The sequence below is a fragment of the Pan troglodytes genome, chromosome 6 (assembly GCF_028858775.2).
Source record: "Pan troglodytes isolate AG18354 chromosome 6, NHGRI_mPanTro3-v2.0_pri, whole genome shotgun sequence".
In the NCBI taxonomy this organism is placed as follows: Eukaryota; Metazoa; Chordata; class Mammalia; order Primates; family Hominidae; genus Pan; species Pan troglodytes.
Genome location: NC_072404.2, coordinates 145,692,527 through 145,760,310, shown reverse-complemented (window position 1 = coordinate 145,760,310; position 67,784 = coordinate 145,692,527). Strand labels below are relative to the sequence as shown.

The following is a 67,784-nucleotide window of genomic DNA, read 5'->3' as shown; positions in this document are numbered from 1 at the left end:
ATATTTCAGTCACATCTGCCTGCGTGCCTGTCCCACCCGCCTTTTCGTTCACTGTTCTTGACTTCATGAAGGCTTCTCTGGGCAGTCTTGGTGTGAGAAGCTGTTTCCAAGGGTGCAGATGAGCCTTAGGTTCCAGCCGCCTGCAGACCCCACCCCAGCAGGCTCACTCAGCAAGGAGCTCTCTGCCCAGCATATTGCAGGCCCTGTTTTGAGTATGGAAGCCAGTGCCTGTGTACTCACTGAAATTGAAGATGAGGAGAGTAGCTGTACACTCACTGAATGCTCCCCCTTATTAGATATTTTCCTGGAGCCAGAAAGGTGTGCATGTGGGTGTCTTCACACCAGGGAGGAGGGCCTCTCATGGGAAAGCCCTGGCCACCACACCGGCCTGTGTCCCTTGAAGCCCACCAAAGCGGCCCTCACTTGTGGTCAGTATATCAGTTATGACTCCCATTGCCCAGCTTCAGTCCATCCATGTTAGATGGACAGAAATTATGGCCAGTTGAAAATACCAGCTTCAGTTGGACAACTGTGGACACACAAGGTGAAGAGGACTCCGAAGTCCTTTGTCAGGGCTGACAACCTCGTAAGCCCTTGCTTAGAAATACAGTATTAGTCTAATTGAGTAATTAGTGCAATTTCCTGCTTACTGTTCATTCTCATGACTGAACTGTGATTAGGAAGTTGTGATTATAGATTCTGGTTTTGGCCGGAATTTTGAATCAGCATTAATTGAATTGCTAAATGACTGACATTCATTCCATTTAATTGGGGGAACAAAAGGCCTCAGGTAAGGATGAGGAACTCTGAAATCAGATGGAAAAGAGCGGTGTTAATTTTTATGGTCTGTGATCGTAGCTGTGATAAGGGACTGAGGAATAAATTGTGCTCTTTGTCATGGCAACCAGCTTCTGAAAAGCCAACTGAAAATTGCCTGTCCTGCTGGTAACTGCTACGGGGTAAGATTTGCCTTAACAGTACTATTTTCTCGCCACCAAAAAAAAAAAAAAAAAAAAAAAGCACCACAGTATTTCTAGCATGGGGGCTGTGTTTGTATGAGAAATAAACGTAATAAATATCTCATAGAGACATATGGAAAAATAACTTTCAGATTCAGCCCAGTTCTGTTTTAGAGTGTGTTTATTCTTCTCTACTTGATTTCCAAAGTGCAACATTTTCCGATGCTTTAGAAATCAAACAAACCAGGGACATTGTTCAGATGTCAAGCCATGCCCAATTTTCCACAAGATTCAAGAATCTTGTATAAAATTCAGCCAACGTACACATAGCTTTAATGAGGAGCCTGTCATGTTTCCCCATAAATTTATTGCCTGAGAACTTAGTTCAGCCTTTGCTAATGCCAAAATGCTCTGGCTTTGTATTTTCTTTACAGCATAGATAGAAAAATGCACATTTTTCCACACTCAGCTTTCCCCTAGCATGGACAAGATTTTCAGCCATTTTTGCCACATATACATTTTTAAGGAAAAAATATTTTTCTCTGTAACAAAGTTCTGGTTACGCCGTTTTAAAGGTGACTTGTCAGGAGTTGAGACTTCCCTGCCGGATTCTATTTTGAAAGTAAATGGTCTTCCCTCCTTGTTCCGATTCTGCGTTCCCATCGTCAGACAACTTTGAAGTATTAGAAACCACTGTATATATGTGGAAAGCAAGGTCAGCCAGACCTGTTAGAATTGGTGTGCACTCACCTGAGAGATCTGGCAGGTTGAATATATTTATGTGTATTTCTCCACAGTGCTTGCTTTGCCCTGTTGGTAAGGATTTTAAATAACCATGTTCAAAAGAGCTGTTCTAATCTGCGTTTTGCATGTTAAGTGTTAATATCAAACATTCTTTACGTGCTCGAGGTATTGCTTTTAACATTCTACTTTGCCAGTTTCTTCATTAGATTAATTGACATGTATTATTTAAATGACCAGTGATGCTTTGTGCAATTATGAATGTTGAAGATTAAAGTACATAGTTACTAATTTGTCATTTGCTATTAATATGCTGAAAACTGCCAACTTCTCTCTTCTTTTCTGTCGAGATGATTTGGGGGAGCCACAGGAGACTGGTGTGATTTTTGCTGCATCTCCTAGGAAAGCATTTTTAAAAAAAAATAAATGAATCAGGAAATCAGTCCAATTAGGGCAGGGGGCCTCAGCTCTCCAGTCAGAAAGCCTGGATTTCTTTTCCTGCTCAGGCTGGGACTGAAGCCACCTTCAACAACTGGATCATGGCTTCCTGCCAGCGTCTCAGGGGTTGACTAGCTGCCCTTGTCTGGGGCTTGTGAACCCTGAGACGGAAGGTGCTTCATCGATGTACAACTATAGCACCCTGAACAGCAGTGATGGCCAAAGTTTAAATAATACCTTAAATGCTTTAAAGGGGTTTGTGTTTAAGGAAGGGAGAAAAGAAGGAAAGAAGCAAGGAAATGGGAAGAAGGGAGGGCAGAGAGAAGGAAAGAGGCAGAAAGCGAGAGAGAAAAGAGAAAGCTACATTACTTATTTGAAAACAAAAGGAACACCCTGGGCTGTAATAATGTCAGGCTCAATCTCCTGAAAAGTATGGAATGATTTAAATGGCCTGCATTCATTTTATCTTTTTTTTTTAACCTTTAGTGGTTAGCCAGGACCAGCACGATCATATTGGGCTTGGTATAAATCCGAATGAAAAGAGACCAAATAACATTCATTAGTTGCTCAGGGATTTTTCCTGTGGTGCTATTTAAATTATACAAAAATTCTTAAGACTTTAGGCTACTCGACCAAGAAAACAGAACAAAACAAAAACCGTGTTTTCTCTAATTCCCTTGTGGACTGTAAGTGAAATCAGAGTCCTAGGCTAGGAAGAAATACGTAGGTAATTTTTCTTGTGTTGGTTTTGGTTTCTGTCATGTTGTTTATTGGCTATAGATTCTGTCTTTTATGTTATCTGACTTTTTTAGAGCGAATAATTAGTTTCTGTCCACCTGGATTTAAATCCATGACCACCTTCTTGCTCTACTCTGAAGATAATCATTAAGAACCTTTCTTTCCCCAGTTCTAAAACGTTCTCAGTGTCTTTAATGTGTGTTTATTTTCTTCCCAATTCTTTCAAAGATTTAACTCCCACCATACTTTTTTTTTCCCCAGGAAACACCACAAATGTGTGGAATATAATTCACCAGTTTAATTATGTGAGCATGTTGAGTACTTACATGCAGGTCCATTAATTTTTCACTAACAATTATTTTTTCATGCAAAAGCAATAAATAACATTGTGCTTCCAAAATGTTCAGAATACATTTGGGTAGTAATACTTTCCTAGATTTACAATAATTATTGAAATTATTATTATGACATCTTTAAATGGATACACAGGTCAGTTACAACATAAAAAATGTAATGGTGGAAATTTGTCAGCCTTGAATTCAGGCAGAACAGGATTCGGTGCATGATTTTATGTGTTTTCAAAACTGTGTCTGTCACATTGTGATCCCCTGATGGCCCCCCTCTCTGTTGCTGATCCTCTTTGTTCTGTGCAGAAGCAAATTCTCACCTGTGTAACATCCTGAAGCACCTGGTAAAATGTGAGGCAAAGAGAGGCCACTTCTCAAATGCTGTGGACGGATGGGCTGCATCTTTTAAAGGATATCAATATGTCTTCCTGTTGCAATTATTTTGACTATAAGCTCCCAGAGAGTGAAAATCACCAACCCTGTGACAGTGGCCCTTAATAAATGTTCATGAATAAATAAATTGAACCTGTCAAGATTGAAGTTTGGATGTGATGCCCACTGTGGTGGCCACTCAGTGCTAGTCTGTCATTCTGGAGACCCAGAAAGCTCGTTATCTTCTGTCCCCCTTGTGTATCCTGCCTTTGTAGGCAAGGCATTCAAAACCCTGAGGTTTTTAGATCTTCCTCTACAGGAAGTACCCAGAGAGCTGTTGGGGGTGTTATTACCCTGTCTCTGCCAGGCTTAAAGTATCCTCCCAAATTCAGCACGCAAAGGTCACACACCACCCCCATCTAAGAGTGGGTTTTCTCTTTTGTTTCAAATCTTGAAGATTTCCAGAAAATAATAATACTAGCCAATGTTTGTGGAGAGCTTACTTTGCTCCTACATTCTTCATTATATGTTTTGACCCATTTAATTTCCACAACAGTCTGATGAGGCAGGCACCCCCATTTTCAGATGAGGAGACTGAGGTTCGGGTAGAAATTAAGTGACTCAGGTTTGCCTTCAGTCTCTGACCAAGGGTTTGAAAAGCCAGGAGCCAGCCTGAGAACTGTGGCTCCAGAGGGTGTTCTTTCAGCCACTCCGCGCTATGCTTCTCACTCTGGTTGGGCACAACCGTGTTCTCCTTTGGTGATGCCTCTAACTTACCGTGAAAATGTACCTTTCCCTTGGCTATTGGCTTCCCTTCCCTCCTAGTCAGCCGAGATTCTTTTGAAAACTTTCCTCCGCTTGCCTGCACAAAAGGCGATGGAAATTCAGAAACTGAAACATCTGCTCTAGGGAATGCGTATTTCCACATTTCCACCGCCTGTGTCTGGTGTCTTATCTTGAAGACAGGTGCTCCAGGGCTTCCGAGGTTATTTTGTCTGTTAATGGACACCTTGCAAAGTACCACTTAAGGAATGAGAATTATAAACTTTTAATTATATTGTAGGGGGAAAAAAAGTAGGCTGTTTTCCTGATAGGTCGAGCCATTCATTCAATATACCATATTGATATGATTTGTGCCTGATCTTTTCTTTCCTTTGTGGTGATGTTTCTGATTTCGGCTGAAACGTAAGTTGCATGAATTGGCGATGGCCATAGGCCTGAGTTCCCGGGGGAAGCAGAGGCAAACCTCCTTGCCCCAGTCCTTGTCAGCAGAGCCCTTATTCTACTGCACTCTTCTAAAAATGTAACCGATACCACTACTGTGGTTAAGCAGAAGACTTTCCATTTTCTCCTTTTAGTTTGGCAATAAACATTTGGCAATCCCAGTCTCTGAGGTTGTTGGATGATGCTCAGTGTTTGAGTTGCCAAATTAATGCAGATCCTGAAAGCTTTGGGGAATAATTCATTACCCTTTGACAGTTTTTTAGATTTGACGATGCACGCTCTGTGCTTTTCTGAGAGCTTCTCCTTGATTTGGCCAATTCGAATGTTACGGTTAGTCATATCAGCTTCATCTGAGTAGCATCTGGGTCTTAGTGTGTTCACAGAATGATGTTGCTGTAGTCCTTAAAGCAAGAGTCCCTGTGCATCTTCAAATCCACCTCATCCCACTCGCCCTTGCAAAACAATTGCCCGGGTGATGAATCGCCCTGCACTGGATGAAGGACCAGTGAGGTCGTATCTGGATTGTATTCAATGACATTCCCATTTTAACTTTAGGCCAAAGACAGAAAGCTAGCTGTGCATATCTGAGTGTTAATTCAAGAGGCTACCCTAAGGATTCTCACAGATCACCAATATTGGGCCCACAGGCCATTAGAGAACCATATGTAATGGTCTGAGTAAAAAGTAAAATGAGTTCATTTGAAAATAAAGATTTTCAAAGGCCCTGGGGAATAGGCATTAGCATAATCAATTCCCAAGATAGCTACAAGAACTGAATGTGAGCAGGAAGGGGTTTTGGGAATTTTCATCAAGCTACAACAAGGTGTAGGATGGGGAATGGCCCCCAACTGCATGAGCTGAGTAATCTCTTCCTTTGGTAGAAACACTGCTGCTTCCAGCTGTATCTTGGAGTGTGAATTTTTCTGAAGATAAGACAAACTGCAGCGTTCCAGGCAAGATGATGAAACATTATACCGGAGCAGAAAAAAATGAGTTTAGACAAATCAAAAGAATCTGAGTAAAAACTAAGATGGCCATTTAGCTGTTTGATGTTGATAATACACCGATGTTAGGTAACTTTACACACAGGTTATCTACTGTGTTCGAAATAGCTCCCTTCACTCCCTGCCCATTATAAAAGCTGATTATAAAAGCTCATTGTGAGAAATGCTGAGAAGCATAAAAAGGAAAACTACCACCACCACTACCCAGGTTAATCATTATTATTATTGGGGGATATATCCTTCCAGGAAGAGAGAGAGAAAGAGAGAGAGAAAGCGTGTGTGTGTGTGTGTGTGTGTGTGTGTGTGTGTGTGTGTGTGTCTTTTTTAAACAAGATGGGATCCAGACTCAATATTTTGTATCCAGCTTCTTTTTTAAAACAACTGTATTGTATAAATCACATACCACTAAATTCACCCATTTTAAGTGCACAACTCAATGACTTTAAGTTTACAGAATTGTGAACCATCACCCACAATCCAGTTTTATAACATTTCCATCTTATAGCCAGTTTCTTTCACTTAGTATGTTGTGAACATTTTTCCATGTCAACACAGCCCTTAATGGTATCGTGTTGTTCCAGTGTGTGGATGTGTCAGATCAGCATCAAGACTGGTAATTATCTAGGTTTTTGTTTTTTACTTTTCCAGTCTTGTACATACATATTTTTGAATCCATCCAAATATTTTTATAAAGTAAATTCTTCCATGTGGGTTTTCTGGATCAAAGACACAATACATTTATAATTTTGATTTATATTGCCAAATTTGCCCTCTGGGAAGGTGGTGCCAGTTTCTGCTCCACCAGCACTACATGTTAACACTGGAGTCATCAGTCTTTTTATTCTTTGCCAATCTGATGAGAGAAAAATATCTTCATTTCTCCTTAATGAACAAGAAATCACTTAGAGGATCAGTATCTTTCATACATGTATTGATTTGTGTTTCTTCTTAGTGGAATTGCCTATTTTTCTTTTGAAATGTTTGTCTTTTTCTTTAACCCTTTTTATTATTTTAACCCCTCAAGGTTATTAATACTTATTTTCATATCAATACTTTCATTTTTAAGTTGCAATATTTTCCAAAATTGTCTTTTAGGTTATTAATACTTATTTTCATATCAATATTTTCATTTTTAAGTTGCAATATTTTCCAAAATTGTCTTTTAGCTTTATGTTTTTACTTAAGAATTTTAAGTGTCTTCACCCATAGATTTGTAAAAATGTGTATCTACAAACAAAATGTAAATCTCTTCCCATACTTGAAAGTACAAAAAAAAAAAAACCCAACAACTTTCTTGTCTCCATTTAACAAGCATTTATTATTTTTTAATATATTTCTTTTTTTTTTTGAGACAGAGTCTCCCTCTGTCACCCAGGCTGGAGTGCAGTGGCACAATCTTGGCTCACTGCAACCTCCACCTCCTGGTTTCAAGCAATTCTCATGCCTCAGCCTCCCGAGTAGCTGGGATTACAGGCATGCACCACTGCCCAGCTAATTTCTGTATTTTTAGTAGAGATGGGGTTTTGCCATATTGGCCAGGCTAATCTCAAATTCCTGACTTCAAGCGATCTGCCCACCTCAACCTCCCAAAGTGCTGGGATTACAGGCATGAGCCACCACACCCAGCCTAAAATTGTTTTTTTATAGAGACTGGGTCTCGCTGTGTTGCCCAGGCTGGTCTTGAAATCCTGAGCTCAAGCAATCCTCCCACCTCAGCCTCCCAGAGTATTGATATTACAGGTATGAGCCACTGCACCTGGCCAAGCATTTATTATTATTGATATTAATACCAATATTATTACTGTGTGCTGTGCACTTGGCCAAGCAGTGGGGGTTAAATGGTGAACAAAACAAAGCAATCCTTGCCCTTGTGCAATTGACATTCATTCATTGACTTCAGCTTTCTTAAGACTTACTCAACTCTGGGAATTCAAAATAACTTGCACAGGGTGTTTTCAGCAAGCCTACAACATGCAGATCATAACATTTATGAATTCACTAATAAAAGTAGAGAGCATTCACTCAACAGGTATTTATTAGGCATCTATGTGTCAGGTACTGTTAACGCTATTGGGGATTGAATGCCAAACAAGGTGGTTCCTGCTGTTGGGAAGCACAGTTTATTTTAAATTAAGCAATTCTACCATCAAAGTCTAGTGCTCCAGTTTTATAAAGTGATAAATTGTCATGCTAACTTAATATTTCTTCTCATCAGTCTTCATTAAACAAAAGGTGATCAGCTTCCTACTCACTCAAACTAAGCAGTTAAAATGGGTTTTGAGAAGAGAGTTATAATGTCGTTATATAGATTGAAGGGAAGCATTTTCTAAAAGATAACTTGAAGAGGGTGTTATCAAATCTTTTAGGTCATCTTTCTGTAAAGACTGAAACACCATTTTACCTTGTCTCATAAACTTACATGTTTATAAGTTTATGTAAATAATATAATGTAATAATGTAACAAATACATACAAAATGTAACAATACATACATAGAGCCTCATCCTTTTTTTTTCTTTTAAGAGACAGGGTCTCACTTTGTTGTCCAGGTTGGAGTGCAGTGGTGCCATCATGGCTCACTGCAACTGCAAACTTCTGGGCTCAACGGTTCTTCCCACCTCAGCCTCTCGATTAGCTGGGATTACAGGTGCATGCCACCACACCCAGCTAATTTTTTATTTTTTGTGGAGGTTCGGGGGGGTCTCGCTATGTTGCCCAGGCTGGTCTCGAACTCCTGGGGTCAAGGAATCCTCCTGCTTCAGCCTCCCAAAATGCTGGGATTACAGGTGTGAGCCACTGTGCCCAGCCCTCATTCTTTTTATTTTTATTTTTAGAATGTTGATAGCAAAAATAATAATAAAAGTCCAAGATGAAAATTCCATCAATGTTCCTCTTTTTTTTAAAAAAAGGCATTTTTGACCTTCAGGCCATTTTATATGGAAAAGACTCAAGTCAGCAGAGCTGGATGCTTCTTGAAACCTGGCCTGGCTGCTAGAGAGAGAAGCTGCCATCCTCACTCCAGCCCCAATCCACTCACTTCCCCAGCAGAGTCTGTGGGAAAACCCCCTGCTCCACATTCACACCTGAAGTGATATGGAAGAAACAAAGGGAGATTCTTTTTTCTTTCTTTCTTTCTTTTTTTTTTTGAGATGGACAACAAATTTCATGTCTCCATTTCACAAGCATTTATTATTTTTAAATATATTTTAATTTTTTTTTGAGATGGAGTCTCCCTCTGTCACCCAGGCTACACTACAGTGGTGCTATCTCAGCTCACTGCAACCTCCACCTCCTGGATTCAAGGGATTCTCCTGCCTCAGTCTCCTGAGTAGTTGGGATTACAGCCATGCGCCCCCATGACCGGCTAATTTTTTGTATTTTTAGTAGAGATGGGGTTTCACCATGTTGGCCAGGCTGGTCTTGAACTCCTGACTTCATGATCTGCCCACCTCAGTCTCCCAAAGTGCTGGGATTATAGGCGTGAGCCACTGTGGCCAGGCCAAAAGGGAGATTCTTGCTTTGAAACAAGTTGGGATATCTTATGTAGTCATGCTAGCTGCTAATTGTAATATCACTTGCATCAGGATCACCAAGCTGAAGAAGGGAAGCTAAATCCTAGGAGCTGTGGTCTCAACAGGAGAATGGGAAGGAGTGGGGTGGATGGAAACACGAGGGAGCAGAACCATGTACCAAAGACGCTGGGAAGGATGTGGCAAATGAAAAGTGGGTGACTTCTATCCCTAAAGGCAAAATCTTCAGAATATATAATTAATTTATACAGTTAATAAAATATCTTGGCCAAATGTGATGGCTCACACCTGTAATCCCAGGACTTTGGGAGGCCAAAGCAGGAGGATTGCTTGAGCCCAGGAGTTCAAGACCAGCCTGGGCAATATGGCAAAACCCCATCTCTACCAAAAAAAATTAAAAATTAAAAATGTCTTGGGATTGGCCTTTGGATTGGTTCTTTATCTGCAGTTAATGATTTTATTTAACCCAATTGTTTTCTTCCAATTTGATTCCGGAATGGAAGATGATATTTTGCTCTTTAGTAATCTGTTTTACTTGGCTGCAACATCTATTTTGGACAGCAGTGGCCACCTGGATTATTATATATCATCTTCCAGGTTGTTGCTTTTATACATGAATGGACACAGCTAGCTAGACCTTTGTACATGCCGAATTCCACGCCACTGTGGGGTGCCGGGCATTTGGTTAGCAGCTGTTGCTGCTGCTTGCTACTAAGGTATGAACAAATCATCCCACTGGTGAGCTGAACTCAGGGTGGTCTAATTAAAACAGACGCCACTTGGATACGACTTCACAGGATGTTGGAATGCAGGGGAATGTAGGGGTCATCTAGTCCAACCACCCACACATTTCCAGTGAGGCCTGCAGGAACTAAATCACTTTTGCCCCAGCTTGAAGAGGCAGACACTCCACATGCAAGCCCCAGGATTCTGTTCCTGGTACACTCAAACTTTATTTGGTTGCCTGGATGGGGCCAGAGAGGAGGACAAGAAGGGTGTCAAAGGGTCAGCTCAGTAGGGGTGATTCAGGGTGTGCTCCATGATGGTCAGAAGCGCCAGCCACGTCTCCTTGGCCGTGGGGATGATCTGGGAGGCTGGCAGCAGGAAGCCATAGCGCCCAGTGTCCCGGAGCTCGAAGGTGAAGGAGTACTTGATGCCCTGGCTGTAGGTCCAGTCAATAGTGCTTCCACTGGCTTGATCTGGGGCAGGAGTAAAATAGGAGAGAAAGGGTCAATCACTTTGGGAATATTTACACGGGTTGGGTTAACGATCCAACCCTGTCCAAAGCTCTGTGCCTTGTGCAATGCTGAGTGGAGTCAGTGTCTACTAAGGTCTGCTGTTGACCAAGCAGCCTCACTTCCAAGAAACTCCCACTAAAAGGTCTAAGCCAAGAGGTCCAAAGAGGAGACCAGCAATAGTTCCCCTATTCACTGGGGGATGCAAGGAAGTCTCTGCAATTGCACAAGCCCCTCTGAAAACAGCCTCTGTCCAACAGCCCTTTCGGTGAAGCCCCTAAATATACCGAGTTCCCTGCTTGGGTAACCAGGATTTGTTCCCCTGGGGCTCTGATCTGTGAGGGGGAAAGTGCAAAGAGCCAGAGTCAAAGCAAAAGCCCCTTGTCTTTCTTTTAGGAGGAAACTTTGCCCGGGAAACTGTAATTAACAGTGGGTAATGAAGCCACTTTTGAATTGGCCCAGGAGAGAGCAGTAGGCTGCATATCAGAATTTAACTTGACAATGTTGAATGAAGCAAAACCTTGACTCAGAGTTGAATCAGTTTCCAAAGAAGGCCTGGAGTCCAAAAGTGAGGTCAACCTTGGATAAGATTGTGACCCGCTTGCCCACCAAGGCCTAGGCACTCAGGCAGGAAGCGTGTGAGGTGTGTACGCAGCCCTGCCCCCTCAGCCCTCTACCCAGCTTTGACCTTCACTTACTTGGAGGCAGCCACACCAGTCTTCTTGTTCCAGCAACATCCCCGGCCAGACCACACTGTAGAGCCTTTGCTCTAGAATGTTCCTCTGCCTGGAAGGCTCTTCCTAGCTGGATAGCCTCCTGGCTGCCACCTCCTCCACCCACTTCCTTCAATAGTTGCCCAAATGTCACTCTGTCAATGAGGCCCACCCTTCAACCCACCTGCCCCACCTCCACCCCCAGTGTTCCCGATTCACCTCACCTGGTCTAGTTTTAGTTTTCCTCCCCAGCATTCGTCACCTCACATACTGTATCATTTACTTATTTATGTTCATTGTTGGTCTCCCTGGCTAGAAAGTTCCCTGATCTTTGCTTATTTCATTCATGGCTATATCCCAAGTACATGAAACAGGGCCTGGTGTATAGTAGGTGTTCAGTAAACATTTGTTGAGTTAATTCCATTTTGATTCAGTAATGCTCCTCTCAGGGGCACTGCATGAATAAGTAAGTGAGGAATAAATCAGGTCTATTGTCTAATTGAGGGGCGCTGGAAGAGAAGTGGTTTTTGTTTTTGTTTTTTTGAGATGGAGTCTCGCTGTGTCGCCCAGGCTGGAGTACAGTGGCGTGCTCTTGGCTCACTGCAACCTCCACCTCCCAGGTTCAAGCGATTCTCGTGCCTCAGCCTCCCAAGTAGCTGGGACTACAGGCGCACACCACCACACCCAGCTAATTTTTTGTATTTTTAATAAAGACGGGGTTTCACCATGTTAGCCAGGATGGTCTCTATCTCCTGACCTCGTGATCCGCCCACCTCAGCCTCCCAAAGTGCTGGGATTACAAGCATGAGCCACGGTGCCCTGCCCCGGAGAAGTGTTTTTTTAAGTTGAATTTCCTGGTGATCTGCAAATCCCAGCAGGACTCTCCACCCCATCCAACCAAGAAACTAGACTTGGCCCCAACACAAGAGGACAGGAGCTGTCAGAGGAATTCACATTTGTCTGAAAGTATCAAAGGAAGCAGAGTTCATGTCAGGAAAAGGGACTGCCCACCCCTCAGAACAGCCCTTGCCAGCAGTTGACAGATCTGGGTGCCCTTGGCTACTTCCTTCCATGAGGGATACTCCCTCGGTCAGGAAGAGCCAGCAGATGTTCCTCGCAGGCCCATCAAGAGAGACCCTACAGCCACTTACAAATTGCCTTGATGATGCTGCCATAATTGAACTTGGTCCCGTAGAGAGAGGTCAGGGCTGTCACAGCAGCCTTGGAAAGCTGATCCTGGACAAAACACCAAGCAAAGCCACCTGTCATGGCCAGGCTCCTGGAACAGCATGTCCAGGGTAGTCTGGGGGCTGGCAGGGGAGCCTAGGAGAAGCACCCTGCAGAAGTGGGCCTCCAGCAGGGAGCACAGAGCCTGCTTAGCCTGGAAGCTCAGCCTGGGAGCCTGTCAGCACAGTTTTCTGGCCCTTCAGGGTGTCCGGCTGGCCTTCCCTGCCCTTCAGGCACATGCACCTCCACATGTGGTGCCTAAGATCGAAGTCTAGCCCTGCCCCTTGCTCTGTCACATTACAGAAGTGACTCCATCACTCCTGTGCCTCAGTTTCCCAGAAAAAATGGTTAGTCCACCCTGCTGGTCTTCCCAAGCCATCAGGGAAGGAAGGGTGTCAGGCACTCTGGAGGTGTCTGTGCCTTAAGCAGGTCTGATGGGGGAAAGCCTGAGCCTGTCCGAAGCCACCTTGGGGACGAGGAGGCAAGCCGAGGTCAGTGCCTACCAGCTCATCCTGGTCAGGGACTGGTTCTGTTTTGTAGCCATAGGGATACATGAGGAGCTGGGAGTAGCTGTGGATGGAGATGAAGGCCTTGATGTTCCCATGGTCCTTCACAAAGTCTACAATGGACTTGACCTCCACTTCGGAATTGGCAAACTTGCCATGGTAAGTCTCCGAGCAGGGGTTACTGCTGGCTCCGGACACTGTGGGGGGACAGAGGGCATGGCGGTGTGGCTCCTCCAGCTTCTGTGGCTTCTGGAATCCAGTTCTTTGCATGGAGTTGGGGGTGAGGTGGTATGGAAGGGCTCACTCCCTCCCCTGGATTCAGGAAAGCCCAAAGGCCTTCTATAACCTGGGGGAGCTGCCCTCCCAGCCTGGTTTGGGCAGAGCTGATGGACACACCCAGGGAGGGAAGACGGGCTCCTCAGTGGAGACCAGTTCTCACAGAGACATGGCCAAGGAGGGAGGACTTGAGGTTAAGCTAGAAGCCCCCTAGGTAGGATTTCAGACCTTAGCCCATTTGCAAGCAACTTGCCTTTTGCAGGCGAGTAACAACCAACTCTCAGAGCACAGCCTCCATCCCCAAGAGCCCTCAGAGGCAGAGCTGCCACCCCCAACCCTCCCCTCGCTGCAGGGGCAGGAGAGAGGCGGGGAGCAAGAGCAGTGGTGAGGAGCCATTCGAGGCCATCCCATCCTTGCTCCCAAGACACTCTGGGCCTTACACCCAAAGCCGGCGTCCCAGTTCCTGTTGGGGTCCACGCCAATACAGAGGGAGCCTGCTGTGTGGGACCGAGTCTTGCGCCACATGCGATTCTGAGGAAGGAAATGGGATCAGCCACCCCGAGGCACGTGTGACGCTTGTCACAGTGCTGGGTGGGGGGTGGTTCAGAGGCTGCAGAGAGCAGAGTGGACTAGGGGGAGGGCTCCCTGGAGGTGGAAGCCCTCAACACAAGTGCCCTGATTGGAAGCTGAGCTGCAGGCACAGCTTGGGATGGGATCCACTCCCAGCTGGTTGTCGGGGAGGAAGATCAGCAGAGGGGGCATCGGGTGAAAGAGAGTGGGGAAGGCCATAGGATGGCATTTGGCCAGAGGGTTCTATATGGCGAAGAAGCTGCGAGGTGTCCTCCACCACCACTGTGGCCCCATGTCATTGGTCAGATGTTTTATTTGCCGTAAAAATAGAAGTAGGACCAGGAAGTAAGGTCTGGGGCAGTGGGCCTCCACTGGGGACAATCTTGACCCTCCCCTGCGATATTTTGCAATATCTGAAGACATTTTGGTTGTCACCACTGGAGAGGGGGGCTCCTACTGGCATTGAATGGGTGTAAGGTTAGGATGCTAGAAACACCGTGGATGCACAGGACAGCCCCCATGACAAAGAATCATTCACCCCAAATGCCAATCACGCCACTGTTGAGACACCCTCGGCTAGGAGCACAGGTCTGATTGCCCCTCCCTTGACTTCTGGGGCTTGAGATTAGGGGTGAACTACTTGTGCGGCTTAGAAGCCAGAGGCCCATCCTGCTTCCCCCAAGGACAGGAGAAGGCCGGTACCGTGCTGTGCGTGAAGGCAAAGCCATCAGGGTTGGTGACGATCTCCAGGAAGATGTCCAAGGTGTCGAGAATGGCGGTGAAAGCTGCATCCTGCCCGTAGTCTTGAGTGATCTGGGGGGTTAGAGGAGCAGAGGGGCAGCGCAGGCTGGGCCAGGCATCTGCCAAGCCACAGCAATGGACACCTTTCCCCATGTCCTCTGTGGTCACTGCTTCTGGATGGGCAAAGGGAGGCCCGGGCTTCTGTGGGCCTTGGATACCAATGCCCCACCAGGTGAGAGCCCTCCTCACCTCACCGGCCTTACCTTCTTTGCAAACCAGACCCCACTGGCCTGGGTGACCCACTCCCGGGAATGGATGCCCGTGTCGATCCAGATGGCTGGACGCTTACTGCCCCCCGTGCTGAACTGGAGAGGAGGCAGGGGAGTGATCAGAGGCAATTTCACAGCTGAGGCCTCATCTTGCTGCCCTGAAGGAGACCCCGACCTGGGCCAGAGACCACCTGCTCTCTGTGTATCTCAGGTAGAGGCTCTGCTTGTGGGGCCATCACTCAGGTGGGTGTGGGGCTGGGGGCTGGACAGGGATCCCACAGAGCTTGGCCTCCTGCCCTCAGCCCAAGCTTGGGGTGAATATGACTTGACCAGGCCCCTGGCCCTTCCCCTGTTCTGCTGCTCGGACAGTTCTCTGGGGGACATCACAAACAAAACACTTTATCTGGGTTGGGTGTGGTGGCTCACGCCTGTAATCCCGGCACTTTGGGAGGCTGAGGCGGGTAGATCACTTGAGCCCAGGAGTTTGAGACCAGCCAAGGCAACATGGCAAAACCCTGTCTCTACTAAAAATATAAAAATTATTGGCCAGGCGCAGTGCAATCCCAGCACTTTGGGAGTCCGAGGCAGGCAGATCACAAGGTCAGGAGATCAAGACCATCCTGGCTAATACGGTGAAACCCTGTCTCTGCTAAAAATACAAAAAATTAGCCGGGCGTGGTGGCAGGCGCCTGTAGTCCCAGCTACTTGGGAGGCTGAGGCAGGGGAATCGCTTGAACCCAGGAGGTGGAGGTTGCAGTGAGCCAAGATGACGCTACTGCGCCACTGTACTCCAGCCTGGGTGACAGAGTAAGACTCTGTCTCAAAAAAAAAAAAAAAAAAAAAAATTATCTGGGCATGGTGGCGCGTGCTTGTAGTCTCAGCTACTCGGGAGGCTGAGGCAGGAGAATCGCTTGAACCCAGGAGATGGAGGTTGCAGTAAGTCGAGATCATGCCACTGCACTCCAGCCTGGGTGACAGAGCGAGACTCTGTCTCAAGAAAATACTTTATCTGGACTACCCAGACTCTACAATACCTTCCACAATGGACACTTGATTGGAAACACTGGATCACCTGTCTTTGTGTATGGGCAGGAGTGCACACGCCAAGACCAGGGTGGAGACTCAGGCCTTTCCAAATGTCTGCATGGGGAGTCCATTTAACAGCGTGTTCCCTGATACCATGATTTCCCCAGGAGAGCCCACGCCCATCACGGATGCCACATATGGGTCCATTCTCCCCTGTGTATGTTCACATGTGGATGTTACCTTCAGCACGTAAATGGGACGCCCTTCATAGGTGTTGCCAATCTGGATCTTGCTGACAAGGTGCGGGTTCTCTGCCACCAGCAGGTCCAGGAAGTCATAGATCTGAGGTGTGAAAGAAGAGACCACTGGCCTTAATAGCTTCTGGGCACCCAGATGCTTCCCTTAGCAGCCCCACCGTCCCAGCCTGCTGCGAGCCCTGCAATGCAATGGAGCTACGACCACACAGGCCACATGGAAACAGAGCAGGCGCTGCACACACCCAGGCTGGCCCTGGCCTTGGCCCTACTGCGTTCTACCAGCCATGATGAAGAGCTGGTGGCTGCAGGGAGCGGCCGCTAGGGGCGCCCTCACCTCCTCTAGGGTGTGGTAGGTGGCGTAGTTAAAGGTGTCGGTGGAGCGCGCCCGGGACTGGAAGGCGAACATCTGCTCCTGCTCCTCCTCCAGCAGTGACTGCACGTCCTCGATCATGGTCTCATAGCTGATGTCGTGGGACTCCAGAAAGATCTTGACCGCCTGGATGCTGGGGAAGGGCACTCGAACATCGATGGGGGAGCCAGGGTGGGCAGGGCCCCGCCAGAAGTCCAGCTGGGGAGGACAAGAGCCGGCACGGTCACAGCGGGCTGGGGGCACCAGCCAGGACAGCAGGCAGGGACAGGGCCTGCCTGGGAGGGGCTGTTGGTGCCAGAAGTTCTCATATAATTGGGGATGGGTCAGGGGTAATAGGGCCAGAGAAAGACGGGGAAACCCTGGGGACTGGAGAGTCCAGTGTGGTCACGGAAATGGCCCAGGAGCAGAGTGAGGGGCCTTTGAGACAGCAAGGCAGAGGGAGGAACCGGAAAGGGGCCCGGCCCCTTGCCCAGGTGCTCAAGGGCAGCAAGACTCTGGAGCTAGGGGCTTGAAGTCGCTTCCTAACAGAGTCAATTCCATGTCTCCTTGTTGGGTGGAGACAGCCCAGGCACAGTCGGCTGCTGGGGCTGGTGGGGACCTGGGGTGGCCCCAGCTGATACCCTGGGGCCTCAGAGAGCCCTTCTCCCCTCTTCTGACCTGCAGGTGCTCCAGGTCCTCCAGCTCCTTCACCTTCTGTACCTGGGCCTCATCGGCTACAGAGATTCGGAGCACCTGATGCCTGGGCAGAGTGGGAGTGGGGAGTGAGCACCCAGGCTGCACCTGCCCTGGCCACGAGCACTCCCCAGGTGCAGGAGGGAGGCAGCAGCCCAGAATCCCCAGACTGGGCCTCGTCCTCTGGGCTGGGCAGGGGACAGCACCGAGGGTCTCAGCAAGGAGAGGCCTGGGCTCCCTCACCTCTTCTCTCCCCATCTTTAGAAACTTCTAGACGCTGTTACTATCTCAATCCCAGTTTGGACTATTTCTCTGTTCCAAGCCAGCCAGGCCTCCTCCTTTCTCCTCTCCTGAAAACTCCTCCTCAGAGCTCAGATTTCTCCAGGGCTCAGGAGACTGTCTTGGGAGACACAACCTCTTCCCAACCCTGGTTGCTCATCTGCCAGCTGTCCCAGGTGGTGCCAGGCCATCCTCTCTGGCTGTGTTGCCATGTGTCTGTCTGTCTGTCTGTCTCCTCTACTGGTTGGGGGCTGAGTCCTCCCCATCACCCTCAGAGGGCACCCCCTCCTCTCCACATCCCTACCCCACAAAGTCCTCCTTGCCAAAGACAGCCCCCAACAGGACACTCAACACCAGCAACCCCCGCATGCTGCCGCCGGGAGGGAAGGTCAGACTGAGGTCGAGACGGCCCCCTGGCTTTTAAACCCTCCCAGGACCGAGGACTCCTGGCTGCTCCCGAGGTCTGTTCTCCCCCAGCACCTGGGTCCTGTCCCACGGGGAGGCTGGGGTGGGAGTTCTGAGCTCTGACACCCTCTCACCCTCCATGATAAAGTGGCAGGGAACTGGGCAGCTGGAGAGATAAGCCAGAGCTCCACCCCCGACCATCTGGGGCCAGCGGGGCCTGAGGGTCAGCGGGGGCTCGAGGCCTCCTGGAGTCCCAGCCAGGACTCTGCCTCCCCACACCCTAAAGCTGCGGTTCTGTTTGCCCACTGGGTAGCGGAGAAGGAGCCAGGACTCCAAGCAGCCACTCCTGCTGGGGCCTCATTCCAGGCGTCTGCTTGTTCCGTGCTCCTGAGTGCCAGCCTTTCATTCCTGTGATCGAGCAAGTGGGGCCTCTGCCCTCTCTTGTCCCCAAGGCAGCTTCAGGCAGGCCCAGGCTCTCCCCCATTAGACCTGTGTGAAGCACAGATACCTGCGGAGTGCCGGACACCTCCTCCTCCCACGGACCCTGATGCCTTGGAGAGACCAGCAGGGTGGACTAACCTTTTGCGTCCGTTTGGCCTGTCACCACACCGGCTTTGTCCAGGCTGCCCCGGCCCTGTGCGGGGCAGTCCCTCTGTGGGACTTCCCAGCCCCCTCCTGCTGGCCTTAGGGTCCTGTGGGAGTCCAGCCCGGGCAGCAGCAGCAGGGTCAGGAGCCCAACCCTTGCCAGCATTTCCCTCCACCCCCACCACTACAGGGCCCCGAGGTCGGAGTTGCCCTTCATGGGAACAGTAACCAGATGTCGTCTGAATAGCAAGTGTGGCGGGGGGAGCCAGGGCCAGACCCCTGTGAGGACTGCACAGTGTCCAGGAGAAACTGGAACCCACACAGGGGAATTCACTGGGTTCTGGATGCTGATCTCACCCTAGAGACAAATCCATCACAAATCCCACAAATCCATCCTCATTCACGGGCCCCCCAGGGCTTTCCCAGCACCATCTAGAGGCTCTGCTCTGTGTCAGGACCCCGACCTTGGGCACCGGTGAAAGCCATAGTGCCCGTTCTAGTTTCTGTTCACTCCCACTGCCTCCTACCCTACCCCCTAGCTGGCCAACCCTCCCACGCCAAGACAGAGTGACCCCCTTATATTTATCCACAACTATCTCCCAAACCTAACTCTAGGCAGGTGAGAAAGCCCTAAACCCGCTTTTAACAGATGTGGAGCCTACGCGGCGGCTCCTGCTCTCCCCTGTACAGCCTTGCTGGCCCCACCCGCCTCTGGCAGGGCTGCAGTGCTCCCTGGAGCTTCCTCTGGCTGCTTCCTGGCTCACCTGTCTGCTCCTTCTCTAAATGCTCACCCCTTTGTCGATGTATTCAATCAATACTTATTCTTCTGGGCCAAGTACTGTGCTCCACATGGACACGACACCCAATACAGATGTTCGCTGACCTCAGGGAGCTCACGGTTTAGGTGGGAAGACAGAAGTAACCAACTAACTTGTTGGTCCTCTAACAGGTCCTCCAAGAAGCTGTCACCAATAAGGGATTAGACGTGCAAAGGACTTTTGGGGACTGTTCTCCTCCCTGCTAGAGACCTAAACAGGGATGTGATGTGGTATGAAAAGTACCATGAGGGCTAAAAGGACACACACTATGGCACAAAGTCCAGGGAAGACTTTACCAAGAAGGTGACATTTGACCTAGGCCTTTTTTTTTTTTAAGACAAGTTCTTGCTCTGTCACCCAGGCTGGAGAGCAGTGGCACCATCATGGCTCACTGTAGGCTCAACCTCCTGGGCTTAAGCAGTCCTCCCACCTCAGCCTCCCGAGTAGCTGAGACTATAGGTATGCACCACCACACTTGGCTAATTTTAAAATTTTTATTGTAGAGATGGAGTCTCACTATGTTGCTCAGGCTGGTCTTGAACTCCTGGGCTCATGCAACCCTCCCACCTTGGCCTCCCAAAGTGTTGGTTGGGATTATAGGCTTGAGCCCAGCTTAACTTAGGTCTTATGATAGGATTTTGCCAGGTGGGGAAGGGTGTTCATCACGCTATTTAGTGCTTGAACACAAACTTACATTGATTTCTTCTTCGTTGCTCCTAAAATGTTATTTTTGTCTCTCCATGGAGACTGTAAACTTCCTTAGCTGGGCGTGGTGGCGCCTGTAGTCCCAGCTACTTGGGAGGCTGGGACGGGAGGATCTCTTGAGCCTGGGAGTCCAAGGCTGCAGTTAGCCGTGATTGCCCCAGGCTGGGCAACAGAGTGAGATCCCATCTCTCTAAAAAGTTAAAAAGGAAATTAAAACATTAAAAAAAAATTAAATTACCCCAGGCCAGGAGCCATGTCTTCCCTACTCCTCATCTCCTGGTGCCCCACAGAGTCCTCGGGCTTCTCTACTCTGCTCCCCACGGGGAAGGAAGGTTTTGTAGGGTCTTTATTTAGTTTGCATTATAAAAACAATATTTCTTTTTCTATTCCTAAATATGAAGCTGTCCTATAATTTTGAATCTCTTTTGCTCACACTACACATGTTGGGGGATGTTGGCTGGTTCTTGGGCCTTCTGTGAATTCCTTCCAGAAAAGACGACACCTCTGAAAAAGAGGGCGGCCTGGGGGAGAGGGTGCAGACTCACCAAGGGAGCCTCTTGTACCTCCAGCCAGCAATTTACGATGCCCAAGAGTCATATAATATATTTTTTTGCAAGGCTGGAAAGGATGAATTCGATGCTACAAGTTCATCAGGGCCAGCACCAGCAGAAAGTGGGCAGCATCATGGCAGAGGAATTTGGGTCTCAGGTGCGGGCTAAGCCTCATGCTTCGGGCCCCTCCCGGCCACCTCAGGAAGCCAAAAATGTACCTCTTGGTAAAGGCCAATTTGCTAGAATGTAACCTAGGTCAGAGGGCCTTCCCACTCCATGTGATGGTTTCACATTGGTCCAAGCAAGGCAAGGGCAAACATGGAGGCCACTGGGCCGAGGGCTGGGTAAATAGAGCACCAGGACCTATCACCATGAGAAAGAAGGCACCAGGCTGGGATCTAGATTCAAGAATGAGTCACGGGCAAGTGCCAGAACGCAAACAGTGGGAGGCCTGCAGCAGCCAGGCTGACTGTGGCCCACAGCATCCCTCCCTGTTTCTTCCCTGCTAAATAAACCAGATTGTATGTCGGCATCCGCCCCCAGAAACACTGCCATTGCCAGCTCAGGGACAAATTCTGACTGGTCTAAGACAATTGAAGAAATCTCATTGGCTTTTGCAAGTCACTGGTTTAAAGGTGGGCACATGACCCAGCTTTACCAATCAGACATGAGAGGAGGCCCGTGAGGAAGCTTTTAGAAAAGGTTGCCCCACTCCCCAAAAGAGGGCACCTTTTTCTGGATACTGTCAGGTCTGTTGCCTCACCTTCAGACTATATATGTATATTTATACATATATGTATATATATATGTTTATGTATATGTTTAGGTCTATATATATATATAGGTCATATATATATGAAAGAATATACATTTCTTTTTTGTTAGTTGGAGTTTCTGTTGTTGAAAAAAGCATTCTAATTGATGCACCTATTAAGCTTTTAAAGTGTTTGTATTTGCAGAAAAGGGGACCAATTCTAGCCTATCAGAGCCTTTATGTAAAATGCAGAGAGGCACCTGTTTTGGTCCATGTTCACACTGCTGATAAAGATATACCTGAGACTGGGCAATTTACAAATGAAAGAGGTTTAATTAGACTTACAGTTCCACATGGCTGTGGAAGCCTCACAATCATGGCAGAAGGCAAGGAGGAGCAAGTCACATCTTACATGGATGGCAGCAGGCAAAGAGAGAGAGCTTGTGCAGGGAAACTCCCCTTTTTAAAAACCATCAGATCTCATGAGACTTATTCACTATCACAAGAACAGCACAGGAAAGACCTGCCTCCATGATTCAATTACCTCCCACTGGGTCTATCCCATAACATGTGGGAATTCAAGATGAGATTTGGGTGGGGACACAGCCAGCCCATATCAGCACCCCTCCTTGTCTGGGCAGGTATAGTCCCTTTCTCTCTCAGCAGGATGACTTTGAGCAGTGCACAAACTGGACAACTATCCATGACAGGCCTGCTTCCAGAATATCCCCAAACATGGTAGACAGAGGCTCTAAGGCAATGCTCAGAAACCCCCAAAATGAAACTTAGAAAATGGATTGTCAAAGAAGCAAAAGGAGAACTGGTCCCCAGTATCCACGTTAGGGATCAATAGGGGACAGTGGAGGAAGATCCCTGTAGAGAACATGATGGGTGCTGTCAGAAGGGCCAGATGCAATAGCTAGATGAGACTTCAGCTGCCTCCCTTTGGCAGGTGTGTTCAGGGTTGGACATGACATGGTTGTGCACATGGAAGGGAAGTCTGAGAAACTGCAGCAGCCAAGTCAGGGACTGCAGTGTATACCTCTCATTACCCTGCCTGGTAGCCTCTTCCATCTGATAACAGGACCTCCATTTTCCCCTAGAGACCACTCCTTGCCCACTCTGAGGCCACATGATTCAGGTGGACTTAGACATCCCAGCCCAACCCCAGTTCTCTGGATGGGCCAATGAATTAATTTCTTCTTTTCCTCAATTCAAGTTGGTTTTCTGTTACATGTGACTGGGGACAGTGCACAGGTGATAAAAAGACATTCTCTAATTTCAGAAGAGAGCAAAATAAAACAGGAATACTTTCTAAGTGGTTTGCCGCAAACTCGTTATAGGACTTTGGGCAGGTCACTTCACATCCCTGGGCCTTGGTTTCCTCATCTATTAAATGGGGGAGTTGGTCAGAATAATCTCTGTGGTCCCTTCCAGTGGTGACACTTTACGATGCTAGGATATTTGGGTTTTCTTTTTTTCTTTTTTTTTCTTTTTTTGAGATGGGGTCTTACTCTGTTGCCCAGGCTGCAGTGCAGTGGGGTGATCATAGCTCATTGCTGCCTGGAATTCTTAAGTTCAAGGGATCCTCCTGCCTCAGACTCCCAGGTAGCTGAGACTACAGGTGCATGCCACCACACCCTGCTAATTTTTAAAGTTTTTTTGTTTTGTTTTGTTTTGTTTTTAGAGATGAGGTCTCACCATGTTACCCAGGCTGGTCTCAAACTCCTGGGCCCAAGCAATCCTCCCACCTCAGCCTCCCAAGATGCTGGGATTACAGTCATGATCCACTGCACCTGACACACTTAAATTTTTTACCCCAAAACAAATCAAGCCATGGTGACAGGTCTGGGAAGGGTGGAGAGAAGATGCCATGTTTGCAGGGAGGTAAGGATTGAGTCAGGGAGGGCCTGGGGCTTGCAATGGGTATGCATGTCCAGTGCAGTTTGGGTTGAGAGGGGCTGCATCCTGCTGAGGCTGTGTTAGTGGGAGGTCACCAGGGCTTGGGGGCATTGTGGGAGGCTGAGAGGATGAGGTCCAGTCAGTGGCCTCCTTAAGTTTTGCTTTTATAACTGAGTGTCCAGCAGAGCCTATTGGTGTGTTTGCTTTGAAGCTACAGGGCTGTCAAAACTTTAAAGTGGCTAGTGGTATTTTTTCTCTAGAAGTAGAGGCCGAATTTTTCTCTGCTAGAAGGGTCCCCTGAAGAGAGAAGCCCCCCAGTGTCCAGGGTCTTTAGGGAATGTTGAGAACAGAGCCCCAGTCTCAGAATGGAGATCTGCCACTAGGAGGAACTGGGCAGGGGTGCACCTCGGGTACTGGGAAAGATGGCGGGAGCCTGAGAGGCTTCAGGAGCACCTGGAGGGCGTCCGCACTGTGGGAGGGGGTATGGGCCACCCCAGCAGCGTGGGAGCCAGCTGAGGGTCAAGGAGAGTGAAGGCCTATTGGGGTGACCCATGGTGGGACATGAACCACCAGCTCCAACACCAGAGACATCCAGCGTCCAGCTTCCATGTTTTATTTTCTATATTGTATGTTCCTTCCATATCCCAAGTAAAGTTGTGGGAGCTGTTACCCCATGGTCTAGCCATGATTTGGGGAATTGAGAGAGGTGGGCTGACAGGGCAGGAAGGTGGAGGGAGAGCCGCAGAGCTTGGCAGAGCTGGTTAGAAGAGAGCAAGAGGTGAACTGCAGGCCCCAGAGCAAGAGCCTGGTAAGGGACGACCAGAGGGAATGGATTCCCACTCTAAGGACATCCTAGAAGCTCAGGGAAGAAGAACCTCAGTCAACCAAGCAGGCTGGAGTTCTCCTTCAGGGGCCCCCTCCACAGAAGGACATTTTTTGCCCCCCGAGTTTGAGATGTGGGGCAGGCCTGTCCCACGCCGGCAGGCCATGCTGGAGGACAGGGCAGGAGAAGTCTGCTACAGAAGGGGTATCAGCAGAACCCAGGGCTGCAACCCAGGAAGTGGACCTGCTGCCTGGGAACATTCCACAGAGCACAGCCGGCCCGTGTCCCAACATGCCTGGGACGGGGTCTGGGAGCCGCAGCAGCCAGGCCTGGCTCTGGAACGTCAACAAAGTGACAGCAATAAATAATGGGCGGCGGGACGGGGGGGGCGTCCGGAAGGACAAATCCAGGCAGCCTGTTTGGCCTTCAAGGTTCTCCTACCCCACGTATTTGGGATAGTCCTTGGAAATGATAACACGTTTCCCAAATCCGGTCTGGCTTGCCCGTCCTAGCCTCTGGCCCTGAGGCCCCGCAGGCCTTCCCCTGCCTGCTGTTGACTCTGTGCTGGTGTGGTTCCCACCACCAGTCTGGGAAGCTCCGACAGGCCCCATGTTCGCTGCATTCTCTCCCAGCCTGTGCTGACCGGCTGCCTGGGCCTTCTTGTTTTCCTAAAGGGGCATTTTTACATTAAATTAAATGTTCTCAGTAAAGTCGTTTTCTGTCTGGGCCTGTTTCTCGCTGGAGTGGTCAGAGGGGCCATGGAGGAGGATCGGGGTGTGAAGGGCCCCTCACTGCACTCCCTGGATCCCTGCCAGGGCCCAGCCCCCACGGCCTCCCGGCCAGCCTGGCCTCACACAGGCCCCTCACATTCCAAACTGCCTGCCTGGTTTGTTTTTTTAAGAAAGCAATAACCGCAGCACATTCGCTGTGGTTCTTTATAGCTTTCCATATGTAGAATTGCTCTTTCTCTCTTCAGTTTTTCCAATGCTTTTTTTCTTTTAAATAAATGCTCATAAATTTTGCTGGTGTAAAGGATGAAAAAACATACCTAAAAAGAGCAGTTTGTTGGAAAAAGAAAAAAAAAAAAAACCACCAGCAAGCAGTATGTTGAAAAACGGAGCTGCTGTTTAGCATTATATACTTCAGAAAATGGGGGGAAAAACGTTCAGGGTTTCTAAAAAGGAGGTTCTTCTGCAGCAGCTCTACAACTTGCATGTCTAAGTCTTGAGCTTTTATTTGATAAACTTAAACCCCCGCCATCATCTCTCTGGGCTTGCTGAGGAGACCCAGAGGGGTGGACCCTCAATCTATGATGGAAGGAAGCCGTGGTGGGGCTGGGACTAGACCACCCCCCTGGCCTTAGTCTTCTCCCAGCTGTTAAATTCACGTGGGGCCTCGTGCAAATCTTGTGATCCAGAGGCCCCTGTCTTCATAACTGCAAAAATGAGCAGGTTGGGCTAAAACATCTGGATAATTATATGGCTTTAGGATTAGGTCCTTGATAAACTAGAGCAAGAAATGGGTTCTGAGGCCTCTTCAGATCCTCCCTGCCCCTCAGAGAAGCTGCTGCAGACTCTGCTGGCTCCTTCCAAATATCCGTTCTTCCCTTCCTCCTTGCCCACAGAACTCCAATTTTCATTGGGGCAGCAATACGCCCAGCTATAGAGCTATTTCCCAGCTTACCTTGCAGCTAGGCATGGCCGCATGACACAGTTTCAACAAATATAGTGTAAGGCGAAGTCTCTGGACCCGCCACCTCGGCTGGCTCACTTGTTTGCCCCTTGCTCTTCCTGCCTGGAATTTCATCACAAGGGAGGTAGAGCAGCCATCTTGAAAGTAGAGGTCAAAATAGAGCAGAATGGTGAAGCAGAAGAGATCAGCAGGGTCTGGGTCCCCAGTATACCCAGGAGTCACTGTCCAGCCCTGGACTGCCCACCTCAGATGACTACTTGCTATATAACAGAAATAAAACCCCTATCTGGTTAAGCCACAGTAAGGTGGACTTCTGCCACATAGAGTGAAACCTAGTCCTAATTTTACTAGGCTGAGAAGAAACAGTCCTTTAACAAATATAGAGAATCTTCTGTGTGCCCAGTGCTGACAGGTGCAGAGAGAGTGAGCAACGCACACACGGCCCCTGCCCTCATGTAGCTTGCACATGATGGGGGCGACAGACAGCAGTGGACTAAGAAGTCGATTAGTTATTGATTATCATTGCATTGCTCTGAAGGAAATAAATGAAGTTCTGGAAAAGAGAATAATAGGAGAAGATGTACTTCCAGTGGGTGGTCCTAGGACTTGTGAGGAAGGATATTGAAGGGGGAGAGAGGGAGAAAAGAATGTTCCAGGAAAGCAGCACACACAAAGCCGCTGGGCAGGAACATTGGTGTTGAGGGAACTGAGAGGAGCCAGTGAGGTTGGAGCTGATGAGCAGGGAGGCAAGAGGTACTGGCACAAGGCAGGAGAGGTAGACAGGGCCACTGGGCAGCACCTTGGGCCTTTTAAGAAGACCTCCATCTGGGGCTGGGTGCAGTGGCTCATGCCTATAATCCCAGCACTTTGGGAGGCCAAGGAAGTCAGATCACATGAGGTCAGGAGTTCGAAACCAGCCTGACCAACATGGAGAAACCCTGTCTCTACTAAAAATACAAAATTAGCCAGGTGTGGTGGCACATGCCTGTAATCCCAGCTACTCGGGAGGCTGAGGCAGGAGAATCGCTTGAACCCAGGAGGCAGAGGTTGTGGTGAGCCAAGATCGCACCATGGGCAACAAGAACAAAACTCCGTCTCAAAAAAAAAAAAGAAGACCTCCATCTGGACAGCAGTTTCAGCCTCAACTTTTGTGAGCTTAATGGCTATACAGAGATCTGGCCAAGCTGGCTGTGAGAACAAGTTCCTCATCCCTGATCCTGCAGAGCCTTGGCCGTGAGTTGGGTTCAGGTTCTGAAGGCAGATGATGAGCTACCAGCCTGCAGGTCAGCCCAAACCCTGCCACTCAGGACCTGTGTGCCTTTCAGCAACCAGCCTGTCTGAGCCTGAGTCACCTCCTTGGCTGAAAATAAGGACAGTAATAGTCCTGCCTCTGAGAGCTGTGAGGAGGCGACATGTTGAAACCCCTAATGCGCTTGGCACCGTGCCTGGCACATTGTAAGTGCTAGAAAAGAGTTTATTTCGGCTGTTACTGGGAAGCTCATCAGAGCCCAAGGCCTCCTGCCCCTAGGCCAGTTCTTGTCCAATTTGGCATTCAAATCTCCTAGGCCCCACCCCCCAGAGACTTGGATTTAGTAGGGCTGGGACTAAGCTCCCAGGTGATGTGATGCCTGTGGTCTGCAGACCACACTGCTTTAGGCTAGGGCCAAGGCAGCCCCCAGGAAGTACTCTAGAGAATGACTGGCCTCCCTCTGTGGCAGCCACCTCCAGCCCCAGTGGACAATGGCAGAGTGGGGAGACCCAAGGCCCAACTCCCCCCGGAAGACTGGAATATATTCTTCCCGGGAGGCAGGGGAACAGGGATCAGTGGGTATTTGAAGATACCTCAGAACTCCTTGGGCAGTTGGTAAAAATGCAGATTTGGGGTGTCTACCCCCAGATATTCTAATTCGGTCTGGAGATGGAACCAAATCCCTTCCTGTTAAACAAGTCTCCATGGATTCTGCTGCAGATGGGCCACCGGCTGCACTTGGACAAATGGTGACAGTGGTTTTGGAGTTTGACAAACCCAAGTTCAAATCTTTCTCAACAATTTTCTCTCCATTGTGGCCTTGTATGGCTTTTAAAACATCTCCGAACCTTGCTTTCCTTATCTAAAAAAATGAACTTATTAATACCAGGAATACCCTCCCCAAGAGGATGAAATAAAAATAAAAATATTTGTATCGACAGCATAAAAGTTATAATCACAGACTCCACTGTGCAAAGGTATAACTGGCTTTATTTACCTCTAGCTTATATTAACTTAGCCCATGACCTCGAATTTCCACTAGCAGCAGAAAACTTTGGGTTGGAAATTCTAGCTCACTCAGACCAATTCCAGCTTTAAAAAAAAAAACAAGTCTCCTGTGGGAAACTTCAGCCAAAGTCAAGATTTTCTCCTCCTCTGCTGCTGGCTGTTCCCCTGAAGATGATCTGGGTTGTTCAGGGGTTAATTACCCTCACTTCCTCAGGGCTTCTATGTGGCACAGCTGGCCTTGGGCATCTGCATGCCCAGCCAATGCCCAGCCAGTGCCTGCTGTGCCACCATGGCCACTGGCTGCACAGCCCCAGGCTTGGCCTTCTGGCCTCTATCCTAGGCCTCCTCACCTGCCAACCTTGTTTCTTTGCTCAGAGCTCTCCACAGCTGCACCAGCCCCATGGCTGCCTCTAATCCTCTGTCTAGTCTCCTTCTTCAGCCATTAGTCATTTGCTGCTTAGACACTATATTGGATATGAACCTTACTTGGGGTTTTGATCATCTCCCATCCCCTTCTTCTACCAAATGGCCCAAGCACTATCTCCTTTCACAGGTTGAATGGAAAGGGAGGCTAAGTTCATATACACTAGAGATAAATAAAGCAAGTTATGCCTTTACACAGTGGAGTCTGTGATTATAACTTTTATGCCTTCTACACAAATATTTTTGTTTCACTCTGTTTTCTTCCCTGTCTCCGTGCCCTCCAGGGGTTGGCTCTTGGCCATCCAGTTTTACACACACACACACGGACACACACACGCACATGCACACACATGCACACACACACACGCACACACACAAACACACAGCCTGGCTTTTGCAAATGCAAGTCTTGCTCTCACGACTAATGTTTCTGCCTCAGACTTATACAACCTCATTTGGCTCTTCCTGTTTCTAGGGGTTATCTGCCTTCCTGAGGGCAGAGCAAACAGCCCTGCTATCCCTGCTGCCCAGTACAGCCTGCCAGTCCCATCATTTCCCAGAAGGCAGCAGACAGAATGAAGAGGCAAAAGGTACAAGGAAGCCTGGGGCTGGGGGAAGGAGTCTTCTTAGTATCTCACGAGTGCCCCTTTAACTCTCTTAGGGGAAGTGCCTACTTAACACAGCTCAGGGATGACAACCAGGATGGTGTCGCTGATGATGATGATGAGAAGCTCTTCTTCCTGGATATGCGGTGCTTTGATGTGCTGGCTCTGACTAGCTCTGACCCTGTGTTCTCAAGACCCAGGGAGCCTTTGAGGACACCTCGGGGGGAGCAGGTCATAAGCCAATGACTCATTCGTGTTGGGTTGTGGGGTGAGTGGTAACCTCCAAAATGTGCTCCTGCTCCCTCCCTGCATGGGAAGTGAAGCCAACCGAGGCAGAGGTGGCCTGTCTGGGCCAACCTTTCCCTCAAGGTGGCAGAAATGCCCCCATCAGAAATGCTCTTTTAGAGCAAACATTGTCCCCTCCAGGAGCATCTTAAAATGTAAATATGCTGGGACAATGTGTGCCTTCTGTGTTCCGGGCCCTGAAAACACTGCAAGAGGAGAAAAGCTACAGCCTCTACCCCCTTATTTTCCTGAAGGTAGCCTGGAGAGTGCAGAGGCTTCCCCCACATTTCAGGCTGCCCTGCGGAATGAGAAGCAGCCTCTCGTCCCCTTGTCAGTGCTGAGCCCATAGGGGTGGTAGCCAACACGAGAGGCAGCGAAGCCTGTTCAAACTTGTATTTATTTTCTAAGAGGTCGGGATGAGGGCATGGGGACGGGGATGCATAACTTGGGTTTCGGGAGGAGCCACAGACCTTGGGGAGAAGGATGGAGCCTCCTGCCCTCAGTCGTGCTGCTAGTAGGGGTGATTCAGGGTGTGCTCCATGATGGTCCGAAGCGCCATCCACGTCTCCTGGGCTGTGGGGATGATCTGTGTGGCCGGCAGCAGGAAGCCATACTGCCCAGTGTCCCGGAGCTCAAAGCTGAAGGCGTACTTGATGCCACTGTCGTAGGCCCAGTCGACGGTGATCCCACTGGCCACATCTAGAAACAAAAGTTCCAAAATGTGCCCCACAAAAGGAAGAAGGGGATGTGGCTGCAAGGTACAGAGGCATCCTGGGTGGAAAGTGAGCCCTGGGAGCCAAACCCCCACCCACCCCAGGCCACACCAGGCTTCCTGCCCAGGCCTCAAATAGGATCACATCTGTGCACCCAGCCCATTCTCTACTCCTGCAAAAAGAAAGCTCCTGCAGGCTACTAGGCTTAGGAACCTTGCAGTAAGCCAGGCACTGGGAGCTGTGCACAAAAGCTGCCAAGAAACAGCTCCCTGGGTACCACTGTTCACCCTTCTATCCAGTGTGGGAGGCAGCTTTGGGCCAGCCCAGCTAGATCCATGGCACTGCCCTGCAGCCAGCCCCAGGTAGATGTGGTGTCTGAAGCAGGGCCAGGGGAGGCTCACTCACAGAGGGTGGTGCTGAGGCTGCCAAAAATGTACTCGATCCCATGGACCTTATACAAGGCCTCCACCGCATCCTTGGCAAGATCGTACTGCAAGATGACATTGGCGGGGTGAAAGGCAGGGGCTCCCACACACTCCCCCACCCTCACCAGCTGGTGAGAAGCATGGATTTAGCAGTCCTGGAAGTTGAAGGTGGAGATGGCCCTTGTGAGAAGGGAGCACAGCATCTCCAGCTTTGAACTTGATCACACGTGAGAACAGCAAGCTCCCCCTACCCCACCCCCGCACCATGGGGTCAATCAGTCCAGACCCCTGCATTCAGAGTAACAACCTGAGCGCTCTGGGAGTATGACAGATATGGATTTTCCTGTGAAGCGGTCTCTTCTCCCCAGGCCCTAAGCAGCCAGTCTCACCAACTCCCTCTGATTTGAAACGGGCTCCAGCGATCGGCCGTAAGGGTACATAAGCATCTGAGAGTAGCTGTGGATGGAGATCAGAGCCTTGAAGTTGCCATGGGCTGTGATGAAGTTCACTATGGCAGCCACCTCCGGCTCCGACTGAGGGGAGGGCCCGTGATAAGTTTCTGAGCAGGGGTTGCTGTTAGAACCATTTCCTGGAAGTAAAATAAAGCCACCCAAAGAGTCAAATCCCCACGTGCGACACAGACGGTGCTCACAAAATACCTGTGTGTTCCCCTACATTTCCCAGCCTCCTTTGCAGTATGACTGAGGTCATGTGACTACTTTGACCAATGGAAAGGTGAGCAGAAATGACATGGCACTTCTGGGTTGAGATTGTTAAGAGCAAGTGTGACTTCTCCATGCTCTTTTCTGTCTGTGTGGCTGGAAGCAAAAAAAAAAAAATTCTAGATAGAAACAGCCTCCTAGATCCCTCTCTCACTGCAGAAGAAAGCTGCCAAGGAGAGTCACCTGTTCATGTTGGACTTTGTGTGCATGAAAAACAAACTTTTATTGTGTTAAACCACTGAGATTGGGGTGGATATTTGTTACTGCTGCATCCTGTAATCTAATATGTCAGAGGACTGCAGCCGCACCATACCCTGCAGTTCTGAAGCCCTGCAGGGAGCCCCCTTGGCTTGTCCTGTGGTCCCTTTAGGAAGGTGGGCCTGGCTCAGAAGTTGCATCCAGAGGAAACTGTGAGTCTCTGCCCCAACCCTGGCTTCCCCTAGTGAGCAGCAAATGCCTTTAGGCTGACCGTTCCTGGGTGTGCCATCAGTTGAGGGCTCAGATTCGGTGTCAGCTGAAGCTTTGCCACAGCCATGGCCCCAGGTGCGCCATGAACTTGGGGTCTGGGGATATGGGAAACCAATACGGGAGAATAGTTCCCCATAGTTGCCTGAGGCTGTTATGGGAGCCAGAGGTGCAAAGAAGTCTTTGAAAATTCTTCTTGGGGACTTAAGATGAGGGAGAGAACAAAGAGGAGCAGGGCTTTTATTCTTTTCCCAAGTTTCATTTGTTTCCATTTCCCCCTGGACTCTTTGCCTTCGCCCCATCTCTGTCTTCCTCTTCTGCTCCTCCTCTGCTTTTCCCTTATTCCTGAGGGGAGGGTTGGGCTGTGCTGAGCTGGTCAAGACTTTGTAGGCTAAGGACACACTTGGAAGGAGTCATCCCAGTTTCTCCTCTCTCTCCTCTTCCCTGGAATGTTGGCACCGTCCAGAGATCAGGGATCGCCTCAACTTCTGAAGTCTCCTGAGGAGGCCACAGCATTCCTCTTGACTCCTGGGGCTGGGGGCTGGCCCATGGACCACTTCAGATGATGCTCTAGGAATGCAGCACACAGGTCCTCCCCAAGAATGCACAGGAGGCCAGGCACGGGTGGGACGGATGGTCTACAGGTTACTCATTACACAGCCATTCAATTAAGGCAATAACAAAACCATAAACAAAATCATCCAGCCTGAGTCACCAACCCAGACACACACTCTTGCTGGCCCCAGGGAGGCCCAGGGAGCGCGCCCCTTCTCGGTTTGGTGGTCCTCACCTGGGATGGGGACCCTGGTTAGAAGGGGATGTGCCGGCAGAGCTAGGGGGTGAAAGGCAGCCCCCAGGCTGGAATCAGCCCATCTAACAGTGGCCTTGTTTGTTATGTCTGCCAGGAGCTCCTGCACCTGCTCCACTTGATGAATGACAAACAGCAACAGATGCGCAGAGTGGGGGGAGGTTGAAGGCTTTGTCTGCCTTTGCGGCCCACGCACAGAAAGCGGTTCCCCTGCCAACGACCAGGTGGCTTTGCCCAAATATGGAGAAACACTTTAGGCCATTAGTTCTGGTTTGAGCTAAGCAGAATAAACTAATCTTCCCCTGGCCAAATGGGAATTGGCTGCCTGCATCTCTGACGTTCACAGTCAAGGTCCTCTGAGTCCGCCTGTTTCACAAGTACCTGCTAATGGATTCATTAGCTATTTATTTTTCCTTCTCTAAAAATGTAATTTGTAGCAAGGGGAAATCTCTGGAAGGACATGGTAAATTATTAAAAGCAGTGATCTTTGAGTGGTGGGATTATGGGAGCTTTTTGCCCCCTCTGGGCTTTTTTCCATAATTGTTTTGTACATTGTGTGTATATGGATATTTTTTTCATGTGGTGAGACCCACAGAAGTTATTTTCTTTAAGAGGTAATTTATCTTTCTACTAGCCAGCCTATCTTGGGATCCATGGGTACTCACTCCAGTCAGTGCTGAGGGGCCACATGGATGCCCCCCCTGAGGCAAGCGTCTGTTCATTTGGAGGTGGAAATGCCTAATTTTGCATGGTCTTGTTCCATTACACAAGCAGTTACAACCCCCACGCTAGGGCCAGGGACCTCACTCTCAGTGCTTTGGGGCCATCCTTATTTTTCAGTGAGAACAGACCCCAAGAAGCCAGATTTTAAAAGCAATGGGCATCCAGATCTAAAATGTTCTATCTCATTGGTTGGGACACCAGCCTATAGGTCTGATTATCAACAGCAATGACACCGTCCCCTGTGGAGCCAAACCCTGAGCCCCCGGTGAAGTGCAGATGCCATGTCTGGGGGCCGAGGGCTGTGTCTGTTCTGGAATCTCTGTCATGACTGGACCCATCAAATTGTCCTGCCCATCAAATTGCTGTATTTCCAGGGTCCATGGACCTGTCTCTGAGCTTTCTGGAGGCCTCAATTTCCCAATCCCTGTGCCCCTTGCATGGTTAGGGAGATAATCAGGGAAGAACACCAAGGAACTCAGGAGAAAGCTGCCCCCTCCCCCTCACTGGGATCAGCCAGCTCTGCAGGTATGCACCAGGGTCGTAAAGTAATGGGTCAAAAATAAAAATCAGGCTCAAGCCAGCCTTGTTGATAAAGAATTGGCTCAAGGCCAGGTGTGGTGGCTTATGCCTGTAATCCCAGCACTTTGGGTGGCCAAGGCGGCTGATTGACTTGAGCCCAAAAGTTCAAGATCAGCTGAGGGAACATGGTGAAACCACGTCTCTACAAAATTTTTTAAAAATACAAAAATTGGCTGGGCACAGTGGCTCATGCCTGTAATTCCAGCATTTTGGGAGGCCGAGGTGAGTGGATCACCTGAAGTCAGGAGTTTGAGACCAGCCTGACCAATATGGGGAAATTCCATCTCTACTAAAAATACAAAAATTAGCCCAGTGTGGTGGTGGGCAACTGCAATCCCAGCTACTCAGGAGGCTGAGACAGGAGAATCATTTGAACCCAGGAGGCAGACATTGCAGTGAGCCAAGATCACGCCACTGCACTCCAGCCTGGGCAATGGAGCAAGACTCAGTCTCAAAACAAAAACAAAAATTAGCTGGGTGTGGTGGTGTGCACCTATGGTCCCGGCTACTTGGGAGGCTGAGGTGGGAGGATCACCTGAGCCCAGGAGGTCAAGGCTGCAGTGAGCCATGATCACACCACTGCACTCCAGCCTGGGTGACAGAGTGAGACCTTGTCTCAAAAAAAAGAAAACAAGAAAAAAAGTGGTTAATTCTATTGGACACTTGAAACTATTGCCCTGGCCTCCCCAAAGGGCAGATTTCAGGTCCTAGCTCTCGGGGAAAGAGTTCAGAGGCATTTCTTCATGTTGTGCTCCCTTCAGGGCAGGGCTAGGGATATTTTAGGAGCACCATAAACTCTGGATTTTGAACAATAAGCAAGGCTACTTTGTACCTCCTTTAAGCCTTTCTCTGTCATATTTAGGATTTGACTCATGCAGTTAGTCCTCATTTCAGGAGCTGGGGCTCCCCTAATTGTTTCCCGTGAAGGTTTGGCACATGTGTACATTCAACACACACACACACAACCTCTCCCATACCCACAGCCAGTCTGAGGTATGTGCTTGCCTGTCCCTGGCCGTGACTCATGCATATTAGCTGACTACATTGTCCCATGCCTCCCAAGTTGAGTCAACATAATCTGACTGAGTGGGAGAACCTGCCATGGGCCAACACCTCTTCTCCAACCCTGCCCCAGGACAGCAGGTTGCCATACCTCCAAAACCCGACTTCCAATTCCTGTTGAGATCCACGCCAATGCAGAAGATTCCAGGTCTGATGGACTTGTTCTTCCGCCATAAGCGGTTCTGGGAAAGCCCAGGACAGGTGACCTCATTCACTGGGCCCATTCCCAGGGATGGGAGCCTCTGATATCCTGGCCTATGGGGGTAGGGGACCCTAGTGGGGCAGGGAGGAGCAAAGGGAAGGAATTGCCAGGACAGGATGGGGCTGGCATGGGGCTGGGCCAAAGATGCAGCTCAGATACTGTGCAGTTGAAGTCAGGGTCTAGGGAGAGGCCTGGGCACAGGCTGCCAATAGAGGCCTTCCCTGGGCAGCAAGAAAGAGGTCAGAGGGCAAGAGGCTGCAGGTGCAGTACCTGAGCAGCCCTCCTGCCCTTGGTGAGGGCTTCTGCAAAGAGGCTCTGAAGGGGCTGGTTCCCAAAGCACAGTGACCTTTTCTCCATTCCCCTAGAGCTGACCCCCTCCTTCCATCCTTCCCAGGTGCCCTCACCATGCTGTGGGTAAAAGCAAACCCATCAGGGTTTGTGACGAGCTCTATGAAGATGTCCATGGCATTCAGTATGTCTGTCAGGACACGGTCTTTGCCATAATCACTGACAATCTGCAAGAAAGAGTGAGGAGGGATGGGAGGCCCTACTGGGTCTCCTGGGAGGTGGCACAGGACATTTTCACAGCCAGTGGCTGCAGGAAGGGGTGGCATGAAACCCCTGAGGTATATCTTTTATGCAGAACCAAAGGCTTGGATTTTAAACAACTAGAAGGCAGGGGATCAATGTGGGCTCCGTGCTGCAAAAGGTAAGAGTGCACGGCGGCTGCTCCAAAGGGCGGGATGGAGACAGCACCCTGAGTGTAACTGTTCAACTGAAGGTGCCCTTAAATAGTAAGTCCCTGCCCCCAGTTGCAGCCCCCATCATGGGTGCACCTTGGCCAGAGGTCCATGCTGACCTTATTGGCAGTCCAGATGCCGGTGGCATGGGTGATCCACTCCCGGGAGTGAATTCCAGTGTCAATCCAGATGGCTGGGTGCCGAGAACCTCCAGTGCTGAACTGAGAAAAAGAATCAGGCCCCAAACCGAGGTTTGAACTCAGACAGCTACTGTCTCTGGGCTACCTGGAAGGAGGTCCCCGAGGCATCCTCAGTGCCTGGGGCAGCTTTAAGCACTGGGTAAGAGGGTGTGTGTGCAGGTACCTGTCCATGTGCCCAAAAGTGCACACGTGTGAGGGCCTTTGAAAATATGGTGGTGCCATTGGGGAGCAAAGTGATCCATCCAGAAGCACAGAATTTCCCAGGATTGAAAATATCTTAAGACCAGGGTTTCTCAAACTCTAATGGGCACATGAGTCTCCTGGGGAACTTATTCCAGTGCAGATTCTGACTTAGTAGGTCTGGGGAGGGGTCTGAGGTTTGGCATTTCTAATAAGCTCCCAGGTGATGTTGATGCTGCCATGCAGGGGCCGTGCTTTGAATAGCAAGGCTTCAGACAACATTAGAGAGAGAAGACCACGGCCCCTGGAGAAATGGAAGCAGGGACAGGTTAAGTCAAATCCCAAGTTAGGTGGGTCCACTTGGCTGCTCGGAGGAGCCCATCAGAGAATCGTTGAGAGCAGCAGCAGGCACCTGCCCTTCCTGACAGCTGATGCTAAACGCCCCGCGGGGTCCACACTCCCGGGTGCCCTTTTGGGCGCAAACTAAGAATTGCTTTCTGATGGGCTCTGCATTCACATCTCCTACTTCCTTCATGACCCAAGGAACTTCAGGGTCCTGAGTTGCTTGAATTCTGTTCCAGTGGCTCCTGTGAAGGGCTGGGAGGCTTCTCTATAGACTCAGGCATGTCTGTAGGGCTGTCTAAGCCAGATGACCTCATTAGCAAATGGGCCCTCTGTGTACCTCTCTTCCCATTGAACAGATGAAGCAACTGAGGTAATAGAACGCCAGCTCACCCACACTCACACCCCAAGTCCAGGGTGACAACTGCCAATCTGCAGCCCCAACTCCTTAGCCATCCTCCCACCTACTTCCTGACCAAGGACAGGCTAGGTCACCACACTGTCACCTCTTCATACTACAAGGGTGGATCTCTGAATGCCACAACCCCAAAGTTTATGGGTCACCTGGGGACAGGAGTAGACAAATTGTCCTTCTCCCCAAAACTCCCGCCCAGCCACTACCCCATATGAGATCAATCTTATGCCAGAGGCCCTCAATGTAGAGTCTACAGGTTGACACTGTGGGCTTTTACCTTCAGGACAAGAATGGACTGGTTTTCAAAGCTGTTGCCAATCTGAATTTTTGAGACAATATCGGAATGCTCCATTACAAAGTTGTCAATCCAGCTATATATCTGAAAGGAAAGAAGTGTGTAAGATTGGCAGTTAAGCAGGAAGAGGGATGAACACCGGGGCCTCTCTGAATGTTCTCCCTGTCCGTTCCCACTCTCTTCAATGCTTTGGGTATTTAGACCCTCGAGGGTCTAAAAGAACCCAGATAAAGAATTGCAAAAATAGAGCACTCCCTCAGAGCTAAAGGAAGTGAGTTGTGATCTTGCTGGATTCCCAGGCTCCTTGCTCTGTGCAGAGCTATGCCTTTGCCTGGAAGAACAGTGTGTGCTGAGCCTGCTCAAATCCCCAGGCTTGACCCACATGGCTCTCTCTGGTTAGAAATTCTCTCTTGTCTCCATTCTTTGGCCCATTCAATCCGTTTGACAGATCTGACAGGCTTTGTAGTGTTGTTTTTATCTTCTCGCTCCTTTTAGACTGTAAGCCCCTTGAAGGCAGGGTTCTTGTTTTATTTATCTTTGGCATCAATAAATAGTGACAGACTGTATTATTTCATTCTCTTGTTCTTTCAATACATGTAATTGAATTAACAAATATATGAAAGAAAATGGATGCTCTATTGCATGATTGTGAAGTGGGAAAAGCGATGATGATAATAGATGGATGGTATCAAGAATGTCATGTCCTTTGACACGCAAAATGAGACGTGTGCCTTGAGTTCCTTTCTGGAGTGGGCATCCCTGCACCCTCTGTGTACATTCTCCTTTATAAACAAGTCACTTACCCTGGCTGGCTCTAACTGTGGTCATGAACTTTCTCCAAGTGAAGGCACCTCCCTTTTATTCTACAAACATGGCTGTCCAATGTGCCTGGCTTCCTGCCCCTCATATTATATACCCCAGCACCCATGGCTGGGGCCACTGAACACAAGGGCTGCTCACGGAGAGGCTGAGAGCCGTAGCTCCCTAGCTGGAGGATTGGATATGTGTAAGAGTTAAAGAAAGAGGAAAGAAACACAAAATGTGGCTTCACAGTCAAGGACAAGTTTATTTTAGAGAAATAAACCCAGGAGGGGCTTCTGGCTGATTTTTGTCCTTTTTATAACTATAAGGACTGGATTTAGGCAGTTTTTTAATCCAGGGGAACTTAGAATGGTGGTGTTTGTTCAAGATGGCGACGCTCCTGCTCTGTCAAGATGAAGGTAGCTTCTACCTGCTCTATTCTGGCCCATAATGGGTCCCTGCGTTAGTGTTCTGCCTAGTAGACCCATTACTCTGCTCTGTACCTGTCTAGGGCTGTACAGTTGAACTACTGTCCCCTCTATCTGAATTCTGGCTTCCAGATCTCTTTGAATATGACTCTCTGCCTAACAGACCTCAACCTAATGTCTGCTGTACAGTCCCTAAGTGTCAGTCACAGTTTCCCATAAACCCTGGAGTCCTTCACTAGTTTCTGACTGAGTCAGGAGACCCTAAGGGGCCCAAAGACACAAGAGAGCCCAGAGCTTGCCCGGCCAGACCTACCTCCTCCAGGGTGTGGTATGAGGAGTAACTGAAGCTGTTGGTGCTGCGCTCCAGCCGGCGGGATTTCGCCATGGCCTCTCTTTCCTCATCCAGCAGCACCTGGGTGATGGGGAACACATATTGGAAAGAAGGGGAGAGCTGGGCTGGCTATGCCTCTTCTGAGCCCTGCCTCCACTGGCTGTGCATAAAGACAGCAGCAACACAGGAGAATGAGCCACCATGAGTGTGAACTGCACAACAGAAGGAAGGTCCAGGTTGCTGGCTGATTCTTCTGCCTGGCAAGCTGGCAGTCATGCTGCCATTTCCCAAATGATCACAGGGCAAGGAGTCCAGAGAGCTGGGTTCTAGGTCTGCCTCTGCCACTAACTGGCTGTGGAATTTACTGTGGCCTTAGTTTCCTCAGCTTGAAAATTGGGAAAGCAATATCTGCCTTGCCACCTCATAGGATAAAATGTAATAATGGATTTGAAGGTGTTTTTGGGGGAAAAAAGGTGCTCACAGTCTACTGCCAACAGTGCTTTTGCACTTAATAAACACTCTGTTGAGTCAGGACCCAAGGTGAACCATGTGCACTGACCCCCCTGGGGGAAGCAGAGGGTTCCTCTGACCCCCAACATTAACTCCACTTCTAGGAAACAGCCTAGACAACTGGTATCCAAGCCATTCAGAAAGCCAGGCATGGCCAAAGTCAGTCCAAATCAATATGATTAATGTGCCAATGGTCTTTCACTTATCTCCTAAACACAAGTCTTGATGAGCCAAAAGCAATGTCCTTGGGTATCAACGTGGAGTCAAGCATTCAATCCTTACATGGTACTTCCCGCTGTCCATACAGAGGGCAGTATAATGCCTGGTTGGGTTAACCACTCACTCACTGCTCAGACCACCTACATAATCTTGGGACATTTTTCTCTGCTTGGGTCACAGTGAGATGAGCTAGTGTCCTTCACCCAAGCTCATGCCCTTATAATGGCATCCAGGAGCCAAGGCACCCCAGGATTCAGCACAGACTGTCCAGTGTGGGAAGTACTCAGGTCCTCTGCCACAGAGGATGCTGAGAAAGCATCCTCATTAACGCGAGTTGCCCTTTGTTTGCAGCACTGGGCCACAACTAAGTCTTGCTGATAACTTATTTGGGGCTAGAGCCTTAGTTGACAAAGCTTCTTTATCTTCATGATCTCACTTGATCTGGTCAGATGACCTGAAAACAGGACAGAAATGAGCTATTTCTGTTTTAGAGCTAAAGCAGATTGGAGTGGTAAAGGGACTTAATGGCAAAGCTAACAAGTGGTGGAGGTGAGATAAGAACCAGGCATTCTAGTCTGTACCCTTGGGTTCCTTAAGGCCAACTATCAAAACTAAAGGCCAACAGTAATAACACATATGCAGGTTGGGCATGGTGGCTCACACCTGTAAACGCAGCACTTTGGGAGTCCAAGGCAGGAGGGTCGCTGGAGCCCAGGAGTTTGAGACCAGCCTGGGCAACAAAGCAAGGCCCCATCTCTACAAAAAATTAAAATTAAAAAATTAGCCAGGCTTGGTGACGCATGCCCGCAGTCCCATCTACTTAAGCTGAGGCAGGAGGACTGCTTGAGCCCGGGAGTTGGAGGCTAGAGTGAGCTATGATTGAGAGTGAGTTATGATCGTACCACTGTACTCCAGGCTGGGCAACAGAGTGACACCCTATTTCTAAACACACACACACACACACACACACACACACACACACACACAGAGGCACAAAAACACACACATACACAGATATGTTTATGTCTGTGTGTATGCATATGTGTGTAGACAGAAAGAGCATGCAAGTGTTAACAACAGCTAAAAACTCCATTGTACTATTCTTTCAATTTGAAAGATTTTTACAGTGATGAAAACTCAAGGACCCCTGAGCATAAGAATGCAAGATACTAAAATCCCAAAAATATAAACCAAAATATTCACAATGCCTGCTAAGATAGAAGAAGGCAGATTTGGAGTAAATTTTTTCTATCCTCTATTTTTACATTTTGGCAATGTGCTTATACTACTTCAATAAGAACTTTTTTTTTTTTTTTTTTGAGATGGAATTTCTCTCTTCTTGGCCAGGCTGGAGTACAGTGGCGTGATCTCGCCTCACCGCAACCTCTGCCTCCCAGGTTCAAGCGATTCTCCTGCCTCTGCCTCCCGAGTAGCTGGGATTACAGGTATGCACCACCACGCCTGGCTAATTTTTTGTATTTTTAGTAGAAACAGGGTTTCTCCATGTTGGTCAGGCTGGTCTTGAACTCCCAACCTCAGGTGATTCACCCACCTCAGCCCAGAACTTTTAAATGAATAAATAATAGCAAAACCAAAAGCCCTAATGGCTGCTGTGGAGTCTTCCACCCCCGTCAGGAAGAGCGGTGTCCCTCCCCGCCCCACCTGCCACAGATGAGGCAATGCCTAATGACTCACTCATCCCCGAGGCCTAGTTGGCTTGCTCACAACGTTCAGGTTCATAGATTTAAAAATGGGACTGGAAATTGATGTTTGGGGCTCACTTTATTTTTGAGCACCAACTCCATGCGAGGCAATTACAGTTGCGATGTTTTCCAGCTGCACTGGCTGGCCAGGGGCAAAGCTGGGATTGCTGGGTAAGTTAGATGTGGCCGGAGGAGCCCCGGTCCTCTCTGGCCCTTCACAAACACTTCTGGGAAGCTCTAACAAAAGGAATTTGTCTTCTTCCCAGGAAGCCAACCCAAATCTCAACAGCCTACCATGACCAATGTGTGCCAGCCACTGTGTGCCTGGTGCCATCAGCTGTGACGAGCAGCTGCAAGGAAGACAGCAGCCTGCCAGCCGTGAGGACAAGGCAAAGGGTCTCCAAGGATCTGGTGGAAGCCTGAAGTTGGGGTGAAAGTGGAGGACAGGGAGGAGAAATCGGAAAAAGAAAGGACTAGAAGACTCAATTTTCCCCACACAGCCTGGGACACCCACAGGAAGACAGGACCCAGGAGGCTGTCCTTTGTTCCACACAAGAGCTTGGAGGCAAATGGGAAGTCAGCACCAAACTGCAAATAACTTTCCAGACACCCTCACAGCCTTGTGAATGGAGTTGACACCCTCTTTGAAACTGGGAATTCTCAGCCCTCACAGCTGGCCCCACTTCCAGGAACAGGAATTTGCCTTGGCCTGGAAAATGCACCAGCATTTGCTCCATTCCTGGGGCTGGGGGAAGGGGATGGGTGACGGAAGAATGCGGTCAGGCCACAGGCTGAGGAATGCCTAATGACAGCCCTGTCAGACTTCTCAGGAAAAAACAACAAAACAAAGAAACCAACCAACTCAGAAGTAAGCCATCTGCCTCCCTGGAAGCCATAACCTGACAGGGATAGTAATACCTCAGTGTGAATTAATTTACGATGAGTCAAGGAAGGATGGGGGCCCTAAGGGAAGAACAGTCCTCCCGGGTTGGGCAGGGGAGGAGGTAGCAGGGCCCCAGTGCTCAAGCTGAGGCGGAGGAGAGCAGGATCTCTCACAGCCGAACTCCAGCCACAGATGCAAAATGGACGCAGCTCATGGAAACAGAGTGGGTTGGGGGCTCTGGGACAGCAGCCGCTGCCTCTCCTCCCAGGTTCCTGGCCTTCTCTTCCAGGTCTAACATCTGCAGTAGCAGCTATGTGGCCAGTAGCAACTCCAGTCCTGTGGCACTGGATGTGGGGGATGGCTGCTGATCTGAAGTTTTCAGAATGGACCCCCTCAGAGGTCAAGGCCAAACCACAAGGCTTCCCTGTCTAAAAGGCAAAGTTAAAGTGCCACACAGACAACAGTGATGACCACTGAGGGGACAGATGCCTTGAGAGTGGAGTCTGAGGGTGCGGGAGCTCAGGTTAAACCTTGATCCTGCCACCAACTCCATCAAATTACTAACTTCTCTGTGCCTCAGTTTCCCCCTTGTAAAATGGAGGTCATGTTATCACATACTTTATCACATACTTTAAAATGTTCTCATGAGAGCCAGGCGCAGTGGCTGACACCTGTAATCCCAGCACTTTGGGATGCCAAGGCAGGTGGATCACTTGAGGCCAGGAGTTTGGGACCAGCCTGGCCAACATGGTGAAACCCTGTCTCTACTTAAAAAAAAAAAAAAATTAATAATAATAATAATAATACAAAAATTAGCCAGGGGTGGTGGTGTGTGCCTGTAATCCAAGCTACTCGGGAGGCTGAGGCATGAGAATTGCTTGAGCCTGGGAGGTGGAGGCTGCAGTGAGCCGAGATCATGCCACTGTACTCCAGCCTGGGTGAGGGAGTGAGACCCTGTCTCAAAAAGAAAACAAATAAACAAATAAAAACTGTACTCTTCAGCTAGCAAGATAATAATTTAAAGAAGTAAAGAATTAAATTATATAAGCAATGAGAAAATGGTAAATGTCAACAAGAGTGAAATGGGAAAGAAAGAGGAAGTTGGAGAAGTGGGGAAGAAGAGGGGTACAATTTAAAATAAGATGAGCAGTCTGGCGTGGTGGCTCACACCTGTAATTTCAGCACTTTGGGAGCTCGAGGTTGGCGGGTTGCCTGAGCCCAGGAGTTCAAGAGCAGCCTGGGCAACATAATCAGACCCCATCTCTACAAAAAATACAAAAATTAGCTGGGTATGGTGACATGGGCCTGTAGTCCCAGGGCCTGTACTTAGAAGGCTGAGGCGAGAGGATGGAGTGAGCCTGGGAGTTCGAGGCTGCAGTGAGCCATGATCGTGCCACTGCACTTAAGCCTAGACAACAGAGTGAGATCTTGTCTCAAAATAAATAAATACAATAAAATGAAAAGCCTTATGACCATTGCAAGGGCTTTGGCTTCTACTCCAAATTAGTTGGGTTTTAAGCAGAGGAACAACATGCTTGAATTTGCAATACTTTTAAAGGACTCTTCTGGCTGCTGTTTTGAGATTAGGTAATAAGGAATCAAGGTGGAGAATGGGGGAGAGCAGTTAGAAAGCAACTGGAAGAACCCAGGTGAGGGACGAGATGGTGCATGGGCCCTCGGGGGTGGTGTGGGATGTGCTAAGATCCATTCTGAAGGCAGCGATAAATCTGTTGTTGATGGGGAGTTTGAGGAAGGGGTCGAGAATGGCTCCCAGCTTCTGGTCTGAGTGACTGGAAGGATGGTGTTGCCATTTCCTGAGATAAAGAGGGCTGTGGAGGCACCGATGAAGGGCCAGGGGAGCTTGGTCTGGACCTGGAAAGTTGGAGATGCCCATTGGACCCCCAGGTGGAAACACTGAGTAGGCGGTTGGATCCAGGAGAGGAGGTGCTGGCTGGAGACAGAACACAGAAGTCCTGGATGCCAGGGGAAGAGACAGGCTCCAGGTAGGAGAGAGTGACCAGTTGTGCTGTTGGAAGAGGAACATTGAGAGTCGGCCATCGGGTTGGATCTGGAAGTTGCGTGTGACATTGTCGAGGGAAGCTTTGGTGAAGTGAGGGGGTGGGCAGCCTGCTGGCGGACAGGGATGGAGATGACAGGGAGAGTCAGTATTTTCAGGAGTTTCAGTCTATGGGGAAGCATAAAAATGGGGTGATGGCTGGAGGGGAGAGGGAAGGGATCAAGAGAGGGTTTTTTTAAATGGGAGAAATAACTGTATTTGCATGGTGATGAGAGTGATCCACTAGGGCGAGGGAAATTGGCAACGCAGTATTTACACTCAATTGTATTCTGCTCTAGATGGTCAGAGTATGGGTGATTTTTGTTTTCTCCTTGTGCTTTCCACTATTTTCCAAATTATCTAACATGAATATTTATTAATTTTGTAATCAGAAAAAAAGCCATTAAAAGCCACAGAGCTGATTGCTCAAGTGAAGTTTTTCCATGGTGACTCATCCTAGGGAAAAAAAAAAAAAAAAAAAAAAAACCAAAGGGCTGAAAAGAACGAGGTGAAGAAAAATTAAATGCAAATAGAGCTCGCTCGGAATCAGATAATTTCTTGCCTGGCCCACTGCAATTTCCTCACCACCCTCCTGCCTGTCAGTCTCTCCCTGGTCCTGTCCCCAACTCAACACTGTCACTGCCAGGGTGGTTTTTCTGAAATGCAAATCTGATCATGTGAAAGCACCTCCCATGACTCCCCCCTAGTTGTCAGGATAAAATCCTGACCTCGTCACATGGTGGAGGGCACTCTTTGTGATGGAGTCTGGCTTCATCACCAATCGGGGTGGGGGCCCCCCTTCCTCTGGCCAGCCCCCCCTCACCTGCTCTTCAGCGCACCGTAATTACCGCCTTCTCAGAAGCACGGCGTGCAGTGCCTCTTGTATGCGCTCCCATAGCAACCGCCCTCACTCCATCAGCCGCTCATCCACTCCATTGTAACCACCGATTTACCCCCCTCCATCCCCGGCCCCCGCGACCCTCCAGCTGTCCTGGATACAGGGCCAAGTTTTTTATCTCTGTGTTTCCAGCCCCTTGCCCGATGCACAGCACACAGTAGGGCTCTCTGTGTCTGGGAGTGGAATGAATGGCCCTGCCTCATGTTTCTCAAGCATCCCTCTGATCACAGGGCAGAGGGAGGGAGAGATTCCAAAATCTCCCCTGCCTCTGGCCAAAGTGAAAACTAGCATCGAGGTTTTCCAGCCTGGTCCTAGCCACCAAACACGACCACTCCTCTTTCCTTTCCTCCTCCTAATGAATGTCTATTAGTTCCACTGACATTTATCAAGCCCCAACGAAGCAGCAGGTCCTATGGTAGGTACTGGGGTAGGAAGATGGATACGGAGCGTGGAGCTGAACCTTGGCTGAGGGGAGGGGGCCAGAGGAACAAAGACCCACATGTGAATAAGGTCGTGCCTGTCCTGAACTCCCCAACCGAGCAAGTCATTCAGCAGACAACCGCAGAGGGCCCACCCTGCAGGGGACATTGCCAAGTACTTGGCTGAGGGGATCCAGAGGACAGGGAGACAATCGGGCCCGTGCATCTGTATCTGAAATACAAGACTGGACGCCAGCAACCCAAGGGGTGCAAAGCTCTTCCGGTCCTGTTAGCAAATCTCAGCTTCCCTCCTCCTGGACCCCTCCCCATCATCAATCCCTCAACACATCAACACATCAGCCACCCCACCCCCAGCTCCCTCTAAGCCAAAATATGATCTCAAGCATGGCAGTGAGTGCTTGATCCCTGCAGGAAGAGCGAGTTGGTGAAAATCCTGCCTGGCTGGATCAAGGCTAAGAGGTCAGAGCATTTTCCTGAGAGGGAGGGCAAAGCCCTAGAGGGACTCGGGGCTGCGGATGTGGGGAGAGGACAGGCTAAATCCAGTGGGGGAGGCTCAGAGGGGACTCTGGGGCCGTCCCTGATGTGCAGAAATCAACAGAAAGTTTTTAGAGACCTCTGTGTGTCTGTTTGCCAAATGCTGCGGAGTTCCCAGGGTGGGGCTGAACCAGGGAAATGGAAACTTCAAAATAGAGGCCTGGGCTAAAAATGAGAATTCAGTTCTATTTCTTTTGATGTGGTAGCCTGTTTTGTCTGCGGGAGTTTCCCCATTTTTGTTTGTGGGGGATTTCATTAGAGAAATATCCCACCCCCACACGTTGAGCGGGAAACAGATGTGCCTGATGAGGGATAAAGGTCTTTGAAAGGACCAAAGTTCCCCAGCCCTGTGCTCGCATGGGAACGGAATGCTGCCTGATGCGTTGATCCCCTGACATACGGTGTCAAGTGTGTGCGCTCCGGGAGGCTCTGTGTTCCCACAGTCGGAGCCCTTAGGGGAGATTAGCGCCATACAACAAGGTTGGGAATGAATCTTTATGGATACAGTTCCACAGGTACACGACCAGCAGCAGCAGCTGCAGAAAGATGCAGCCGGAGAGGCTTAACCAATGAGTGGTACCCACGAAGATCTCTAGGAAGGAGGCTGTGCTACCAGCACCTTTCAGGGGCTCTTTAGGATATACTGGAAAATAGAACAATTGAAATAGAATTTCATGACGTTCAGAAAAGATGCAGGGAAAGCAGCAGGGAGACTGGGGTGTCCAGGATGAAGGCTACCTTTGTCCTACCCAAGAGCAGGTCTGTAGCTGCTTCTCCCAAAGCGGTTCCTCTGGGAGAATCCTGCCTGGGGGGATGCCCCGTGCGGAGAGCCAAGCGGTGGAGGTTGGGGGAAGTGAACCACAGCAGTGCTCTGAACCACACAATGCTCTTTCACCATTTCCCAATCCTCTGAAGTAAAGCCGTTCCCCCAGGCATTGGATGGCTGAGACACAGCGGGAACAGGAGGGAGTGGTCAGATAAGCAAAGGAAGAAGCTATCCAGAGGCACCTTCCCACGGTGCCTGGGGAAGACCCCAGCTACATCCTCCTGTCTCCCTTCTCCCCGCGCCTTTGCTGTTTATTAGCTGCAAATCCCTCCCCAGGAGGACTCATCACAGGCGTCCTCTCCACTCCCACACTGTGAGTGCTTCCCCCATGAACCCTGTCCTAGCTTCAGATTCTGAGAAGTGTGCGGCTCACTTCCTTCCACAGCATGTTCACAAACACGCTGATGGAGACCCAGAAACCACATGTCCACTTTTAGCCCCGAGAACGTCTCCTCCATGTTGGGCCCCAACCAGAAAGGAAGGCGGAAGGCAGGGTCCTAGCTGGGGCAGGGCTTCACCTGGATGTCCTTTATCATGATGCTGTAAGCAAGTCCATGGGACTCCAGATAAGCTTTGATGTCTTTCAGTTCGGAGAAAGGAACTCTCATATCCACAGGGAGGCTGAGCCTGGCTGGGCCACGCCAGAAGTCCACCTTGTTCACCAAGGAAAGAGAGAGAGCTGCATTACTCCATGTCCTTCCACACAATCCTGTAGGTGACCACAGAGAGCCAGAGAATCTCTCAGCCAGTAGAGACCCTCTTTCTATGCAGGAGATGGGGACGGGGGTGTGATGTCCCAAAGCCCCTCAGCGGATGCCTGAAACAGCAGATAGTACTGAACCCTAGACTATGCTCTTTCCTATACATACAGATTTGGGATACAGGTTTTTTTGTAATTTTTAATTTTTGTGGGTACATAGTAGGTGTATATATTTCTGGGGTATATGGGATATTTTGATACAGGTATACAATGTGTAATGATCACATCAGGGCAAATGAGGTATCTATCACTCAAACACGTATTCTTTGTGTTACAGACAATCCAAGTACTCCAAGTACACTCTTTTAGTTATTTTAAAATATACAATTAAATTATTATTGACAATAGTCACCCTGTTGTGCTATTAAATACTAGATTTTATTCACTCTTTCTATGTTTTTGACAGACCTATAATAAAGTTTAACTTATAAATTTTTTTTTTGAGATGGAGTTTCGCCCAGGCTGGGGTGCAATGGCATGATCTCAGCTCACCGCAATATTTGCCTCCCGGGTTCATGCCATTCTCCTACCTCAGCCTCCTGAGTAGCTGGAACTACAGGTGCACGCCACCACGCCCAGCTAATTTTTGTATTTTTAGTAGAGACAGGGGTTTCACCATGTTGGCCAGGCTGGTCTTGAACTCCCGACCTCAGATGATCCACCCACCTTGGTTTCCCAAAGTGCTGGGATTGCAGGCATGAGCCACCACACCTGGCCCTAACTTATAAATTAGGCACAGTTAAAGATTAAAAACAATAGCTTAATAATAAAATAGAGCAATTATAACAAATGCCAGCATCACTACTCTTGCGCTTTGGGGCCATTATTAAGTCGAATAAGGGTTAGACGAACAGAAGCACTGCAACACTGCGACAGTCGGTCTGATGACCGAGATGGCCACTAAGTGACTCGCGGAGGGGAGTGTGGACAGCGTGCAGGTGCGAGACTTCATCACACTACTCAGAACAGCTTGCAATTTAAAACTTATGAGTTGTTTCTTTCTGGAATTTTCCGTTTAATGTTTTTGGTTGACTGCCAATCAGGAGGGACTACTGTACACCTAAACGGGCCCCAGTTCCGTAATGAAACCCTAAGGCTGAGCGGAAAGACTGGGACAAACAAAATCCCCAAGGCACTGAGGTTCTTTCCCTAATTCCAAGTCCTGTTGCCTCCACACCTCACTCATACTCATTGCAACTTCGTCAGGATCCAGAGAGCCCTAAAGAGTCCTCAAGGTGAGGCCGCTCATCATCTGGGACATGAACACAGACAAGAACCCTGGTCAGGAAAGGGAGGCATCATTGTTCCCATCCCCGCAGAAGTAGGAGAGGCCGAATCTGGGTCCCTAGGTCAGCCTTTTGCGATGCCTATTTTTCAATTAGTAAAATGGAGAGAATGATCATAAAGCATCATGAGTCCCAGTCGACGGGACACTCAGACAAGTAGGAGCAAGGGCTTTGACCACATCCAGGAATATCTGGTAGTTCCAATGGCCCCCTAACAAAACCCTTCTATGTAATAGTCAAAGTTAAAGAAAATGTTTTCCATTGTGAAAACCTGCAGAGGACAAGTGTTCTCAGGAATGATGCTCAGGCTGACAGGGACGAACCCAGATAAAATACAGGTTTGCCAAGCTAAGCCATTTCACTTGGGAGGCCAATGTATCCAACCTCCATGCTACGTGGCATCCCACCCAGAGACATTGTGCCCTCCCACCCGTGTGGCTTTAGGAAATTCCTGCTGTTTGGAGATTGGTGCCCTGATGGGTCATGTAGCAGCTCCCTATCCAGGAGAGAGTGGGTGGCTAGAGGAGACACAGCCTAAAAAGGCAGCCCAAATTTCTGGGCAGGTGTCCCTGATTTTTCCTGAAGAGGAGCCACATGTGATTTCCCACAGGTCTGTGCTCTTTGCAGGGACCTCAGGAGGGCAGGTTTGGGATAAAGGGGGGCAGGACAAGGAGCTAAATGTGTGAGCCACTGAGGAGGGGGTGGGGTTGTCCTCAAGCCTGAGGAGTCCTCACCTTCTGGGGTTTCAGGCCCTCCAGATCCCCGAGAAGTGAAAGCTGCTTCTCATCTTTGGCCAGGACTCGAAGAACCTGGTCCCTAGAAAAACACAGGGAGGGGCGGAGGAAGCTGCGGAGAAGGATCCCTGGAAGGCTGTGTCACTTGGAAGGGGCAGAGTGGAGCAGAGGCCCAGCTGAGGGCCAGGTGGGAAGGCCAGGAGGCACCGCATCAGTGGAGGCTGAAGGAGCCCTGAGCAGGCAGGACTCGCAGGCAGCTCTGAGAAGCACATGGTCCTTCAGTCTAGAGCCAGTGGGCTCTCCAGCCCCAAGGACAGACCACCCCGGGGGCTAAATAAAGCCTGTCAGTGCTACTGCTGGACTGAAGGCCAAGCCAGGGGAAGAAGGAAGGGAAAGGAATGGGGAGGGGGGCGATGTGTCAAACGAAAGGAATGAAGGGGAGAAAGGAATAGACACGGGGGCTGGGGGGACCAGTGTGGCCCCAAGGGCTCTTCGCGAGGGGGCCCCAAGGCCATGGTCTGTCTCGACGCCCGGAGGTGAGATCACACAACCTCACCCCACCTGACATGGAGGAAGCTGAGCTCCTTCCCTTCCCGATGGAGGTGAGTGGAGGTTGCGTATCCAAGAGGCCTGTGGTGTGAGCTCTGGGGTGCGACACCTGGGATGGGGTTGGTGCCCTCACAGGCTGGCTCTGAGACCGCGGGTGAGGAACCCCATCCCTACGCTCGCTGTGTCTCCTCTTCTCTACTGTGGAGCACTGTGGGGCATCCACCTGTGGACCTTGGAGAGGCTCAAAGTACATCCACAGAGGGCCTGGCGTGTAATACTAGAACTTCCTGTCATTGGAAGGAGAACGACACCCACATCCATTTTTGGTAGGGGTGTGTAGTCTTGTGGGGGCTACAACTTCTCTGAGAATCGGAGGAAAGCTATGAATGCATCCTCCCCGAAGAAGCCCCTGTTGTATAGGAAAACTGTTGCATGTGGTTTCAGGGGATTCTTGGAGCCCCGGGGGCTTCCTCCTGGACTCTGGATTAAGAACTCTGGATTTGGGGAGGACCACCAACGAGCCAGCCCCGGAGCATGAAAGTGGGAGGCTGTGGAGCTGGAAGTGGGTTCAGGACAGGAACCCACATCCTGACTCTCCGCCTTGATCAGGCACCAGCGGGGCAGCCACCTCCTGCTGGGACATCCAGTCCCCTCCTCCCAGCCAGTCCTCCCTCCCACTGTGGAGCAGCCACTCACCCTGTGAAATTCATTTGGCCCAAAGCTGCTGCCAGGATAAAGCTGAAGACCAGGAGTGTCCGCCTGTCCACGGGGGATGGCCCAGGGCGCGTCCCACCTCCAGGGGTGCCCTGCATGCTTCTTCCTCCTGGTGAGCTTCAGGGGCTTTCCTTGGGCACCATGGCCCAGGCCTCAGGACAGCACAGCACCTAGAGGCTGGAAAGCCCGGCCTGAGAATGAGCATTAGGCTGTCTGGGGCACCCAGCATGTGGCTCCCACATGCCAGGCCTTGGGAGAGCTAGGGCTGCCCCTCCCCAACCCAGCACATCCTCTCCTGGGAAGGGGAGAGGGAAGAGAGAAGGAGGAAGACAGGCCCTTAGCTTTTCTTTCCTCTCAGGAGGTTTGCCAGGGCAGCCCCTTGTGAGCATCAAAGCTTCCATCTCTGGAGAAAGACCAGAGTAGCCAGCAGCCCTGGGATACCCCTCCTTTCCTCCCTCCTCTACAGCATCTTCTCTTTCACTCTTCTTCTCCCCCTAGCCCACTCATGCTTTCCCTGGGCCATATCCTCCTTACACATAAGGTGTGGATGCCATTGAAACACCGCTGGGCTTAGAGACAGAGACTGGGTGCTCACTTCCCGTCTAAAATATCTGGGGCACCTGCCCTAATCTCTAAATCTCAGTTTACTCATCCATCAAATGGGGTTAATCATACCTCCCCTCCCTACCTCACAGGGTTTAAAGGGGTATAGATGAGACAACTTGAGTGAATTGGCTTGGTAAAGCCTGCAAAATGCAATATACTATTATTCAAAAGGCATTAACTTTTAGTCACAGCTGCATTTGAGATCAGTCCTCCAGTGGCGATGGGGAGAAGGGGAAGAGAAGAGAATGGAGAGGAGAACAAAGGAAATAACTATATATTGTATGAGAAGGAATTCAATCAAGATTCCCTTTTCTCTGTCTTCAGGTGGTCATCATTGTGCTAGCACAGATAGTGGGTTTTCTGCTAGACATGAAGGTCACCGCAGTCATTATTAGAGTTCTCAACAGACAGCAGAGTCAATTTCTCAGTCCTGCTGAAGCCCCACACAGTTCCCTTTATAGTTTGGGAATAGCAGGAGTAAAGCAGGGGCCAGCACACAAAGCAGTCATGTTGGAAGGAGAAAGTGAAAGATGATGCCTGAATGGCAAATGATGAATCTAACAGAAAATCCACAGGGGGTGGGGGTAAGGCAGAAGCTGAATCCAACCAAGTCGTTCAGCAGAGGACGTCAACAATAGGCCACTTAACTGTCACTGGCGATTCTCAGAAGCTCCCCCTCCCCATCCAAACTATCTCAGAATGGCCGATTAACTGGCTATGTGTGCAAAGAAGGGAGCTCGTTTATCGACAGAACGCCCTGCTCCCCCACCCACCTGCCCTACTCCATTATTTTGTAGTTCAGCTGTTCAGACAAGCCAGACTCTCCTAGTATCCTGGCTTCAGGGACTCTCAAACAGTAACATTATCAAAGGGTTTAAGGACATAGAAAAGAAAGCAGTTATGCTTTCCACCCAAGTAACATTCAGCTTCAGTAGCAATGGAGATAAAAGGGTGTACTGCTAAACAATAGCTCAGGAATTTAAAAGGAAAAAAACAGAGATAGTGCTAGCCACCATAAGTACCCATGGGGCGTCTTCTTGTTCAAAAACATCATTTTAAGCCACCAATGATGAGACAACTATCCCTGTACTTGGCTTAAGGGTGGGAAAAGAGAGAGAGTGAGAGAGAAAGAATAAGAGTAAAAGAGAGAGAGAGAAGCAGTTAGGAAGTTTTGAGAATTCTATGACACAGCTTCCAATAGAACTTTCTGTGATAATGGAAATATTCTATGTCCACACCCCCCAATAGGATAGCCACTAACCTCTTGAAATGTGGCTATTGTGCTTGAATATTGATTTTGGAGTTGTATTTAACTTTAATTAATTTAAATAAAATTTAAATAGCCGCATGTGGCTAATGGCTACCGTATTGGACAGCAGAGTTCTCTGGGAATTCACCAACCCTGAAAGCACCATCTCCAATGGCTGGATTTGTTTTTGGTTTTGCTTCTTCTAAGTTCATGTTAGACGGGTAATGTGCTGACGTCATAACAAGGTTTGAGGGTGACACATCTCACACACGCATGCGTGAGCACCCAATTATCACACTTATGAACTGCAATTATCAGCTTATGGCTGGATTTGAAGCGGAGACACATAGCTATGCTTGACCTAATACCTCATTTTGGCTTTTCACTTATAATTAATTACTCACCTAATCATTTACTCAGTAAATGTCCTCTGAATACCTGCTATGTTCCAGGCACTTGCTAAAGTCTGGAAACAAAATAGAAAGCAACACATATCTGGCCCTTACATTTCTAAAGGCGTAAGTAGAAAATTAATTTAAATAGCATGAAGATAATTGGTAAACCCAAGACATAATGGTAGCCCATCTCACTCCAGATAAGTGTAAAACTATAGATGGTGTTTGTGTTACAAGGGAAAGGCACATTGTACCATGAGGACGGGGAACATGGGCTCCACATAGACTGAAGGAGAGTTTCCCTAAATTAGAAATTTTTTTGGAGGACTTTTATTTCCTGCAGGTGGGGTGGGTTAGATACCTAAGCAATCTTGCCCAAATGAAAGAACTCAAATGCAAAAGAAAATATTTTTAGTAACAACTTTCTAAAGCCATTGCTGGGTTGGCACAAAAATAAGAATCTATAGATCCCAAAAAGAAGGAAAAGCCAGACAGACACCCAAGTGGTAAGCAAGTTTTGCCTCAGAGAACTTCTCAGAATGCTGGTGTTCTTGATTTTCCTACTGGATGCATGTACCGTGTATCTAGAATCATCTTCCCTCTGCTTCAAATCTATCTTTTCAAACCTTACTTTAGTGAAGGTTTCTGTTTTTACTTATTTGAAAATTTTTGGCCAGGTATGGCAGCTCACATCTGTAATCCCAGTGCTTTGGGAGGCCAAGGCAGGAGGAGCCCAGGAGTTCGCTTGGGCCCAGGAGTCCGAGACCAGCCTGGGCAAGTCAGGGAGACCCTATCTCTGCAAAAATAAAATAAAATTAGCTGGGCATGGTGAGGCACGCATCTGTAGTCCTAGCTACTCGGGAAGCAAGCAAGCAGATCAATTGAGCCCAGGACTTTGAGGCTGCAGAGAACCATACTCCAGCCTGGGTGACAGAACAAAAACCTATCTCAAAAAAAAAAGAAAGAAAAAAAGAAAAAGAAAAGAAATAAGGAAGGGAGGGAGGGAGGGAGAGAGGGAGGGAGCGAGGAAGGAAGGAAGGAAGGACAGAAAGAAAAAAAAGAAAGGAGAAAGAGAGGGAAAGAGAAAGAAAGGAAAAAAGAAAAGAATAAAGAAAGAAGAAAGAAAAAAGAGAAAGAGAGAAAGAATGGAAGAAAGAAAGAGAAGAAAGAAGGAAAGAAACAGAAAGAGAAAGAAAGAAGAAAGAAAGAAAGAAAGAAAGAGAAAAAGAAAGAAAGAGAGAAAGAAAGAATTATTTTGCTCTCATTCTTGAAAGGGTTTTTTGGGATAGAAATTCCAAGTTGATTACTGTTTTCCTCTCAACACGTTGAAAATATTATCCCACAGTCTTCTGGCTTCCATTTTTGCTGCTAAAAGGTAATGTTTGTTGGCTTACTGTTCTTCAGAAGGTGACCTCTCTTTGCTCCTGGTTTCTTTGAAGAGCTTCTCTTTGCTTTTGATGTTCCACAGTTTTATCCTCATAAGTCCAGGTATGGATTTTTTTTGTTTTGTCTTGCTTGAGAATCATTTGAATTCCTGTATCTGAGTGTCACTCGCTTTCCATTATTTTCCAAATTTCTCAGCCATTATATTTTTAAACATTGCCCCTTTTCCTCTCTATTACCTTCATCTGGAACTTTTGACTGGATAGATGTTAGACCTCCTCATTCTAGCCCCCAAGACTCATACGCATTCTGCTATATTTCCATTGTGTGGTCTCTCTGGGCTACATTCTGGATAATTTATTTGTAAAAAATATTTGTGTCTTTATTCCAGTTACCTGATTCTTCATTGGCTGAGTTTAATCTGCAATTTAATTGATCTGTGAAGTTTTACCTTTCAATTGCTACGGTTCATTGATTCTGCAACCTATTTTTTTCACATTTTAACACTGCTAAAATCAGGATACATCTTACAATTGGTGGCATCTTGCAATGCTAAGGTGGCACATAAAATTATTGTGCATCTTATAAAATCGATCCTGTTTTATAGTCAACGCAATATGATATTCATTTTTCATTTTTGGAAGTTCTATTTGATTCTTTTTTTCTGATTCAAGCCCAAATGACTTGAATTTCTTATCTATTTTAGAATTTCTTGATTATTTCTTTAAACGTATAAGACAGATATTTTACATTCTGTGTTAGATAATTACAATTCCTAGATGTTTTAAGTCTGTTTCTGCTGCGTATTCTTTCCGCTGGTTCTCACTCATGGTGCATTTTCTCTCATGCCACGTACCTGTGAACCAATCATTTTCCTTGAACATATATCTGTGAGAATCCCTTGAGGCCTGGGTTGAAGGTGGGTTCTTCCAGAAAAGATTTGCGTTTACTTCTGTAAGTTGCTGGGGACACTACCAACCTGCGACCACTCTAAATTAAATAATTTAAGATTTTTTGGGGGACTGCATAGTTAGCATAAACTTAAACCACAAATTCATGTCGGGGGCTTACTTGTGGTTATGAAATCTCAGGACATATTTTCCCCAGCATCATCTAACACCAAAGTTTTAAGTCCTGGACAAGAATAGCACGTTATCTCTAAGTGGGTCATCAGAGTTAAAGTGTCTTTAAGGTCCTGGAATTGTTGGGAGAAAGGAGAGATATTGATAATTTTTTAGATTTTGGTAAATATGCATGTTCAAATAGCTAGAGCAACAACTAGAAGAATAGGCCCAGTGCACATAACTTTCAAACAGGTAGAAAGGGTAAAGATGAAAAGAGATGAAGGAGGAAACATAAACCAGAAAAAGATGAGGAAAAAAGGTTTACAAAAAGGAATTTTAAAAAGTAGAACATAAAAATACTCCAGAGCCTAGAAAAAAAAAAGTAGAACAATTTAAAAGGGCATAAAAAGAAGAAACTTGCCTAAATATCGTTCCAATAATACTAAATGTAAATGGATTTAACGCTTCAATAAAGGACAAAAATGATCAATATGATTTATTTAAAATACTAGCTATATGGCCAGGCGTGGTGGCTCAGGCCTATAATCCCAGCACTTTGGGAGGCTGAGGTGTGTGGATCACCTGAGGTCAGAAGTTCAAGACCAGCCTGGCCAACATGGTGAAACCCCGTCTCTACTAAAAATACAAAAATTAGCTGGGCATGGTGGTGGGAGTCATCCCAGCTACTCGGGAGGCTGAGGTGGGAGAATTGCTTGAACCCAGGAGGCGGAGGTTGCAGTGAGCCAAGATCATGCCACGGCACTCCAACCTGGGCAACAGAGCAAGACTGTCTCAAAAAAAAAAAAAAGAAAAAAAAGAAAAAAATACTAGCTATATGGTTTCACAAGAGGCACTCTTAAAACATAAGAACAAAGAGAGACTCAAAGTCAAGGATGGAAAAAAGATATTCCAAGTAAATACTAATAAAAGAAAGCATATAGCCACGTGCAGTGTCTCATGCCTGTAATCCCAACAATTTGGGAGGCCAAGGAGGGACGATCACTTGAGGACAGCAGTTCAAGACCAGCCCAGGCAACATAGGGAGACCCTGTCCCTACAAAAAAATAGAAATAAGTTAGCCAGGCATGGTGGCATGCATCTGTGGTCTCAGCTACTTGGGACAACCCTTCTTAAAAAAAAAATCAGGAATAATTCTAACAAGCAATGTGCAATCCTCCCTGTTCTGAAGTAAGCAGGTATATGCAAACCTGCCCCCAAAGTCTTAGGAAGCTGAGAGGTCCAAGAAAGAGGCCGACAAATCTGTTTTTTAGAAAGAAACACTTAATAGGGACTTACAAGCAGAAGCCATGTCTGTGTCTCAGGTGTTGGTGAGACAAGCTGGTGGATTCCTGCACCATTACCGCCGAGACCCATGGCCCATACACCACAGGGACAGGATAACTCCAAAGGGATGTGTAGGACCTTTGAAGGGTGATAGCATCAAGCCTGTACCAACCCCAGGGCAGGATTCATGGCAAGCACATACTCCACTCAAGGAACAATGAACTGGAAATCCCAAGGCCTTCCCCGATCGGGGGGCAACCAGAAGTCAACATGGCTGATTAGCATCTAAGATGGAGTTGCTTTTGCCTCCATACTTCCTGGAGACAATTATAAAACTATTGGAAAATGCTAACATTCCAAACGAATCTAACAGTATACTCTATTCTTAAATAAGAAAACTCAATGTCATCACGCCACTGTGCTCCAACCTGGGTGACAGAGTGAGACCCCATCTCTACAAAAAGTTAAAATTAGCCAGGTGTGACGGTGTGCACCTGTGGTCCCAGCTACTTGGGAGGCTGAGGTGGGAGGATGACCTGCACCTGGGAGGTAGAGGCTGCAGTGAGCTGTCATCGCACCACTGTACTCCAGCCTGGGTGACAGAGTGAGACCCTGTCTCAAAAAAAAAAAAAAAAGAGAGAGAGAAACTCTTGCACATGTCACCAGAACATATGCACAAGATTGACTGAATGAATGGAGATGTCATACAACGGAATACAAAGAGCAGAGAAAAGGAGTCAGCTACAGCGCCATGCATCCACATGGTTGAACCTCAAAATATGTAATGTTGAGCGAAAGAAGCCAAGTCAGAACGCACTGTATTTCCATTTATATACATCCACAAAACAGTATATTGTTTAGGAATATGTCCATATGCGGTAATTATAAGGAAAAGAAAGAAAATTATTAGCATGATTACTGGTTTTGTCTAGAAAAGGAAAGGAAAGGAAATGGAGTACATTTGAGGGGCATGTGCAGGCTACTCAAATAATGTTACATTCTTGTTCTTAAGCTGAATGATAGGGTAAGAGTGTTAATTTAATTTTTTTTTTTTGAGACAGAATCTCACTCCATCACCCAGGCTGGAGTGCAGTGGTGTGATCTTGGCTCACTGCAACCTCTGCCTCCCAAGTTCAAGCGATTCTCCTGCCTCAGCCTCCTAGTAGCTGGGATTACAGGCACCTGCCACCACACCCGGCTAATTTTGTATTTTTAGTAGAGATGGGGTTTCACCATGTTGGCTAGGCTGGTCTTGAACTCCTGACCTCAAGTGATCTGCCTGCCTCCGCCTCCCAAACTGCTAGGATTACAGGCGTGATCCACCGCGCCCGGCTGTTAATTTTATTTTTAACAGCCACTGAAGTTTTATACCGGATCTTGTACGTATGATATACTTCACAATAAAACATATTTTAAAGGAAATATGGGGCAGTTATTTTACTTTTTATAGTGAGAATCAATCGAAAATGCCCAAAACTGAAAAATCAAGAAGTGGCAATGTAAGCACTTTACCTAGTCTTATGAATGTTGAGCATCAAGGCTGGAAGAACTCAATGTGGTTATTGCCAGAGAGCAAGACCTGGCACGAAAGCGAGGAGCAGGACTCTGTTGCTTTTTATAACAAGTCTTGTAGAACTCTGACTCTTCATATGATGTGCTGTGTAACCCTTTAAATTAAAGAGAAGTTGTAAAAGTGGAATTTAATAGCTAGAGTAGTCCAGCTTATAGAGACAGCAAGCAGAATGGTGGTTGCCAATGGGCAAACGGGAAGTTATTTAATGAGGATATAGTTTCAGTTTAGGAAGAGGAAAAAGTCCTGGAGATGGGTGGCGGTAATGGTTGCACAGCAGTGTAGATATACTTAATGCCACTGAACGCTACACTTAAAAACAAAATGGTACATTTTATGTTATGTATATTTTATCACATACACAAAATTAAAGCTAAAAAAACCCAGCCAAACAGTAACATTTGAGCTGAGTTAGGTAAGATGTGAAGGAGTTAACTCGACAAAGTGTGATGGGGAGATTGCAGGAAATCTGATTCTAGCCCTGAATCCCTTCCTCGTTAAAGGTATTAATTCCCATGTCTGGCTGGGGACCACCCTGGGGGTCTCCAGAGATCGAATGAGGTGCTCCAACATCTGCAAACAAAACTTCCAAACTAAATTATGTTTTAGTCTCCAAAAGTCCCCTTTGAGTGTTTTAGGAAAATAAATACATCGAGTGTAATCTTTAAAAAAAGAACAACAGGAGCATCATCGTTCCCTTCCTAAAAGGATTCTTTGATTATTGAGAGGATTTGCCACTGTTTCTTAAAGTGAAATCTCCCCTAGTGCACTCAAAATGTGATTTAATTAACAAAAAAACAGGCTTATCCCACCTTTCAGAAATATGCCAAGCAGGTGCTTTCAGGAAATGGAATATTAAAAATCCAAGAAAACAATGGAAGCCCTAAAAGGTAGGTTAATGCCGCTCTGGATTAGAGGTTTGAAATTTACTTTCTCATGCAAAATCCCAGTCTGGGGCCACCCACCACAGGGAACCTGAGCCTACTGACCACATCTCCCCAGTTTAGTTAATCATGCCTTGTGCCTCCATCACACACCATAGATTCTAATTCTTTACAGGCATCTGCAAACATAAAACAAAGTCTTCGTGGGCTGGGGCTGTGTCATATTCATTTGCACCATCCCAGAAACCCTTTGTATAGCCAGGCCACTGCCCAGGACCTATTTGTTGACTGATTTGTTGATTTACTCATTCCAATGACTCCCTAAATCTTAGGGGAACAATCCTTCACATCCAGGACCTTCACCCTTGCCTGCTCCGCTCAGCTGTGCCTCCGTCAGCCCAGAGCTCCTAAACCTTTGCTCTGAGCTGCTCCCCATGTTTTGTTACTGGACCTCACTCTCACGCCCCACCACCAGGGACCTACCTCCCCTGGCGTCATCCTCAAATGCAGGCCTCTAACACCAAGGTCTTGCCTCCCCCTCCCCCAGGACGTACGCCCCTGCCCAGATGTAGGCCCAGCAGTTGAAGATAGACTCTTGGGCAACCCTCCGCCACTTGGCTGTCTCCATCCGGGCAGCCAGCTGGCCTCCTCTCAACTGTAGTACACCACCCCTTCCCCGCTAGCTGGGTGTCTGGATGGAGGCCAGACACCCCCCGACCAGCCACAGGGCAGCAAGAGCTATGGAACGGCTGGCCAGGACATGTCACTTGCCAAACATCAGAGATACTGGGAGGAAGTGGGCTGGGGCTGCGGGCTCCCTGGGTGGGTGTCTAATGCCTGGTCATCTGGGACCTAGTTAATGACCACCATGAGGTGCCCAAGAGCACAGGCTGAGGGCCTGCTCCCAGTGAGACAGTAGGTTGGTAACCTACAGGCCAAGGAAGGGATGCGCTGCAGCCAAGGCCAGCCCCTTGGGCCTGGAGAGCCACATTTACAGCCCTGTGCAGAGCTTCCAAAGGCCTCACCATGTAGAGGAAAGGTAAAGGTGACCCACATGCTTTCCCTGTCCAGGGGCCAACAAATTTTTTTCTGGAAAGGGCCAAAAAATAAATATTTTAGGCTTTGGGGTCCAGAAGGTAAGATAGAGCAACTGTTCTCACTGAAGAGTCTGTTTTTTTCTTTAATTAAAAAAAAAAAATTCATAGAGACAGGGTCTTGCTACGTTGCCCAAGCTGGTCTTGAACTCCTGGCTCAAGCGATCTCCCACCTCAGCCTTCCAAAGTGTTGGGGTTACAGGCACGAGCCACTGTGCCCAGCCTAAAGAGTCTTTTTACATTTAAAAATGTAAAAACCATTCTTAGCTTGGAGGCTATGGAGGCTAGATTTGATCTGCAGGCCATAGTTTGTCTATCCGGTCTACTTAAAGAGGCAGGCATTCATTTATGAGATTATTCAGATCTATTAGACAGCTCAAGGTAAGTCGGAGTCGAGAATTAGAAGCATTTTCAATCAAATCCAGTGATTTCCAAAGTGAGGCATTCATTCCTACCAGGGGGTAAAGGAAGAAACTATTAAGACTTATAAGCTATATTTTTATTCTGTCCTTTTTATTTTAATTTTTATGTTTTATAAAATATATAATATGAGTACAGTGGCATTTGTACAGAATTTATAAATATATAATTACATATGTTGGGTGTGACAAGCCAGATTTTTAAAAAATTATAGGAGTGCAGGATAAAAAAATCTGAAGAATTCTGCCTAGAGTTCTTACATCAGTTTATTTTGTAAACTTGCACACCACCGTGCCTTTGTTTCTATAAGTACCTCTTCTCTCACATAGTGCTGGATGGCAAAATCTGATTTTTAAAATTAAAATTTATTTAAATTCATGTTGATAGACGTTGCAGAATTTCACTGTCCTTGAAAGCTATGTATTATGGAACGAAAGGCTATTTACTGAGCACCACTATGAGCAAGGTTCTGCCTCTGTAACTTCATGTCTGGTTGGGAAAAAGTGGGCAAAAGTTTTACCACTTTTTGATCAAAGTTCACTTTTTTTTTTTTTTTTTTTGAGATAGGGTTTCGCTCTTGTTGCCCAGGCTGGAGTGCAATGGCGCGATCTCAGCTCACCGCAACCTCTGCCTCCCGGGTTCAAGCGATTCTCCTGCCTCAGCGTCCAGAGTAGCTGGGATTACAGGCATGCGCCACCACGCCCGGCTAATTTTGTATTTTTTAGTAGAGACGGAGTTTCTCCATGTTGGTCAGGCTGGTCTACGAACTCCTGACCTTAGGTGATCCTGCCCGCCTCGGCCTCCCAGTGTTGGGATTACAGGCATGAGCCACCACGCCTGGCCCAAAGTTCCCTTTGAAATAACACTAGACTATTTCACGTGTAGTGCAGGTACCTTATTACAAAGTATTCCCAATTTTTTTCTCCTGCCTCTTATGACATCGCTGAAATTTATTTCACTTATTCATATGTTATAATCACACAATACATTGCTACTATTATTGCTTTTAACAAATAGTTATCTTTTAGATAAATTAAGAATAAGAAAAATATTTTATTTTACTTTCATTTATTCCTTCTTCCCTTTCTTTATGTAGATCTGAATTACTGATTTACTATTTTCCTACTCACTGAAATGCTTCTTTTAACATTTCTTGTAGAGCAGATATGCTGGTGATGAATTCCCTCAGTATTTGTCTGTCTGAGAAAATATTTATCCTTTACTCTTTTGTTTTGTTTTGTTTTTGAAGCAGAGTCTCGCTCTGTCACCCAGGCTGGGGTGCAGCAGTGCAGTGGCGTGATCTCGGCTCACTGCAACCTCCACCTTCTGGGTTCAAGCGAATCTCCTGCCTCAGCCTCCTGAGTAGCTGGGATTACAGGCGTGTACCACCCCGCCCAGCTAATTTTTGTATTTTTGGTAGAGACAGCGTTTCAGCATGTTGGCCAGGCTGGTCTCAAACTCCTGACCTCAGGTGATCCTCCTGCCTCGGCCTCCCAAAGTGCTGGGATTACAGGCGCGAGCCACTGCACGCAGCTGAGCCTTCACTCTTGAAGGATAATGTCACTGGGTATACAATTATAGGTTGGTAGGTTTTTTTCTTTCACCACTTTAAATATTTCCCCTCACTTTCTACTTGCATGCATAGTTTCTGACAAGAAGTCTGCTGCGGTTTTTATTCTTGTTCTCTATAGGTAAAGTGTTCCCTCTGGCTATTTCCAGACTTCGATTTTTTTTTTCAGTTTGATTATGTTGTGCCTAGGTATAGTTTCTTGATATTTATCTTTCTTGGTTTTCTCTGAACTTCCTAGATATGTGTTTGGTATCTATTAATTTTGGAAAATCCTCAAGAATATTACTTCAAATATTTATTTGGCTCTGTTCTCTCTTCTCCTTCTGGCATTCCAATTACTTGTACATTACACCTTTTGAAACCGTCCTACAGTTCTTGGGTGTTCTCTTCTGGGTTTTTTCATCTTTTCTCCTTTGCATTTCAATATGAGAAGTGTTTGTTTTCCCCCTTCAATTTCACTGATTCTTTCCTTAGCTGTGTCCAGTTTACCAATAATGAGCCCATCAAAGGCATTCTTTGTTTCTGTTACAGTGTTTCTGATTTATAACACTTTCCTTTGATTCTTTCTTAGAGTTTCCATCTTTCTGCTGCTTACATTACTCATCTGTCTTTTCCCTTAGAACAGTTAACACATTAATCATTGTTATTTTCTTTTTATTTATTTTACTTTTTTTCTAGAGACAGGGTCTCACTATGTTGCCCAGACTGGACTCAAACTCCTGGGCTCAAGCAATCTTCCTGCCTCAGCCTCCCAAGTAGCTGGAACTTAGGCATGAACCACCACACTCAGCTCTAATCATTGTTATTTTTAATTCTCTGTGTGATAATTCCAGAATCTATATCATGTTCAAGTTTGGTTTCTTTTTCTCTTCAGACAGCTTTTGCTTTGTTTTGTTTTGTTTCTCCAGAGACAAAGTCTTGTCCCGTTGCCCAGGCTGGAGTGCAACGGCACTATCATAGCTCACTGCAGCCTCGAACTCTTGGGCTCAAGCGATCCTCCCCAGCAGCTGGCTGAGTAGCTGGGACTATAGGCACGTGCCATCACACCCATTTACAGACAATGTTTTTTATTTTGGTTTTGGGTTTTGTTTTGTTTTGCCTTTTAACATACCTTGTAATTTTTTTTTTTTGAAAGCTGGACATGATATATTGACTAATAGAAACTGAGGTAAATAGGCTTTCAGTGTGGGACTTTATATTAGTCTGGCTAGGAGTTAGGCTGTGCTTAATGTTTTCTGTAGTTATTAGTGCCAGAGGCTTCCAATTCCTCAGGGGTCTTTGGTTTTGTCTCCCCAGTTGTCTTTTGGCTTCCCTAAGTACTCCTCCTCTGAGAAAGTCAGCATCTTCCAGTTCTTTCAGCTTTAATCCAGTTTCATTATACCTCTTGGTGTGGTGGTAAGATGTGGGAGGAGAAAATGTTCTATCGTCTTATGATTATGAGATGAGTAGGTCTCTGGGCTGTGACTTTCACAAGTGTTTCTTAGCTTTTCCCTCTCTCTCTAGGGTGAGATAGGAATATTAGAGGGGACCGGATTTCGATAATTTCCCTTCCCCCAAGTAGATAAGGCTCTGGTAAAGTCTTCTCCTAGCAGAGTAGGTCTTTGTTATGAAGAACACTCTGGGCATTTCAAAATGGTTACCTATCCTCCACCCTGCCAGAAACACCAGACATTTTTTCTTGGTTCTTCATTATGAGAACCTGGTGGAGTTCCTAGAGGTAAGATCCATAAACATATTGGAGGAGCCCCTAAGGCTACAGGCCCCCAGGAGTTTCTCACTCTCAAGCAGGTTCACACTCAGCCTCCAATTACATCAAAATTACCATGTACGTGTTTTTACCAGCTTATGGCTTTAACAGCTTCTGCTCTCAGAAGGTTGGCCTGTCTCTCCAGATTTGGGGGTGGCAGGTACCTTGGGAGTTCAGTTCTCTGATGGGTCCAAGAAAAGTCATTAAGTTTCAGCGTATTCAGCTTATTTCTTGTTGAAAGAGTTTCCAAGAGTTTCCAAGCTCTTTACATGTCAGCACTAAAGCCAGAAGTCCCCAAACTTTTTATAATAGGCAGTGAGCCTAACTGCCCTTTGCTCTAGAAGGAACATTACTTTTATTATAAGGAACAGTAAAGAAATCTGCCCTTCACTCCAGAGGGAGATATTGTCTATCTTCCAAGGTTGTTTGTTATTCTAACATCCTTGAAAAGATCATCTGGAATAATCTAGATATGCAGAAATATAAAAGGCCCAAAGAGAGCTGTCTCCCAATGGATGTATAAAACATTGGGAAAATGGTGCCAGAAATAAAGTTTAAAATGGTAGTCCTCAACCTTGGCAGTCCATTAGCACCACCTGGACGGATTTTTATAAAACCAATGCCCAGAGATACAGTTTCCATTGGTCTGGGGTAAAGCTCCAAGCGTCAGTAGTTTTTAAAAGCCCCTGTGTGATTTTAATGTATAGCCAAGGTGGAGACCACCTGTCTAAAAGTTGATGAGGTGAGATATAATTAATAATATATTTTTTAGCTCAGTGCTTCCCAAGCTTTGCTGTGCATGAGAATTACCTGGAATTATGTTCAATGCAGATTCTGATGCAATAAGGTCTGGAGGAGGGCCAGAGATTCTGTTTCTGACAAGCTCCCTGGTTTTGCCTGATATTGTCATTCTATTTGAGCAGCAGGATTTTAGCTCACTGGAAACAGACTTCTCATTATAATCTGTGTCTACTGCTAGACTTGCATACTTAAGGCTTTATATAGATGTATATACATACATACAGATAGATGAATGATAGATAGATAGATAGATAGATAGATAGATGTATAGATATGTTCAGGAATGTATCATGTAGGGAAGAAGGTAGCCTGACTCTGGAAGATGATTCTTGCAATAAGAGTAAGGCCCACATGTATACATACGTAACAAACCTGCACGTTGTGCACATGTACCCTAGAACTTAAAGTATAATAAATAAATAAATAAATAAATAAATAAAGAGTAAGGCCTATCCTTTCCCGGGACCACAGAAATACCCTGGGCATTGAGATCATGAGAAAGTTGAGAGATGCGTCAGGATGTTGAAAACAAAGATTTAGAACACAGGGCCGTCAAGTCCTAAGCAACAACTTCCCTCTGAGCTTTACCTTGCTCAAGTATCAATGGTAGCTGTTGGGGAAGAGTATTTGGATCCAAGTATCAGAGAAATAAAAAGTAAAATCTTAGTATTGCTGGAGTAAAAGCCGTTTCCAGTATGAGCGGCCCAGAAGAGCATTGATCAATGTTGTTCCTATTTCTTGCATTGGGAGTAAGGGAAACATCTCTGGCCATCCTCCTCCCGATCTCCTGATTTAATTTCCAAAGGTTATGATACAGTTGGCCTCCACGACTGCAGAGCTGGTGTCTGGGCTTTCCCATCTCTCTGCAGTGCTGGCAGCAAGAGGGAAGGCCTCTTCCAGGGCCAGCACTGCTCATGAACAGGCCTTCCGTGGCCCAGCAAAATGTCCACTTTCCACCTTGAATGAGTCTCTTTCTAGCTACATGTGTCCTTCATTTGTTTTCCAAAGTAAACAGAAGACTCCTAGATAGGAGTCAGGTTCCAGAGAGCCCATAAGGACATACAGAGACATGCCTGTTAAGTACTGATTGTATTGGTGGCCCTGGCGCAGGAGGGAGGGAGGAAGATCTAGTGCCTTCTTCTTTAATGTCTCTTTAACCAAGTTAATACCTGTCCACCCGCCAGCTGCCTCTGGAAACATTTTAGAAATACCACTTCACAGTGAGGAAACAGGTTATCCTTTCCCAACGGGCCTGGGGTCTCTGAGTTTTCTAATACAGATTTGCTGAAATGGGAACAGAAGGTCTTTGCTTTTCCTGACCTCTGTGCTTCTCACATCCATCAGAAAGAACAATGCCACGGCGAGGTACTCAGAGCTGAGGGAGGAAGATTGCTGCAGCCAGTGAGCTAAGCGGAAAGAATATCCCGGGCTTCCTTGGGATCCGATGTGGACTCGGTCCAGCTGCAGGTAGTCATTCAATACCTCTTTATGATGCACCTTAGGTGCTGAGGATTCTAAATGAATAAAACCTTGGCTCTGCCCATGAAGGGTTTATAAGCCCAAAGCCGAGGTTAATGGTAAAGCTAGGCTGAATTGCTTAAATACTCAAACAGAATACATCTATTTGCTTGTTGAGAGAAGTGGACATTTTGTCATCCAAGGATGGGAGAGGCTAAATAAAGATGAGGATAGGTGGTTCTATGGGCTGTGAATCCCTATAAAAAGACATAAAGTCCCTTGGCCAGGCGCAGTGGCTCACACCTGTAATCCCAACACTTTGGGAGGCCAAAGCGGACAGATCACGAGGTCAAGAGATTGAGACCATCCTGGCTAATATGGTGAAACCCCTGTCTCTACTAAAAATGCAAAAATTAGCCGGGCATGGTGGTGAGCACCTGTAGTCCCAGCTACTCAAGGAGGCTGAGGCAGGAGAATCACTTGAATCCAGGAGGCAGAGTTTGCAGTGAACCGAAATCACGCCATTGCACTCCACCGTGGCGACAGAGTGAGACTCCGTCTCAAAAAAAAAAAAAAAGACATAAAGTCCCTAAAGGTTGGAAATAGAGTCTTCAGCCCATTCCAGGTGTTTTGCATTAAAATATTAGCCATAACTCTCCTGATGGCAATCCTGAGCCCACACCTGTAGTGGGAGAGCCTGTAGGAACAGCAGGATGCCCCTCAACCAGTGAGGGAGACCTGGCTTTTGTTCCCTAAATTCCCTCTCATGAGTGCACAATTGAAAATTAAAAGGTTTCAGGAGCCAGGCACAAAATTCAAAAGTATGAGACCAGAAGGACTGCAAGAGCTATGTGTATTTTAAAGACATTCAAATTCAAAACCAAAGTCAGCAAAGCATCTCCTGCCCTCTTGCTACCTTAGCAACAAACCACAGAGCCGCTCTTGACAATCTGCTTTGCCATTTCCATCGCCTTAAGTCTGGGCATGTTCCTTTGCCTCTTCAGCACTTCAACTGCCTCAACAGTTAAATAAGGATTATAACACTCAGCCTGCATCTATCGCCAGGTGATTGGGATAATTTAATTATCCAATAGCTATAAAGTACTTTAAAACTATAAATCACTACAAAGCTGTAAGCAATTTAACCAATATCAAGCCTTCCTTATCTCTGAATATTTAATTTATGCTGTCTGTCTTAGAACTTAGGGATGTACATTCCAATATATTTTCCAAACTTCCACTGATAATATTGGTTGGAAAAAGTACTTTTTTCCTGTTGCTCTGACTTGTTGAGAGTACGGCTTCTGCAATTGTTACCCGGCTGCCCTGCAGCAAATCATATCAACAAATATTTACTAGCTGCTGAGCTAAGCCTTGTAGGAGATACAAAAAAGCATGAGATTCACTTTCTACACTGA

At 47.7% G+C, this 67,784-nt stretch overlaps 2 protein-coding genes and 1 non-coding gene across 22 annotated transcripts; all 3 read right to left on the bottom strand.

Moving 5' to 3' along the window:
• Positions 1 to 10,266: 10,266 nt before the first annotated feature.
• On the bottom strand, positions 10,267 to 25,865 carry CPA1 (carboxypeptidase A1). Of its 2 annotated transcripts, XM_063815593.1 has the most exons (11): positions 25,720 to 25,865; positions 19,996 to 20,196; positions 17,200 to 17,281; positions 16,507 to 16,740; positions 16,156 to 16,257; positions 14,884 to 14,985; positions 14,582 to 14,692; positions 13,750 to 13,840; positions 13,031 to 13,230; positions 12,452 to 12,536; positions 10,267 to 10,551 (listed from the first exon to the last, which is right to left on the bottom strand). In XM_063815593.1, coding segments are annotated over exons 2-11 (1,197 nt in total). In that variant the 5' UTR covers positions 19,998 to 20,196; positions 25,720 to 25,865; the 3' UTR covers positions 10,267 to 10,363. The 2 variants fall into 2 exon arrangements, with proteins under 2 accessions (XP_063671663.1, XP_003318844.3); XM_003318796.7 differs by lacking the exons at positions 19,996 to 20,196; positions 25,720 to 25,865 and adding an exon at positions 17,798 to 17,887.
• Positions 25,866 to 29,676: 3,811 nt separating this feature from the next.
• On the bottom strand, positions 29,677 to 52,646 carry CPA5 (carboxypeptidase A5). 19 transcript variants are annotated; one of them, XM_054687243.2, is made up of 13 exons: positions 52,221 to 52,606; positions 51,530 to 51,587; positions 50,824 to 51,018; positions 49,579 to 49,660; positions 47,317 to 47,451; positions 38,712 to 38,810; positions 37,152 to 37,253; positions 35,857 to 35,958; positions 35,402 to 35,512; positions 34,887 to 34,977; positions 30,826 to 31,025; positions 30,417 to 30,501; positions 29,677 to 29,997 (listed from the first exon to the last, which is right to left on the bottom strand). In XM_054687243.2, the coding sequence occupies exons 3-13, from the start codon at positions 50,937 to 50,939 to the stop codon at positions 29,810 to 29,812; spliced, it is 1,311 nt and encodes a 436-aa protein (XP_054543218.1). In that variant the 5' UTR covers positions 50,940 to 51,018; positions 51,530 to 51,587; positions 52,221 to 52,606; the 3' UTR covers positions 29,677 to 29,809.
• A 261-nt stretch (positions 52,647 to 52,907) lies between these two features.
• Positions 52,908 to 53,011, bottom strand: LOC112209933 (small nucleolar RNA U13). Its single transcript, XR_002944918.1, has one exon. It is a non-coding gene; the product is annotated as a small nucleolar RNA U13 (small nucleolar RNA).
• Between the last annotated feature and the right edge of the window lie 14,773 nt (positions 53,012 to 67,784).

Excerpts from the sequence above, each read along its gene's own strand:
- CPA1 (XM_003318796.7), bottom strand. The coding sequence starts at position 17,862 with ATGCGGGGGTTGCTGGTGTTGAGTGTCCTGTTGGGGGCTGTCTTTGGC. Across the intron at positions 17,282-17,797 it reads GGCAAGGAGGACTTTGTGGG|GCATCAGGTGCTCCGAATCT; the intron begins GTAGGGATGTGG and ends CACTCTGCCCAG. Across the intron at positions 14,986-16,155 it reads GTCCCATTTACGTGCTGAAG|TTCAGCACGGGGGGCAGTAA; the intron begins GTAACATCCACA and ends CCTCCTCTCCAG.
- CPA5 (XM_054687245.1), bottom strand. The coding sequence starts at position 50,939 with ATGCAGGGCACCCCTGGAGGTGGGACGCGCCCTGGGCCATCCCCCGTG. Across the intron at positions 35,959-37,151 it reads AGTCCATTCTTGTCCTGAAG|TTCAGCACTGGAGGTTCTCG; the intron begins GTAAAAGCCCAC and ends TCTTTTTCTCAG. Across the intron at positions 35,513-35,856 it reads GCATCTGGACTGCCAATAAG|ATTGTCAGTGATTATGGCAA; the intron begins GTCAGCATGGAC and ends TCTTTCTTGCAG.